At 43.8% G+C, this 69,387-nt stretch overlaps 9 protein-coding genes and 1 non-coding gene across 13 annotated transcripts in view; 6 read left to right on the top strand and 4 right to left on the bottom strand.

Annotated features, from left to right (window-relative positions):
* LOC8081466 overlaps nt 1-4,106 on the top strand; it is a 4,278-nt gene extending 172 nt beyond the window's left edge. The window contains exons 1-10 of the mRNA XM_002468027.2: nt 1-295; nt 418-513; nt 1,949-2,033; nt 2,447-2,568; nt 2,693-2,717; nt 2,792-2,875; nt 2,985-3,014; nt 3,106-3,211; nt 3,331-3,395; nt 3,760-4,106. The exon at nt 1-295 is cut by the window's left edge and continues 172 nt beyond it. Of these exons, the coding sequence (XP_002468072.1) occupies nt 203-295; nt 418-513; nt 1,949-2,033; nt 2,447-2,568; nt 2,693-2,717; nt 2,792-2,875; nt 2,985-3,014; nt 3,106-3,211; nt 3,331-3,394 (705 nt within the window). The 5' untranslated portion in view covers nt 1-202 and the 3' untranslated portion in view covers nt 3,395; nt 3,760-4,106. The remainder of the gene's footprint in view (nt 296-417; nt 514-1,948; nt 2,034-2,446; nt 2,569-2,692; nt 2,718-2,791; nt 2,876-2,984; nt 3,015-3,105; nt 3,212-3,330; nt 3,396-3,759) is intronic.
* Nucleotides 9,764-16,560, top strand: LOC8081465. Its single transcript, XM_021464226.1, has 5 exons — nt 9,764-10,189; nt 12,329-12,384; nt 12,709-14,715; nt 15,144-15,402; nt 15,490-16,560. Exons 1-5 carry the CDS (start codon nt 10,090-10,092, stop codon nt 16,131-16,133), a joined length of 3,066 nt encoding a protein of 1,021 aa, XP_021319901.1. The 5' UTR covers nt 9,764-10,089; the 3' UTR covers nt 16,134-16,560.
* LOC8084904 (dirigent protein 25) lies at nt 16,753-18,342 on the top strand. Its single transcript, XM_002468025.2, has one exon. The coding sequence runs from the start codon at nt 17,133-17,135 to the stop codon at nt 18,075-18,077; it is 945 nt and encodes a 314-aa protein (XP_002468070.1). The 5' UTR covers nt 16,753-17,132; the 3' UTR covers nt 18,078-18,342.
* Nucleotides 19,267-22,449, bottom strand: LOC8081464 (UDP-glucuronic acid decarboxylase 1). Its single transcript, XM_021464234.1, has 7 exons — nt 21,845-22,449; nt 21,378-21,525; nt 21,203-21,282; nt 20,468-20,551; nt 20,310-20,384; nt 20,001-20,093; nt 19,267-19,868 (listed from the first exon to the last, which is right to left on the bottom strand). The coding sequence occupies exons 1-7, from the start codon at nt 22,418-22,420 to the stop codon at nt 19,677-19,679; spliced, it is 1,248 nt and encodes a 415-aa protein (XP_021319909.1). The 5' UTR covers nt 22,421-22,449; the 3' UTR covers nt 19,267-19,676.
* Nucleotides 22,688-22,761, top strand: TRNAR-UCG. Its single transcript has one exon. It is a non-coding gene; the product is annotated as a tRNA-Arg (tRNA).
* On the top strand, nt 43,447-46,560 carry LOC8081463 (ankyrin repeat-containing protein ITN1). The gene is made up of 4 exons (XM_002468024.2): nt 43,447-43,745; nt 43,846-44,646; nt 44,966-45,375; nt 45,484-46,560. The coding sequence occupies exons 1-4, from the start codon at nt 43,724-43,726 to the stop codon at nt 46,315-46,317; spliced, it is 2,067 nt and encodes a 688-aa protein (XP_002468069.1). The 5' UTR covers nt 43,447-43,723; the 3' UTR covers nt 46,318-46,560.
* LOC8084903 (ankyrin repeat-containing protein At5g02620) lies at nt 48,552-52,040 on the top strand. 3 transcript variants are annotated; one of them, XM_021451975.1, is made up of 2 exons: nt 48,552-48,908; nt 49,707-52,040. In XM_021451975.1, the coding sequence occupies exon 2, from the start codon at nt 49,760-49,762 to the stop codon at nt 51,566-51,568; it is 1,809 nt and encodes a 602-aa protein (XP_021307650.1). In that variant the 5' UTR covers nt 48,552-48,908; nt 49,707-49,759; the 3' UTR covers nt 51,569-52,040. The 3 variants fall into 3 exon arrangements, with proteins under 3 accessions (XP_021307650.1, XP_021307655.1, XP_021307659.1); XM_021451980.1 differs by lacking the exon at nt 48,552-48,908 and adding an exon at nt 48,919-49,150; XM_021451984.1 differs by lacking the exon at nt 48,552-48,908 and having other exon boundaries at nt 49,157-50,162; nt 50,268-52,040.
* LOC110431923 lies at nt 53,599-55,108 on the bottom strand. Its single transcript, XM_021451742.1, has one exon. The coding sequence runs from the start codon at nt 54,932-54,934 to the stop codon at nt 54,638-54,640; it is 297 nt and encodes a 98-aa protein (XP_021307417.1). The 5' UTR covers nt 54,935-55,108; the 3' UTR covers nt 53,599-54,637.
* Nucleotides 60,537-62,457, bottom strand: LOC8084902 (translation initiation factor IF-2). The gene has a single exon (XM_002465404.2). It carries the CDS (start codon nt 61,721-61,723, stop codon nt 60,671-60,673), a length of 1,053 nt encoding a protein of 350 aa, XP_002465449.2. The 5' UTR covers nt 61,724-62,457; the 3' UTR covers nt 60,537-60,670.
* On the bottom strand, nt 62,611-68,852 carry LOC8081462. 2 transcript variants are annotated; one of them, XM_021451909.1, is made up of 18 exons: nt 68,448-68,847; nt 68,154-68,345; nt 67,946-68,041; nt 67,784-67,836; nt 67,167-67,263; nt 66,862-66,935; nt 66,666-66,771; nt 65,789-65,899; nt 65,517-65,593; nt 65,224-65,290; nt 64,894-64,959; nt 64,263-64,370; nt 64,047-64,177; nt 63,863-63,929; nt 63,680-63,747; nt 63,505-63,598; nt 63,265-63,338; nt 62,611-63,169 (listed from the first exon to the last, which is right to left on the bottom strand). In XM_021451909.1, exons 1-18 carry the CDS (start codon nt 68,601-68,603, stop codon nt 62,842-62,844), a joined length of 1,965 nt encoding a protein of 654 aa, XP_021307584.1. In that variant the 5' UTR covers nt 68,604-68,847; the 3' UTR covers nt 62,611-62,841. The 2 variants fall into 2 exon arrangements, with proteins under 2 accessions (XP_021307584.1, XP_021307585.1); XM_021451910.1 differs by having other exon boundaries at nt 63,079-63,183; nt 68,448-68,852.

Raw genomic sequence — 69,387 nt, 5'->3', positions numbered from 1 at the left:
TACGCGCCGCGGGCACACCCCACACCCGCCCGCCCATCTCTCTCTCGGTTCCTGCGCTCGCAACCCCGCACGTTTCCACAGAGCCCCGGGCAGTTTCCATTCGCTGCTGCCGTGCTGCGCTCCTCCTCCTGCACGTCCTCCCCTCCCCCCGAATTCGAGCCGGAGGGCCGAAGAGTTAGATCTGCGGCGGCGACCAGAGGATATGGCCGTCAACTGGGAGCTGCAGGGCTGCTGCGACCACGACCAGAGGATCTTCATCGCCGCCGTCGGCGTTTCCACCGTCGTCATCCTCCTCGTGAGTACCACATCCCTGACGCCTTCCCATTTGCTCTCGGTCTCGCTCTGGTTGTATGATTCTCCTCGCCGCTCCGATAGGGGGCTTCCTGACCTGACCGCGATGTGTGGTGCCCTTTGCAGCTCTGGAGGACGTTCCTGCTCACGCCGTTCAAGCTCATCACCGTCTTCCTCCACGAGACCAGCCACGCGCTCGCCTGCAAGCTCACCTGCGGCGATGTAAGCCATAAACCCTTACTCGTTCCAGCACTCGCTTTGGGAAGGGGAAACAAAAATCCGCTGCGCTGCGATGGTGACGCATTGAGAATTTGAGATTTGGGGTACCGGCGAGCGAAGTCTGATTAGGCTCCAAATGGGGGAGGATAGGTTTTCGCCCATCATTTTGTGCTGGTGGTTGGGAAAAGTAGGCGCCGTATGAGCGGGGGGGATCATGGATTCCATATCCCAATAGTGCTTGCGCGCTTTTTATGGACCCTTTGCTTTGCTATTCACGGGAGCAGAATATACCGTGCATCTTTGCATTTCTTCTGCATAAAGGGATTTATTTCATTTCATCGAGGACTGGAGTACTGGATTTGCTGGGCTTGTTTTTTCTCCTGTCCGCAAGTATCTCTTGACTCTTGCTGCAGTTGTACTGTTATTCAGCCTTCAAGTCAGGAATTCTGGTCAATGAATGCGAACTGTCTGCAAAATGTGCACTCCAGCCACCTGATAATGCAAACCAGCAATGGCTCCTTATTAGAGGACCTTAGAACATCGTGCTGTACACTGTGCACAGTGCAGTGTAAAGGGGAAGTAGCACATGCTTTTGGAGTTCGCAATTACGAAGACAGTCACATGATTATTAAGTGCGAAACCATTGGAGGTGAATCACCACTGGTTTATAATAAAGGAGTAGCAAACACTTGCTTGTGGTATGTTTATTGCATAGTGCATCAGTGGCGCGAAATTCTGTCTTTGTTTCTTTCCTTTTCTCCCCCTGTTAATCAGTTGCTCAGATATAGATACTACGGTTAATTATTAGCTAGCATTGATTGCATCTTTAGTTTAAACTCTGGTTTTAAAATAAATTCGATCTGCATTTCGAAAATGTAGTTTTTCGATGTGCCTGGAGTTGGACATTTGTTACTTCTCCCCATGCCACACAAATTGACTGTTGGATAGCCCTGATTCTGAATGTACCTGAGGGCAACCCTGTGTGATGTTTCAGACATTTCAAAACATCTTCTGATATGCTTATCTGCAGTGGTGGATCCAAGCATTAGCTGTGGGGCCAGCTTTTGCCAAAATATATTAAATCTCTATAAATTTTGCAAATATATATGTTGATGATGCTAATTAGCTTAAAATCATCAAGACTTGGTCCCCAGGTTTTTAATCATAGATCCGCCACTGCTTATCTGGGTCTATACTTTTTGTTGTAAAATTTATTGGTCGGTCTTTAAAAAGCACAGTGTTTTGATTTTGACCGGACTTTGCCTTTTGATTCATGTGGAGTTTGGCACGGTGCATTGCTTAGACGTAATATTTTAGCCCAGCTTCTGCTAACTTACCATATCAAGACATATATCTACTCGGTGTTGATGCCAGATAAGATATCTCCTCAAATGTTCATTAGACATGTTATTGATTCCAATTTTATTGGCTTCTTCAGGTAGAAGGCATGCAGGTCCATGCGAATGAGGGTGGCGTTACTCAAACTCGGGGTGGCATATATTGGATAATCTTGCCTGCTGGATGTAAATCACTTGTCCCCTCCCATATCCTTCTTTCTTATATGATTTGTCAGAAGAATGCGAATAAAAAAGACACAGTATCTTATTTTCTATTACTCAGCGAGTCAGCCTCCTATTTTTGCATTCTCTCTGATATTTTCATGCATGGGATCTAAACTGTTGATTCTATAAATATTTTAAACCTAATTGCCAAGAAGTAAATTTATGATGAATTTATTCATGGGACTCATCTGTTTGCGTAACCTGTCCTAGTTCTTTTTAAGTAACCTTACATTCTTTTAACATCTAACAACCATAAAAAACCATCTCTTTGGACTAGATTTGTTGTTCTAATCCCTCTAGATTTTATGTTTCCTTGTTCAAGCAATTTGCCTTTGGTCCTTTTCGTGATGCTAATGTTTTGTTTTGAATTGCAGATCTGGGTTCATCATTTTGGGGAATGGTTTTCATACTTGCATCCACAAATCTCCTCGCAACAAGAATTGCAGCGGGTTGTTTCATACTTGCATTGTTTATTGTTCTTTTTGTTGCAGAAAATGTAAGTTCACTATTTTTTATTTATTTATTTTGCAACTTATGATTTCGTTTGTCTTTTCCACTTGCACATACAGGAATCATGATCATTTAGCTAAGCGTTATTATCTCTTGTTTGAATTGTGCAGTGGTTTCTTCGCTGGCTCTGCCTTGGTATGCGTCAACCTGACTTGGTCTACATTTAAGATCTTACTCTGCAGCATGCCACTTACAATGTTGTTATCCAGGATTCATTGTGTTCATTGCTGTTGTTTGGGTCATACAAGAATTTACATCTTTCCATGTTCTGAAATATGTGATCTTATTCATAGGTGAGACTGAAGACGTCCTACAATCATGTTCTCTTTATTTTAATTTCTGGAATGCAAATTATATGGTTGAAAATGAATGTTTATGTTTATGTTCATTTATGTGCAACAGGTGTGATGAACAGCTTATTTTCAGTTTATGGTAAGAAGCAAAAAGCCTTTTCCTTGTTATTCCATGCTAGAATAATCCATGAGTTACTATCTTCTGAATGAAATGTTCTCAAATTATATAGATATTTATGATGACTTGATATCCCGAAGAGTTAATACAAGTGATGCTGAGAAGTTTGCTGAAATCTGCCCTTGCCCCTGCAATGGTTTTGCATGGGGTGTTATATGGTCTGCTCCCAATTTCAATAGTTATTTTGTTCTCTGTACCTTGATGTTGTATATTAAGATAATCCTGATGGTAAAGACGCAAATGCTAACATTTGCTGTTCTTTCTTTCTTTCTTTCAGGGGATTCATCTCGTTTATCTTTCTCTGCGCTTCAATATACCTTGGACTGGTCATATTGTCTTGAGGTTATTCCTATGTTTTCATAGTACTATGCTTTATTCTCCTTGTGTTGACATGCTCATTCACTGTTGCACTGCAACACAGAAAATAGTCACACTGGTGCTACTATTGTTAGGAAGATTAGGAATGTCTGCCTTGTGCATCATAAATTGTGAAACAGTATTCCCCTCGTTGGTGAAAAAGACAAGTGTCTAGGGAAATGGGGCACAAGAGTATTTCAATCACATAATCCTATGGCCTTCGGTCTAAAAACTGAAATGATCATATACTGCTGCTTTCTAACAACAAATTTGTTGATCAATGCGTTGCAGCCCTACCCTTTTTCCACATATGATTTATATAACCTCATACTCTGATTGGCTTTTTCAGGATTCCAACCTCGCGCATGCCATTTTGATCTGACAACCAACTCTGATTGGCTTTTGCAGAGTTTTCCTTGCTCTAGATTTTGGTTCAAACTTACATTGTTCTGGTAGTTGTACAGTATACATGCAGGGTAAACATGTATATCCGTTGGAGTTAAATTGGTGGAGATTATTCATGTGATTCTTCGATTTTAGTGGTTCTATAGAGATACCGTTTTAGTCACCAGTTGTATTTATGGTCAGTAGCCTCTTCTAGTATTTATGTACCTGTATATCATATTACCTTGCCTTATTGCCCATTTAACCAATTCAAAACATATTCGGAAATGCAACATTGTGCATTTTATCTGGCACCGTTTTGCCATAATGATTGACGGGCTGATTTGCTACCACTAGCAGGAGTTAGTGCCCAGTGCAGTTTAGTTTATCCGGGTACTTTGAGGCCCTCTAATCCACTCTTTTTGACGGATGGAACTGTCTCGTGTTAACTAACTCTGGATCTTGTCGCCATGTCGGTTCGAAGCAAAATATTTTATGGTAGTTGGGCTGCTGTTGCAAATTGCTGGAAGCCCTCGCTGTACAGTAAGGTGAGTGGCTTTATTGCATTCCCTGGCGGGAAGGGCGTCTTGTGCTCCCGGCTGCTAACTTCGCTGCATCACCTAACGTGCTCAGTTGTCGCTGTCCGGGATCCGGACTTTCAGACGGTGAGACGTGAAGTGAGATGGTGCGTAACAGCATATAGTCGCGGGGCACCATTTTGCCGGTAATGTTAATTAATGGTCCTACAGGAGGGTATTAATAAGTCACTAGTTTCTCATATGTTTCAAAAACAAATATAGAAACAAGGATCTGGTGTAATGACACTGTTGTGTGAAGACTGTAGTAGCTGATTACGTGAAGTTCTAGTGTTTAGCCCTGATCAGAGTCCGCTGCTTCTTGGCATGTCCATACTCCCTTGGATCATGTAGTAGCCCTGCTGGAGTGGTGGTGAAACCGCAGCCGTGGGGCAGTCGCAGGCGCACGGGACCGTGGAGAAGACGAACGACCTGACCTGGGCCTTGTTTTTTTTTTCAAAATGGACACTATAGCTTTTTCGTTTGTATTGATAAATATTATTCAATTATGAACTAACTAGGTTCAAAAAATTTATCTAACAAATTATAGATAAACTATATAATTAGTAATTTCTTTTATCTTGTATCTATATTTAATACTCTACATATGTGTCGAAATATTTGATGTGACGTAAAATTTAAAAAAATTTATAAATTTTTTAATAACTAAACAAGGCCCTGCTAAAGCCCAAACAAGAAAAAAGAAAGCATGAGGCACAGGCAGGCTGCGTCTCCCTCGACCCTCGGTCTCGGTCACTCCCCTTGCCCAGTTGCCCCTGATTCCCTTGCTCGCCACAAGTGCCAAGCCCACAACGACACACACAGGTGCCCGCGCCGCGCACATGACCTGATCAGTGATCACCTGAGGATCCGATGAGTGCGCGTGCGCCTCGCCGCCCCATGGCAGCAGAGCAGATCAGATCAGACGGCGCGGGGAGCGAGCGATATCAGACACTTGCACTCGTCACATCATCCAGTGTCACGTACGCTCGCCATTCCAAGGAGCCACGCTCGCGCGGTGCGGGTGCGCCGCTGCTTTCTTCTTCGGGCGAAGCTCAAAGCTGAGCCCTCCCGTGACCGTGACCTCCATACTCTACCTTTATAGTAGAGTACCGTGACCTCCATACTCTACCTTTATAGTAGAGAGTGTTTTTGTGTATGCTTCGTTTAAGGGATTTTCGTCTAGAAATTTTGCAGTGTTATAAAACTCGGCCATATCCAGTACGGCCGCAGTCAGATTAAGGCTGATCTGTCGATGAATGAGGGCCCTGTTTCCACGCGATGACGCGACGCGAGACGTGGGGGATTGATGCCCGGGAATATCGGCCGAGACCCGCAGCTCACGGCACTGTCAACTTGGACTGGACGTGCAATATACTACTATTCCGTGGCGGCCGTGTCGTGTCCCCGCCACGTGCGCACGATGCTGCCAAGCGTAAGATACTCCTACCATAATCCTCTTGGGCCTTGTTTAGTTCCAAAAAATTTTACAAAATTTTTCAGATTCCCCGTCACATCGAATCTTTAGACACATGCATGAAGTATTAAATATAGACAAAAATAAAAACTAATTGCACAGTTTGGTCGAAATTGACGAGACGAATTTTTTGAGCCTAGTTAGTCCATAATTGGATAATATTTGTCAAATACAAACGAAAAAGCTATAGTGTCGATTTTGCAAAATATTTTGGAACTAAACAAGGCCTTGCTTCGCCCTTCATTCTGGGACGGGCGTACAGTGGTGACTCATACTGTCATACAGTCATTCTGCCCAACCTGGAGGCGCAGAGCTGGGATGTAATGTACGTACAGCTACGTGATTCTTTCCTCACTCTTGTTTAGTTCACTCTGAAAATCAAAAAATTTTTTAAGATTCTCCGTCACATCGAATCTTATGGCACATGCATGAAACATTAAATATAGACGAAAACAAAAACTAATTACACAGTTTAGCTGTAAATCACGAGACAAATTTTTTGATCCTAGTTAGTCCATAATTGAATAATATTTGTCACAAACAAACAAAAGTGCTACAGTAGCGAAAACTTTTCACTTTTTCGGAACTAAACACGGCTTTTTTTTCTTTTGGAATTCGCCGTCTCGTGGTGGCCAAGTGTTCAGAAAAACGCACAAGTGACATGACACGCACGAATTCTCATGACGACAAAAATATCAATCTATTTTGTCAAAGTTGCCAAGACAATATATAAAGTCGCCCTTGCAGATTTTGGACTTTGGAAGGATTGGAGGAGTATTTCCTGTTCAGTGTAATAACCTATTTTCATATACTACCCTCATTTTTTTTAAAAAAAACGTGGAACTCCAGTATTTTCTTTATATAGTCAAGCAAACTAATCTTTAATATTTTTTTAAAAGATATCAATAGTGACACCAAAGTTACTGCAAAACACATTCTGTAACGAATCCTATGATATTTATTTGGTATCATAAAAATTTATATTTTAATATAACACTGATCAAAATCGAGATGGTTTGGAGTTTTGAGTATGTACTATGCTAAAATGGTTTTTTATTATAGGATGGAGGGAGTAAACATGTTTGGATGGAACATGCAAGGGTTAATTGTTAGATAGGCAAAAGTTATATCTAACTGGATAGACCAATTACTAACTCAGACCCCCAAAAATTCATATTATAATGTTTGTTGGCCTGTTAATTGGTTAAAGAAACCTCGGCTATCGGTTAGCTATTAGCTACTAGCGTACAATTAACTTCAAACAGCTATTAGCTACAGTCAGTTCTATTTCATGCAAACATGCTCATTATCAGTCCTCCGTAGCAGTAAAAATGCCGATTGGTAGTAGTACTCCGTACTTCGTCACGAGAGTACGAGCGTAATTCATGGGAGGAATGGGCGCTGTCGTGTACGAAAAGCCGTGGCGCCCTGCCTGCCCCTCTCTTCTCTGCCTCTGGTACTGGACTCCTACAGGCCCCAGCAGCAGCTTCAACGCTGCGAGGAGGAATCTCGTTGACTCTAGGCGGCTGTCATGTCATGTCCCTGTCCGTCGGCCATGCGCAATTGCGATTGCCCATGCACACATCCGGGACACTGCTGCGTCTCGGTCTCTCTCTCGGGCCGGCTTGTTTAGGCCTTATTTAGTTTGAGAAAAATTTTGGATTTCGCTACTGTAGCACTTTCGTTTGTTTGTGTCAAATATTATCCAATCATAGACTAACTAGGATCAAAAGATTCGTCTCGCGCTTTACATGTAAACTGCAGAATTAGTTTTTGTTTTCGTTTATATTTAGTGCTTTATGTATGTGCCGCAAAATTCGATGTGACGGGAAATTTTAAAAAATTTTGGGAACTAAACAAGGCCTTAGTTCAACCTGAAAACCAAAAAGTTTTCAAGATTCTCCGTCATATCAAATCTTATGTCATATGCATGAAACATTAAATATAAACGAAAATAAAAACTAATTACACAGTTTAGCTTCACAAGACGAATCTTTTGATTCTAGTTAGTCCATGATTGAATAATATTTATCACAAATAAACGAAAATGCTACAGTTCCGAAAAGTTTTCACTTTTCGGAACTAAACACGGCCTCGGCTCTCGTTTTCTTTGCTCTGCCGTGACCGGTGCCGGTAGATAGCCCGGTACACTTTGTACAGTACCCATGTTGTATGCTGATCCTTCAAGGTCCAGCACAGCAATCCGTAGAGTCGTGGCACCAGCGCATGCATGTGCATTGCTACGTCTCCTGTTGCCATGGATTATATAGCACGCACGGGCAGGGCGCCGGCCGCCGTGGCCGTATCCTTCCGGCGGTGGGTCATTTCCCCCTTTCGCTCACCCCACCGCCGCCATCACGCGAAGCGGTTGCGGGCTTTGCGGGTTCCTCGGCTGATGCAATCATGCAATGCGCCTCTCCCTGCGTGTGGGTCCCCGTCTCCTTCCCCCCCGCAGTTCCCCTCCCTCTTCTCTTCTAGAGCCACGCACCGCTAGAGAACAAGCGCGGGCGCTCGCAAAACGACCCGGGCGCACAGTAGTATAGTCCGTCCCGGTGGGTGCCCACCAACCGAACGCAGCCCCCAACGGACTGTGGGATGAACCCCACATGCGACACGGTGGGGCCCAGCACCGTAGTTTAATCAGTACTCTCCTCTTTCCGACATGTGGGACCGTATGCGACTTCGAGCGGCTTTGGGTGGCACAGGCGCACAGCACGGCGGCGGCATCCCAAGCGGGCGAACCACCACGCCGAATCACACACTTCGGGCTGGGGCGCATGGCCGCCATGGACCGGGTGCACCAGGGGTTTTGCCCGACCCACCACACGCACACGTGTGACTTGTGAGGAATGCAACGGCCCCCCGCCGATGCCGTCGGCGTCGGGTGGTCCTTCCATTCCAGCCGGCGTACTGTAGACGCTCACCACGCAGATGTCCGCGAAGGCAAAACAATTTTTGGGCTCTTCTGGGTTCTGGTCGCCTTTTTGCACATAGGCCCCCCTTTGAATTAAAAATTTCACGTGCCTTGGGGACCGGCGACTTGGAGATTGTGCGCTAGGTTTCTCTTTTGTCCAACTGTTGTTGGAGTGTTGGATCTTGGGAGCTGGGAGTGGTGCTGCGTTGTCTACGGATACGTGTTCTGGTTCTTTGCCGTTTTGGGCTGTGGAGTGCCCGTAAAACAATGGTACACAACTCCATGATCTTAGTTCTTAGAGTTCGGTGCAAGACTAGATTTTGGAAACAAGAGTTGATATTAGGGAATGGGCCTTTTCAATTTGCAAGTGGTACAAATAATGCTTCCAAAACTATAAAATCAGTGGTACAATGTTTAAAGATTTTTTTTGGCACCAGAGAATAAAAAGAATAGTCACGCTGGTAGAACAATTGAGTTAGAGCGGTTTAGTCGGTTAAATCGCTTTAGATTTATATTTCTTATTTTTATCTACCAAAGGTATTTCTTGGACTTGTTGCTCTTGCCGCGAAGGGAGAAGAAGAATTGATAATAGCACGGTGCAATAACTAAATATGGAGGATCTTGCACAATTAAAGTATTATTCATTGTCTTGGTCTTTTGGGCGGTAATCTTCAAAACCACTAGCTACAATAGTAATATACTATATCTGCAATCACTTTGGGGGAATCATTAGCATCAATGGTTTGAAATAAATATTGTGATTTAATTGAATGTATCTAAACAAAATTGTTAGGCGGAAATGATGATTGCAGGCAATCTCAATGATCCACCTTTAAGCTCTTCTTCTAAGAGATGAGGGGACGTGTCATAAAAAGTAAAGAGAATAGGGGAAGTGCAGCATGCTAAATTGCAAATTTGAAACTAGCCAGGTACCTAGATGCAAAACAAAAACTATTAAAAATTAATTAAGTAGAGATAGTACTATAGATGGAGTGACAGATTGGAGATAGTGAGAGAAAGGGAGAAGAAATTGAAAGATTACAAAACCCCACAAAAGAGAGATTTTAGAGAGAGAGAGAGAGCCGCCACCAGAGTGGAGAGAGAGACAAGAAGCAGGCAGACGAAACAAACGGGGGCCTATTTCCCCGTCGTCGTCCTCGGTCCTCCAGTCCTCGTCTCCCTCCCACTCAAAATCGAGTTCCCGTTTAGCTCTCCGAGTCCACCTCCCTCTCTCCCCCTTCCGTCCCAAGTCCTCCCCGCTCGTGCGCCGCGGATGCGAGCGATTTGCTTCGTCGCCGCATCCGGTCGGGCTCAGGGACGGAGGTGAGCATGGCGAGCATTGCGCGCGGCAGATCGCGACGGAGACAGGGCGACGGGTCGTCGGACCGGAATGCGGCGCACTCCACCGTTCCTAACCCCGATCACCAAGGTCTGTGCCTGCCTGCAGATTCCTATGGTGCTCCCTGGATTCTTTTTTGCAATTTCGGGTGAATTTCCGTGCAAGATTTTTTTTGGGGGAAAGTAAGGAGCCCATGTGATGAAGATCTCACCTTTGATCTTGGATGGCGATGGTTGTTGCGATTATTGTCACTCTTTCTTTGCCCTTAGGAGATCAGGACATTTTTCCTTTTCTTTCCCATCGTAGCTCTGGTACTGCTAACGGGAACTTGGGATTGCTTGCACATTCGTCATAGTCCAGTTTTAGGTGTTTGCTTTGCTATTTCGAATTAAAATCCCGTCCTTTTACCTTCAGCTCCACTTCACTTCATAGGGGATGGAGTTTGGTGTTGGGAAGGACGTCTTTTTCGGGTTTGTGCACAGTACTAGCTAATACTATGATTTTTTAGGATAAAGTCTGGCATAAATACGCTTAGTCCTTGACATAGCTAAGTGAAAGGGCATGTTATTAATCTTTTATAACCCCCTGTTTTCGGCTGCGGGGACATAGCTTTCTTGTGGACTTTAGGTCTTAGTCATGCCTTTATTGGAGAGAGAAAGATTCTTGCTTCCAATTTCAAACCATTCTGGCGGACAGTTCTTTTCCTTTTTCTTATAGTTCTTTCATTTGAAGCTGCAGTGGCCTAGATTCTGCACGAGTTCTAGGCCAATTTTAAAACCAAGGATGAAAAGGATGTAATTTCCATCCCATTTTGCCTAATTGGTATACAGTTGTACAGCATGCGATGCTTTGAATTATTGAAGTACTGTAGAGTGTAGGATTCTGGCGGACAGTTCTTTTCCTTTTTCTTATAGTTCTTTCATTTGAAGCTGCAGTGGCCTAGATTCTGCACGAGTTCTAGGCCAATTTTAAAACCAAGGATGAAAAGGATGTAATTTCCATCCTATTTTGCCTAATTGGTATACAGTTGTACAGCATGCGATGCTTTGAATTATTGAAGTACTGTAGAGTGTAGGATTTATAGTCTTATAGTTGTCAACTTGTCAATTCCCACAAGATCACGCAAAGAAACCTCACTTGCCCGTAATTTGCTGGATATGTAAGTAAGTTAATTTAAGTATTAAATTATTGTATTCTGCATCCTCTTGTCTGTTGGATGCCGTGAAGGTTCATTGCCAAGTGGCTTTTATATGCTAGAATCACTAAGCAAATAGGAGTATTTTGTTAAACCTGGATTGGTCATTTAGTTATAGAAGATAAGTACACCTAAGGACTAGGGTCCAGGGGTGAACTTGCTATGAATTCCTTCTGCTTGTTCTGTGAAGGAGGGTACTTGGGATGGTAGAAATTCAGTCTACCACCATGTGGAATTGAAGCAAATACTTGCATTCTTCATGGTTCATATTTGTTGTGTGGTCCTACAAAGCTTGTACCTTGTCCATGTGTTGCTGGTTTGTTGCATCTCCTCGACCTATGCAGTGACGATTAGTTTTGATGTTGCTGGTTTGTTGCATATTCTTTATAGAGGTTCCATGCAATGAAAGGCTATGTAGTGTTAGCAGCAGGTAACCCCCTACACCCACAACCCCGCCCACCACCCACACAGTGTTTCATCAGTGACATCCCTAAACAGTTCAAATGAAATTGTCTTTTGTCGTTACTTGCTTAGTCAAGTCAGCATTAGATAATATATTTCTGAATTGAGTATATCACCTAGTTTTTGCAAAAGTTTCACCAAATATTCTGTGGGTGTTCATGTTCCAGAAAGTTACTGTTTCTGGACAAGCTGGTGATTGCTGAAGTTTTCAATTCTAATTTGCTGAAATGAAATTGTCAAGCTTGTTAATAAATGGCAACATGTGAACTCGCTGAACAGCCACTTTGATGTTTATAGAAGCTTATGCTTCTTTAAGTGCCCTTCTCTCAGGTTTGGCAGGAGTTATATAATTCCTTATGAAGATTTCCTGACCAAACCCAGCAACATATGTCTTCATATCATTTTACTTCTATAGGTGGAGTAGGAACAAATGGATTGCCTCTGAATCCTCCCTTCCTGATCTTACCTTACAATCCAGTTCGGCATGACACTTTATAATGTGCTTATTACTGTTGCCATTGTGGTTTTAGACCTGCGGAGATTAATTACCATTTCTTTTCTCTTGAATTCAGGGGTTGTGTCCTCTACGAAACAAGCAACTTACCCTGGGATGCTCTCTGATTCTGAGGTGAGTAATCTGGATTTAGTTGAAGATTTATACATATGGATATGATTCACATGTTTGGAACTAAAGAGCTTAAGACTTACTAAAACTATGCCATCAAACTGACAGCATAAAGCTGAAATGCATATGCTATTGATCTATACATGTTTTAAATTGTATTCTTTATTGTATCAAACGAACTCTGCTGATGGTTATTTGTGGGAATAACTTTATTTCATTTGCATCTTCATTTATTAAACTTTTATTCATTATTCATTCAACTCACTGTGCCATTGTAAGAGCTAACTAATGAGTTGCTATTGCCTCTCCCTTTTTTTTCCTTCTCAGTTTGCTGACGTAAACAGGCAAAGTAAATCAAGAAAAGCCAGTGCTGTACCAATGAAAGTACTGATAGACGAAGAATTTTCAAATGATGTCAATGCTAGGCACATTTCACCAGGTGCTGTAGGAAGGCTCATGGGTCTTGATTCGTTGCCCTCATCTGGAATCCATAATCAGCATAGGCATACCCAAAGTCATGCACCAAAGACTTCACCTGGTAGTTTTCATGCTCGAAATGGTTTACATGAAGACATTCCACACAGGAGTAGTGCAGATACCATTGATGTTTTTGAAGTTATGGAGGCCGCAAAAACAAAGAAGCACCGGAGTCCAAGATCTAAAATTGGAAATACAACTTCCATATCTGACAAGGTTGATAGTGCTGATATAGATTTCATAAGGCAGAAATTTATGGATGCTAAGCGTCTTTCTACTGATGAATCCCTTCAAATGTCAGAAGAATTTAACGAGACACTTGATGCACTGGTATCTAACAGGGATCTTTTGTTGGAATTTCTTCAAAAATTTGATCCTGCTGTCAGAAGGGACCTGCACAATCATGGTTCTCCATCCTCTGCTGCAAACTGCATCACGATATTGAAGCCATCTCGAAGAAATCATTTTATTGACATGCACAATATTTATCCACAAGAGAAAGGTACCGAGAGCATCTTCAACGAGCAAAAGGAAGTGAAACATTCTTTGAGGAAGCCATGTTCTAATGTGCCCTTGCAATCCCGAGAAGAAGACTCTTGTTCATTAAGGCAGAAACTGTCAAGGTCCAGTCACCAGGAAAATGCTGGAAAACGAGGCTGCCCTACTCGGATTGTTGTCTTGAAGCCAAATTTTGACAAACCTCATGATATCGAAGAAACACTTCCTCTACATCATAAACCCCCCCATTCTGATTATAGAAGCCACAAAGAATGTCCAGAGGTTGGTAGATGGACTCCGTATACTGAAGATTACATGTGTCAGGTGCCCCTTGGAGATTCTGAAACATTAAATCGTATGGGGAAGGGGTCTAGAGAAATTGCTAGGGAGATCACCAAACAAATGAGAGCTGCTAGGGGTGGGAGTAGGAAACATGCTGTCAAACCGGAGATCAGAACTCCTGCTTCAGATGAAAGATCACAGTTCCTGCCATCTGTTACTAAACTCAAGACTCCAGAGGCAATTCATAGATATTCTGAGCCATGTGATGCTTGGGCTTCTTCCAGCCTAAACTCTTCACCAACATATTCGACTGAAACATCAGTAAGCAAGGAAGCAAAGAAACACCTCTCTAACAGATGGAAGAAGACCCATCAGTGTCAGCATCAAGAAACTGATAGTGACAGCTTCAGCACGCTTGGGGATATGCTTTCTCTCTCTGATCAGAATGCATCAAAGGTTGCTACCCATAAAATGACATCCAGGAAATGTCCAAAGGCAGGAGTGCAGAGTGATAGAATGCAAAGCTCATGTGGCATCAGCAGCAATGATGGTTGGAGAGACACAGCTACTAGTAAATTGACAAGGTCCAAGTCTCTTCCATCATCCTTCATCCGCGGAGTTCAAAAGTCAAACAACAGAAAAAGAACTGGTAGTGTTACGTACAATGAGTTCTCGATGCTTAAAGATGTTCTTAAGGTTGGACCCCACTATTCTGAACATGCATGTCGTAGCAGGCAAAGACAATCTCTAAGTAGAGATTCTACAATTCATGGTGATGAATCTGATCTGATGTCCACAGATAATGAGGAAAAAATGGCAGTTGAACGTGAGATACATGTAAATTATGAGGAACCAATTAAAGGTGCTGCTGTGACAGAAACATCTGGGCAGCCACAACATCCAAATCTTGACCATGAACTAGATGCAGTAGGTATACTGGATACCAGTTCTGCACTCCCTGTCAGTAATACAAGACCTCTTTCTCCTGCTGGACAGAACCAGCAAATGCTTAAGATGACCACAACAGCACTAGATAACTGCCTTCTTGTGCCTAGTCTCAATGATCTGATGGCTAAGGTACTAACGTGCTTGTCACATTATTCTTTCCTAATGTTCCCTTTAGCATGTCTTCAATTATATGGGCACTTTTTTTAGCAAACAGTTTGAACCTCTGGTTTGTTTTGTATTAAGGTTCCAAGGTACTTTCATTCTTTTTTATCTACCCTTTTAGTTTGCACTTACTGTGTGTTCTGCTGGAATCATGAAATGTTCACAAAGCCGTTTGTCACAAACACTGATTTCTCAGTTTAAACATGTGCGTACTTACCATCAGTGGCGGATCTACACTGTTTTGCCACAGCATGTTAAACCCCCTACATAACACTTGTCAATTAACTTGCAATTAATCAATCTTGTGTAAATCTTGGCCCCATAGGATTTTGGACCCTGGATCTGCCACTGCTTACCATGTCATGCTTACTAACTGTCAACTATTTTCAATCCAGCATGAGCAAGTTGAGTACCATGAAGCTGATGATTACCCGGCCACTTATGATCCCCAGGTAGGATCAGATTCTCGTGAGGAGATTAATCATCACCTGGGGGATGACAATCGAACCCTCTGTATTCCACCTAATGAATCCGAATCGCCAGCAAACTCCAATAAAGATGACCAGCAAAGTCCAGTGTCTGTTCTTGAATCTTCCATGGACGCAGAAGATGTTTACTCAGGAGATTTTGAGAAAATAAGTGCTGATCTCCAAGGCAAGTGATTGAATTCTTTTTTACAGATTTCTCTTCCACTTTTTCTTATTCTTAGTTCTTAAGTTTGATTTATTGTAAACATTGCAGAGCTCAGATTGCAACTTCGGCTTCTGAAGAGGGAGACTACAGACACTGGAGATGAGAACGAGCTTTTTATATTGAGTGATGATGAGACAGCACGTCAATCACTTCCTGAAATGGAGGAATCCCATTCTTTTAGGAATATGGAAGAAAGGGATTTCTCCTATGTGTTTGATATGCTTGTTGCTTTGGGCATTGATGCGCCCAATGAGGATGAGCTGCTTGACAACTGCTACTTACTGGAGTGTCCTGCAGGCCTTGATTTATTTGATGATCTTGAAAAGAAGTACACCAGCCTCATTTTATGGCCACAACATGAGAGGAAGCTCTTGTTCGATATCACAAATGCTGTTCTTGGGGACATGATTACCTCCTTAATGAACAGTTGCTCAAAGGGATTGAAGGTGAGGTGGTCACCTGGATGGAATCAGGAAGAGTTTGCTGAGCTTGTGTGGCAAAGGGTGGTGCACGTACAGCAGGAAATAGAGTTTAATCAGGAAGCCCTACTCTTGAGTGTAGAGTGGGTTGGTTCTGAAGATGGCACCAATCTGGTTGGGTGTGATATCGGGAGTATGTTGCAAGATGATCTCCTAGAGGAAATTGTAGCTGACTTTCTGGGGGCAACTAAATCCGCCAGGCTCCGTGGCTAGAATTGCCAATGTTTGCATCCGAAGCCATTAGAAGCATATGCATGGATTGGTCGCTGGTGAGCTATAGTGGAAGATTAGCCCTCGATGGGGATGATAATTCCAGGAGTTCACCTCATGGCTACTGAAGGGCATGGCAAAGATGGCGTAGGTGATGGTGGAGCATCAAACAAGTGGGGTGGAAGTTTGACCTGGTTGTGTGCTCATGTACATGTCACCTTTGACTCCGAACTCCTCAATAACGTAGAACTGGAGGTTTTCCCTCTGAACTCCGAAAAGCATTTTAATTTCTTTAGGTTCGCATAATGCCGGAATATAGATGTACAATTTTGGTTTTAAGGAATTGTGTAAAATAATCTGTGGGGGAATTTAGTATGTTTATTATTACATGGAATAATGGTAGTGTTAGTTCAGACATTATTATCTGTCAGTTCTGTTCTTGTGATGGTGTGCTGTGCATACATATCCTATTGCTGGCGATCGTATGCTCTTTGGAAGGAGCAATGCCATAGATGTAGAGCAATGGAACAAAATATGTCCACCTGAAGGAGAGAGAGAGAGTATCCTGATACAAGGCTGCGTTGTGGCTTCGATGAACCTCTGGCAGACTCATGAGCTGCTGAGGATGCTGCTAACCTGCGAAGACGAGCAAACCACTCCTGCAATCAGCAGTTCAGCACCTGCCCGTTCGTCCCTGGTCGTCTGAGCGCAGGATATCTCGGCGCCACGCCTCTGTTGCTGTCCCTCCCAACCGCACCTCTTCTCAGAGGTTTAGGTTCCTGGACGTCCTCGCACACACAACTAACGCACAACACCGCATCAAACTACTCCACTGCACGACCCGCGACTCCTATATAATTCTGGCATCTCGCAGCAACATGCACAGCAACAGCAAGTACTACAAGCGATCGATCTACTGAGCAAGAGCTGGTTGGCTACACGCGCCAGTCCTCCTCGCTCTTGTCCAGTGTACATTCAAGCCTGCGTGCCTGCCTTGCGAAAATGGCCAAGAACGCGGCGCAAGCCGTCAGGGCGGCGCTGTGCCTGGCGCTCGCGCTCGCTGTGGCGAACTGCGCATTCGCTGGTCGCGTCCTCGACGAGCAGGCTGCAGCTCCCCTGCCGGCTGACCCGCTGCCCGCCCCGACGGATCCCCCGGCAGACCCAGTGGTGGCGCCAGCGGCCGCCGGCGCTGCGGGAGCAGCGAGTGCTGGTGCCGCCGCGACGGGCAACGCAGGAGCCGCCGGCGCGGGCGTTGGGGACCACCCGCTGACGTTCTTCATGCACGACATCCTGGGCGGCTCGCAGCCGTCGGGGCGCATCGTGACCGGCGTGGTGGCGAGCGCGGCGGCCAACGGGCAGCTCCCGTTCGCGCGCCCCAACACCAACATCTTCCCGATCCAGGGCGCGATGCCGCTGCCGCAGGGCGCCAGCAACCTCGTCAACAGCAACAACGTGCCCTACGTCGCGGGCCTCGGCGGCACGTCCTCCGCCGTCGTCCAGAACAACGGCAACCCCGTCAACGGCGGCAACAAGAACATCCCCTTCGTCAACGCCGGGGACCTGCCGTCGGGCGCCACGCTCCAGAACCTCCTCTTCGGCACCACCACCGTCATCGACGACGAGCTCACCGAGGGACACGAGCTCGGCGCGGGGGTCATCGGCAGGGCGCAGGGCTTCTACGTTGCCAGCTCGCAGGACGGCACCAGCAAGACCATCGTGCTCACCGCCATGTTCGAGGGCCCCGAGGCACCGCATGGCGGCGACACGCTCAGCTTCTTCGGCGTCCACCGCATGGCCGCGCCGGAGTCCCACATCGCCATCATCGGAGGCACCGGCAAGTACGAGAACGCCAAGGGCTTCGCCGCCATCCAGACGCTGCACCCTGGCGACGAGCACACCACCGACGGCGTCGAGACTCTACTCCAGTTCAACGTTCACCTCATTTAAGCTGCTCCATCACCATTAGATCGACCATTACCCCCTATTTCGTGCAATGTTCGTGATTCCAACTTCCAAGTACTGTGCCCGCTTTCGGCCATGTATGTAATGTACTAATAGGTGCTATGATCGCATCAGCATACTGTGAGATTGTACGAGTAAATCAAGTAGTATGTTTCTGCTATTCTGAGATGGCTACTCCTAAAAGAAATGGCATGAGAATATGACATCATCCTACGTGAAATGGAGCTGGATGGGATTCAAGAAGAGTAAACTCCATCGCCGGTCCATAAACTTGTATTGTCGTGTCATCCTGATCCTTAATCTCACAAATCGACCGTTTAGGTCTTCGAACTTGTTCATCTGTGTCATCTCGGTCCCTAAACTTGTTCAGATGTGTCATCACGGTTCCTAAACTTAGAAATCGCCCGTTTAAGGCCGTGTTTAGTTGGTGAAGTGAAAAATTTTGCGACACTGTAGCACTTTTTGTTTGTGGTAATTATTGTCTAACCATGGATTAACTAGGCTCAAAAGATTCATCTCGTCAATTCCGACCAAACTGTGTAATTAGTTTTTATTTTTGTCTATATTTAATACTTCATGCATGCGTCTAAAGATTCGATGTGATGGGGAATCTTGAAAATTTTGGGTTTTTGGGTAGAAGTAAACAAGCCCTAAGTCCTCAAATTTGTTTTATTGTGTCATCCTAACATGTCATCCTGGTCCCTGAACTTGATTTTGAGTCTCATCTAGGTCAAAACAAAACGATCTAAAAACTCTATATCCAAAAATAATTCATAATAACTTAAATGAAGACAAATTTTATATTAAAGTTGTAGCTCTCAATGTGATCTACAAATTTGTAGTAGAAAAGTTTTTTTATTTAAAGTTGTTTAGTGTCACAAAATTTAGTTCAAAATTTAAATTTCTAAATCTAAAAACTTTCAATAAATATTTTGAGACCCCAAAGATTTTAATTTAATTTTTTTTCAACTATAAAGTTGTAGATCACGTTGCTAACTATAATTTTAATATAAAATTTATCATCATTTAAGTTCATATGAAAAAGTTATGAGTTATTTTTCTATATAGAGTTTTTAGATTCACCCTGTTTTAATCCAGATGAGACTTAAAAACAAGTTTAGAGACCAGGATGACACAATTGAACAAGTTTGAAGATCTATATGGTAGATTTCTATGTTTAGGGACTAGAATGACACAACCAAATAAGTTTAGATACCTAAGTGATCGTTTTGCGAGTTTAGTGACCGGAATGACACATCCGAACAAGTTTAGAGACCGGTGATGGACTTTACAAGTTTAGAGACCGGTGATGAACTTTACTCTTTCAAAAACAACATTAGAAAGAGGGACTAAATTTATGTAGACCTGTCACTGTTCTCTGAAAGGCTACCATGTAATTCTATGGCGAACTTTATGTATCGAAGAAACCGGAACCAAAGAACAGATGGTCCTGTCACAAAAAATAACTCGCCCCGGAGGAATTTGGCAATTAGTCCTTCATCTGAGCTCTGTCAAGGGCTTCAAGGCACCAAAAAGAGCTCTGTCAGTATGATACAGTATTCTGAGACTGGTAGCTTGGGCTCCTCAATTCTCATCCATGATGCGTTTCTGGAAGTCCGAGACCATACGCGGCAGGCCTTGTTTTAGTGAAACTTTGGGCTCCCAATTGAGAAGAGATTTGGCCTTAGAAATGTCAGGTTTTCTCATGTGTGGATCATCTGCAGTGTTGGGTTTGAACTCCACAGACGCACCTGGGTCAATCGTTTCTTTTACCACCTGCCGCAAAAAATAATAAATAAAAATAAATAAAAAAATCAGTATCGTGATTCCTGGTTGGGATATTGGAGACAGGAAGCCGTGGTATTCTGAAAGAAGAATGAATAGCAAATTTCAGTGTCAAGGTCAGACCTGTGCAAGTTCCAGCATTGTAAATTCACCCGGATTCCCCAAGTTGAAAGGTCCAATATGGTCGCTTTCCATTAGAGTTACCAACCCATCAACCTATAAATTTATAGATATGTAAATTCTTCAGATCTGAATGTGGCAAACGTGAACTTTCTGCAGCAAACAAAATTTAAAATAGAAACTGGTTTATGAAGAACAAAGGTCGAGGAAAATAAAGAACACTTGCATGCATTATCTGAATATAATGTTGTATAGAATAAACAATTGAAACTTCTGCATATAGAAAGAGAAACAGAAACCATGCATAAGTACCAGATCTGAAACATATTGAAAACTTCGAGTCTGTTTTCCATCACCATAAACTGTCATTGGTTGTTTCCGCAAAGCCTAGAAATGAAGCAATGCCAACTTTAAGCAGTGCTGAAGTTCAATGATAATCCTCTTCTCCAATGTCACAAATTGAGACAAACCTGTGCAACAAAGTTGCTAACAACTCGGCCATCATCTAAACACATACGAGGGCCATATGTGTTAAATATGCGTGCAATTCTCACCTGAGGGAAGCAGTCTTATGTCAAAGTTTGCTCTTAAAGAAGAGAATCACAGATAAAGCACACATACAACTCATAAGCAGCATTGCAGCATATTAACAAAGGCTGTAGTAAGATCTTGACAAAATGAAAACCAGCAATCAACTATTCAAAGTTCAAATAACCAAGGGATTCGGTTAATTAGCAGTTTAGTGTAATGCAATGTCCCTTTCCGACTTCCCTCCATTTATAAAGATGTCTTGTTCGTTTATCTAGTATACTTTTTTTCTCGAACACGAAAGACATCTTTCTCAAACTTAACAATAGACAATTTTTTGGGGGAACAAACGTTAATACTGCATATCATAATGATATTCATTTTTTCGACAAAGCCGTGTCCTAGTATACTTAATAATAATTACTAGATAAATGAGAATGGATCTCGTGCTCAATATTTGACATTTGGAGCATGATAAGTACTCGAAATAACACATGAATACCATTTGAAAGTCAATTACTACATCCGGTTCAATTGCATAACTTACCAAATACTGACACCTAAACAGTTTTAGAGCTTATTAAATACTGACATGTAATAAGTAGTTTCTAAAGGTCACATTGCTAACAAGATAGCCTTTGTTAGACTTGGATCCATATCAGAAACTGAAGCTTTACCTCGACACCAGCACCACGGTGGTAATCCATGGTAAGAGTTTCAGCTGTTCTCTTCCCCTCATCATAACAGCTCCTAACACCTGTACAATTATAACATAGCGAGGTATATCAGAACGCATTGGATTGGAGAGACTCAAATGTGTCATACTCCTAATCTATGACAAAATTAGCACACCTATGGGATTGACATGGCCCCAGTAGCTCTCCTTCTGTGGATGCTCAAGAGGATCGCCATACACTTCACTGGTACTAGTCAGCAAGAACCGGGCCCCGACCCTCTTTGCCAGTCCAAGCATGTTCAAGGTCCCCATGACATTTGTCTTGTACATAGTTGGTTAAGGAAACAATTGGAGAAAAAGCAGACAAAACAAACAGATCTAAATACAGGCACTTCTTCCCCACGCGGTCACAAAACTACAAATCCACCCCTACCCCTATGCCCACCTTCAACTCATTTGGCACAAAACTACAAATCCACCCCCACGCCCACCTTCAACTCATGTGAAATGTGCATCATAGAATAGAACTGACATTCAAGAAGTCGTATCCGTGTCCATAAATAAATAAAGACAAATATATTGAATCCAATTCCTGTGAGGACGTGGAAAAAATATGCGCGGCACAAGGGAGCGGAAAGGATATGATGGTCTTGATGGGGTTGAATTTGTAGTGCACGGGGGACGCGGGGCAGGCGAGGTGGTAGATCTGGTCGACCTCTAGGAGAATGGGTTCGACGACGTCGTGGCGGATGAGCTCGAATCGCGGGTTGTCGAGGTGGTGCGCGAGGTTGTCCTTGCGGCCCGTGAAGAAGTTGTCGACGACGATGACGCTGTCCCCGCGGGCAAGGAGCTTATCGACGAGGTGGCTGCCAACAAAACCCGCGCCGCCGGTGACGACGACGCGCAGGGAGCGCTTCCGGACGCCGACGGGGAGGCGGCGCGCGGCGGCGGAGGAGACCACGCCGCCGCGGGGGATTTTCCTGGCGACGGCGGCGGCGAAACTGGTGGCGGAGGAGGATCCGGCTCTGGCGGCGGAATGCGGGTTGACGGACGACGGGTAGAGGAAGAAGAAGGAGGAGGCGAGGAGGAAGCCGAGGAGGACGAAGAGGAGGCGCTGCTCGCGGAGGAGGTAGGAAGCGAGGGTGCGGGAGAGGGAGGCGCGGTGGTGGTGCGGGCGGTGCTGCTTGCTCATGCTGGCCTGCCGGTGCAGCTGCTTCATGGCCGGGGTGGGCGGGGCGGGGCGCGCCCTCTCGCCGGAGGCGGAGGGGGAGAAGAGTGGTGGCGAAGCGAGGGGGGTGAGGGAGGGAGGCGCGTGGAGGCGGTTGGGCCCCGCAGCTGCCGAATCGAATGCGATTCTTCCTGCCGCTGTGGCTTGTCGCCCGCAGATTCCGCACGTGCGTGTGGAATCGTTCTCTCTTCTTTGCTTCCGGCAGAATGTTACGCTGTATTCATTTATATAGATCCAGAAGAAAGCAATAGCATCAGCGACCGCATAGCGCAGTGGATTAGCGCGTCTGACTTCGGATCAGAAGGTCGTGGGTTCGACTCCCACTGTGGTCGACCATTATGTTTTTCTTTTTCCTTTTTCTTTTGTGTTATACTCCTAACACTGTACGGTAGAAAGCGAACGTGTCAAGACTTATTTTGTTGGACGATGGATGACAACAGGTGAACTGAAAAGTGAAAGGCAAGTGGTCTTGTTACAACGCCTTATTGCTTATTGTTCATGTATCACCATCAGCGATGTTGTAAGATCAAAGATAAAACTGAAATCCACATATTAGCTGTTGATGATGGCGGTGTACCAGACAGAGCAGGCCCGTTAGCTTGAAATGATGAGAATTGGCCTATTGATGCCTCGTAGTTGTAGAACTAGCTTTTTAACAAACATCTAAAGGAACCTCTCCTCAAGAAAAAAGACAACCAATTCTGTGAAACATTAAATTTTGTCATATATAAGTTAAATATAAAATACCACATCTAATAGATCTATTCGTGCATCAATTACATCTTTAAAAAGATCTTTATATCAAAATCTGTCCTTAAATTAAATATAAAATAAAAAATACCACATCTAATAGATCCATCGTGCATCAATTACATCTTTAAAAGATCTTTTGTGGCAGAACCTCCTGAATTAAGTGGCCCACATGCACACATCATTGTCCCAAAGACTTCTGATCGGCGTGCACGAGTTCCAAATGAATCAAGGAGTCTGTCGGGTGTCCTCGGGAAACCCGAATCATCCACGTAATATTCTTTTCAGGAATTCCCTCATCAAGCATCACAGTATTACAACATTTCATAGATAAGAGAAATCAGAGTAAAAGCGGAAAGGTTACATAACATAGTTTGAAACTGAAGTTCATAGTTTACAAACCATAAGTATTTGATACATAAAGCTTCGGAACTTTATATTACATAAACCATAGATCACACAACCAGTTTTACTTGCCCAAGGTCACACATCAGAATCCTCATCGTCACTCTCCTCCACAAGAGTAAAGTAACCATGACCATCAAAAGGTTTATCAAAAGACTCACCTGCAACATGGGTTAAGAAACCCTGAGTACGAAAGTACTCAACAAGACTTAACCGACTTTAAAAGAGGTGAAAACTCAAGTATGCAGGCTATGGGAATTCAAGGTAAAGCTTTAACAAAATCAAATATTTCTTTTGCATAAAAGCTTACTAAGATTAAAGCCTACTTTCAAGTTTTAACTCAAGATTATCACTTATAACTAGCCAAGACCATTATCCAACTTTCATAAGCAAATCATCTCTTTCTTATACCAAAGATTCACTTATTACTACGATGATGGTACGAGGATTGAGGCTCCATATCCGAGGAAACACGGCGATTCGAATCGATTAAACCCAGCTGGGGATTCAGTACCACACGACATATGTAGAACTTAATCTTGCATATGTCAACCTTTTCTATAGATCCTCCCAAACAAGAACGGGTCCAGCGTCACCCGAGAGTACAGTACACCACCATCCTACAGCCAATCTAGATGTTTCCCGGTCATCTCAGATCCGTAAGGTGGGTACACGCTACTCTCGCCATCTCTCCACTCCCAGTACGCGGTTAGCCGTTCTCAAGTATCGGAATAGCTATAGGTAAGGCTTACCAGCGCATGTGGGCTGTACTCAAAGGTCTCAATCACAACAGGCCAACAACGGTACGGTCCTTAATCGACACAGTTGGAGACACTACTTTAAGACTCCATTCTTAAAGCAAGTCCACCAACCGGTCTCAAGTTAAACATCATTAACCATAAAAGTATTCCACAACAACCCTTCAAACTTTCTCATTTGAAAACTTATCTAATAAGCATGGCTAAGCATACTAAGCATTTTCATAAAGCAGGTATCAAGGTTAATATTGAAATCATCAAGGTAGATAATGCAGCAAATAGGATTCACTCAACTCCTATTCACCTAATGCATCATATTAACTCAAGTGATATAAATAACTTTATGAAAATACAAGGATAGGGTTTAATGTCCGGGGCTTGCCTTGATCGGAAGGGACGTTCGGCAACTCAACTACTCTCGAAGGATCCACAAACTCGGAAGAAACCCACTGGGGATCAGATTCTTCCGGAGCGTACTCTATACGTAAAAGTGCATATGCATGATTATGATATATTCAAGGTATGATAAAGACAAATTACATGGTCTTGGATAAAAACAACAAACTATGATTATCTCGAGTACAATTTACCTTCACGGTATAGAAACAACTAACTTAGCTACCCAAAAACATGGATTATTTCTAAACAAGTTTTATCATCTTTATTAAGCAATAAAGTGAATCTATCATATCATAAAGATTATTTATATGAAAATAAATCATAACCAGGGAGCATATTATGCTAAGTAACCATGGTTGTCAAACAATCCAAAATATCACTCAAACCCTAAAGGGATTAATTATTTCTATTTCTTTTATAAGCATTTTAAATAACTTTATTAATAGACAGAGCATATTTTATCAAACAGAGCTGAAATTAATCATGAAGTTAAATAACATTAACACAAGCTCACATATTAAATTTCATGATTTTTGGATATACCCATAATTTACTAAAAATCATGGAAGGTTTATTCATTAATAAACAAAGGCAATTTAAAGATATATACAAACTATCATAAAACAAAATTTAATATTTTTCCTACACTCTTTACATCATCTGGAACCCACACAAATATTTCCATGATTTTTGAACCAGCACAAAATTTACTACACAATTTCAAATATAACACAAAATCTGCATAAAAGAAAAAAGAAAAACAGCACTGCTTCACTGTCGGCCTGCTTGGACCCGGCCCAAAGCGGCCCGCAGATCGGCCTGCCTGGACACGGCCCAAGTTGGCCCGCGCGCTGCACCTGCCCACTCCCCTCTCTCTGCAAGACACTGACGGGGATACCCCACCCGTCAGTTCCTTCTTCAACGCGCACGGCAACGCTGCCGCCGCTCCAACGGCCGGTAGCGAGGCCTTCGACCCCCGCACGCGCGCGCATCAGCTTCGCCTCGAATTAGCGACCCCGTTGGCACCTTCTAACCGCACTCTACCCTATCTCTACCACCTCGGTCACGAGAAGAGCGGGCGGCCGCCATGGCCGACTGTTGGCCGGCCACTAGGGCCCGGTAGAGAGCAAACGAAATAGACAGGGAGGTTCGGGGTAGATAGAGGAGCACGGTGCTCACATTGCGAGACCCGGGGAGTTAACCGAAGTTTTGGGCGACGGGGGCGGTGCCGTCGGGCGGACGCTCCGAGCTCAAAGGCGTCGTTCCGGTGATCCTGCTCGCGCCCAAAGGAAAAGAGAGAGAGCATGAGTTGAAGGACATTAAGATGAAGCTCCAACGCCCCTCACCTCGACTCAAAGCCTTACGGGATGGCCTGGCCACGATGAAGTGCCCACGGCGGCGCTCTGTCGCCGGCGGAGAGAAAGACGACGAACTCCGGCGCCCTGGTGCGAGAGAGACAGAAAGGATAGGTTCGGAAGGTGCACAAGGAGGTAACCACTTTATGGCTTAGGTGAATTTGGATGAGGATCAACCGCTGCGGTGAATTTGGAGTTGAACGAGTCGCTGCCCGTCGGTGCTCCGGTGGCAAGACAAGGTCGGCAAGCTCAGGATGGAACGCCACGAAGCAAGCAGAGGCGCCAGCAGCTGCTACTCGATGCCACGGAGACGGATGCGTGCTGGGACGAGGTGACACGGCGCTCACGCGCTGGCAAACGTCGATCAACGCCCGGTTGTCCACCGCCATGAACAGGGGCTGGAGCTTATCCCCCTCCTTTCCCAAAAGCCCTTTCTGTCCTTTAGCGAAAAACAACCAAAATTTGAACAGAAGTCAAATTTTCACCAAAAAGAAACTTGTGCAAAATTTTGTGAGCTACAAAACATATTTAGGTGTCCCAAACTGATTCTGAGTGGAAACTAGTGATTTTGCCAAAACAGTTTTGAAATTCAATCTCAATTCCAAATTTTTGAATTGGGACAAAACAGAGTTTCCAAAATTACTTTTGATTTTACATAACAACTTGAAAAACTTCCAACATGAAAGTTGTTCAACTTTTCAAGCTCTACAACTTTCATGTTGACCACTTTTAAAAATTCCAAATAAATTTTGAATTTGTGATTCAATTTAGAAAAGGGGACATTTTCCGGAAATCTGTATTTTCAAAATTACTTTGAATTTTGCTTTGAAACTTCAAAAACTCAAAACACCAAAGTTGTACATCTTGACAAGATCTACAACTTTGCTTTTGGATTCAACTTCAAATTTTGCTTGGTTTTTGAATTACACAAAAGGGGGTAAATCTAGGTTTTTGAAATTAGGGTTTCCCCCCTTAAGTCTTTCGGAAAAACTTTCACCCAGGGTTTTTAAACTCCAAAATAAGCATCCATACACAAAATAAACACACTCAAATTCCTAAACACATTCATCCAAAATAAACTTATTTTAGGTTAATGCATTAGTGTGTGCTTAACATATTTTTGATGCAATGCTCATGATGACATGTCCCATTTTTAGTTCGCTTAACACGAGAGTGTTACAGCTCTTTCCCCCTTAAAGAAATCTCGTCCCGAGATTTACCTTAAAGTCTAACTAATGGAAAAGGAAGTTTGTCAAGCACTTCCAAAACCAACCTTTACAAAAACAGGGATAGATTATTACACTACAGATTACAAGGATAAGACAGAAGAAAGAAACTCAGGAAAACTTCCTAAGAGAAACTCTTCGGATTCCCACGTGGCTTCATCTTCAGTATGTTGATTCCATTGCACCTTGTAATATTTGATAGTTCTTCTGCGAGTGACTCGATCTTTTTGATCCAGAATCTTGATAGGATACTCTGAATATGTCAGATCAGGCTTTAACTCAATTTCTTCAACATGAATGATATGATCAGGCACTCTAAGACATTTCTTTAACTGAGAGACATGGAACACATTGTGAACTGATAACAACTGTGGTGGTAAATCTAGACGATATGCCACCTTCCCACATCTTTCAAGGATTTGATATGGACCTATATATCGAGGTGCCAACTTTCCTTTTACTCCAAAACGAGTGACTCCTTTCATAGGTGACACTTTGAGGTATACATAATCACCAACCTCAAAGCTAAGAGATCGACGTCTCTTATCAGCATAACTCTTTTGCCTGGACTGTGCTACCTTCATGTTCTCTCGAATGAGCCTGACTTTTTCTTCGGTTTCTTTGACTAAGTCAACCCCGAAGAGACTATGTTCTCCAGGTTCTGACCAATTCAAAGGTGTCCTACACCTTCTGCCATACAGAGCTTCGAATGGTGCCATCTTAATGCTCTCTTGATAACTATTATTATAAGAGAATTCTGCTAAAGGCAAACATTCGTGCCACTTCTCTGAATAACTGAGCACACAAGACCTTAACATATCTTCTAAGATCTGATTGACTCTTTCAGTCTGACCTCCAGTCTGTGGATGATAAGCTGTACTATGTAGAAGTTTGGTACCCAAGGACTTATGCAGATGCTTCCAGAAAGCATTCACAAATTGTGTCCCTCTATCAGATACAATAGTCTTTGGAACACCATGTAGACTCACAATTCTGTTAAAGTATATCTTAGCATAGTCAGAAGCTCGATAATCCTTTCTTACTGGAATGAAATGAGCCGATTTGGTCAGACGATCAACAATGACCCATATGGAATCAAACCCTCTCGATGTTCTGGGTAGACCCACTATGAAGTCCATACTAATGTCATCCCATTTCCAAGATGGAATTGGCAACGGTTGCAATTCTCCAGCAGACCTAAGATGAACTGCTTTTACTTTTTGACAAGTATCGCATCTAGCCACATAACTAGCAATTTCAAGCTTCATCTTAGTCCACCAGAATCTTTGTTTCAAATCATGATACATCTTACTACTGCCTGGATGGATTGAAAGTCTTGTTGCATGAGCTTCATCAAGAATTTGTTTTCTAAGTTCAGGGACCTTTGGAACTACTAAACGATCCTTGAACCAAACTACTCCAGCTTCATCTATCCTGAACTTGGAATTTGGTTCAGACTGAACCTTTCTTTTCAAAAAGATTATACCCTTATTTTCTTGCTGGGCTGTAATAATCTGATCTTTGATAGATGACTGAACTGCCATATTTGTCAAACTTCCTTGTGGAATCATTTCAAGACTTAACTTCTCAAATTCATAACACAAGGTAAGGTTTATCGGCTTAACTTCCAGACAATTGCAATGACTCTTTCGACTGAGAGCATCTGCCACTACATTGGCCTTGCCTGGGTGATAGTGTACTTCAATATCATAATCTTTTATTAGTTCTAACCATCTTCTCTGACGCATATTCAACTCTGACTGAGTAAAGATGTATTTCAAACTCTTATGATCAGTATATATGTGACAAGTATTGCCCAATAGATAATGTCGCCAGATCTTCAGAGCATGGACTACAGCTGCCAACTCTAAATCATGGGTTGGATAATGCTCTTCATGACGTTTAAGTTGTCGTGAAGCATATGCAATGACTCTGCCTTCTTGCATTAGTACACACCCAATGCCTTTGCCTGAAGCATCACAATACACATCAAAAGATTTTTCAATATCAGGTTGAGCTAACACTGGTGCAGTGGTCAACAACTTTTTCAAAGTCCGAAAAGCTTCTTCACACTCGGATGACCACACAAACTTGGTATCATTCTTCAGCAGTGTTGTCATTGGTTTAGAGATCTTGGAGAAGTCAGGGATAAACCTGCGATAATACCCCGCTAATCCTAAGAAACTCCGAACTTGATGTACTGAAGTTGGTGACTTCCAGTCAAGAACTTCTTGAACTTTGCTTGGATCTACTGCAACACCTTCAGCTGACAAGACATGGCCCAAAAATTGAACTTCATCTATCCAGAATTCACACTTACTAAACTTAGCATACAACTGATGTTCTCTCAGGCGAGTTAACACTATCCTGAGATGCTCTTCATGCTCTTCTTTAGTTTTGGAATAGATGAGAATGTCATCAATGAATACCACCACGAACTTATCTAACTCTGGCATGAACACTGAATTCATCAAATACATAAAATGTGCTGGGGCATTTGTCAGACCAAAAGACATAACCAGATATTCATACAGACCATATCGGGTAGTGAATGCTGTTTTCGGAACATCTTTTGGCTTGATCTTGATTTGATGATACCCAGATCTCAAGTCTATCTTTGAAAATACCTTAGCACCAGTTAATTGATCAAAGAGAAGATCAATACGGGGCAAAGGATACTTATTCTTGATTGTTACCTCATTCAAAGGACGATAGTCTACACATAGCCTCAAGGTATGGTCCTTTTTCTTCACAAAGATTGCCGGACAACCCCATGGTGATGAACTAGGTCGAATAAAACCTTTATCCATCAATTCTTGCAACTGAGTTTTCAATTCTGCTAACTCTTTTGGTGGCATTCTATAAGCTCTTCTAGATATTGGTGCTGTCCCTGGCTTGAGCTCTATTTCAAACTCCACATCACGATCCGGTGGCAGACCAGGTAAATCTTCTGGAAACACATCAGGAAACTCACAGACCACTGGAATATCCTTGATTTCCTTAACAGAGGTAGCACATACTTGCTCAACTGCTCTCTTAAGGGTAGGAAGATGGATAAGAAGTTGAGATTTGCTATTAGGTAAGTTGACCTTGATAGTTCTATTTAAGGTGTCTATAACTGCACCTCTCTGACTCATCCAGTTCATACCCAAGATCACATCTATACTCGGATCTTTTAACACTATCATGGATGTTGGAAATATATATCCACCCAAGTCTATTGGTACCTGATGTACCATTTCTTTAGTGCATAGTCGACCCCCAGGTGACTGTATAAAGAACTCATCTTTGGTTGCACCAATAGGTATATTATACTTTTCCGCAAATGCTCTATTCATGAAAGTATGTGATGCTCCAGAATCAAAAAGTGTAAGTGCTGGGTGTTGGGCAACAGGGAACATACCAAGCATCACTGGCTCTCCCTCAGGTATAGCTTCAACTTGAGTATGGAAAACCCTTCCTGTTTTCTGAGTACCCTTACCCTTCTGCTGATTCTGGACATTACCTTTGTTGGGATTTGCTTGCTGATTTCCAACTGGTCTTGGTGCATTGGCATTTGGAATATTTTGCCTTGGATATGGACATTCACGAGAAAAATGTCCACTCTTCCCACAATTGTAACAAGGGTTGTTTGCAGCTTGTGGCATTGGCGGACGAATGGCAGGAACATTTGGCTGACGTTGAACATTGAATGGCATTGTCGGCCTTGCAAAATTCCTCTGCATATTCTGCTGCTGAGGTGGCTGATAAGGAGGACGATAAGATGGTCGGAACTGTTGAGCTGGATGATATACAAGCCTCTGACGCTTCTTGTTGCCGCCAGATGATCCAGACCCTGAGACAAACCCCTTCTTCTTCTTAGCCTCCTTATGTTTGCGGTTCTTTTCTTCACTGGAGATAGCAATGTTCACTGCCTCATGATAAGATATATTGCCACACGATGCCATCATCAGCTGAAGCTTTGTATTCAAGCCTCTCATGAAACAATCCTTCTTCTTTTCATCAGTATTGACTTGCTCAATTGCATATTGGGACAGATGATTAAACTTTCCAATATACTGTATAACTGAGTCATCCCCCTGACGGAGAGCTAAGAACTCTTCGAGCTTCATTTTCATAACTCCCTTGGGAATGTAATGAGCCCTGAAGGCTTCCTTGAATTCTCCCCAAGTGATTCGGTGGCGGGCTGGTTGAACAGCCAGTAAGTTTTCCCACCAAACTCCTGCTGCTCCTCTTAACTGCTGAGCGGCAAAAGCTGGCTTCTGAGTTTCAGTACAGTTGATGAGACTGAACTTTTGCTCCATAGTGCGAAGCCAATCCTCAGCTTCAAGAGGTTCATCAGCTTTTGTGAATACTGGGGGACGAGTATCTGTGAAGTCAACATATGTGGTTTCTTCTCTGTTATGGCGACCACGGCCACGCTGACCAGCATTCTGATTTTGTGCTAATAGAGTTGTTGCATTGACCAATGCTGCAATTGCATCAGCCAAAGAGGGTGGAACTGGTGGTGCATTAGGAAAATCATCCCCACCCTGGGAAGAACTAGCTCCATGGTTGTTAGCAGACATCTGTTTAAAAACACATCACACTTTAATTAACATGCATACTTAACCATCATACATCATGGCTTACATAGCACAAACAGTTCATCTTATTTATCATACAAGTCCGCTCCCGGGCAGGACTACTTGAAACCACTATCTTACACACTTCCCATACTAGAGGTTTTCTGACTAACTAAGTTACAAAGTCAGAAGATCACACTCGGTCATACTTCTTGCCTTCTCAACACCTAGTCGTCATCCATCTCCGAGTCACTGGTGGTAACACCCTCATCTGGAGTGGGGGTTCCTGGCTCCTCTGCTTCATCCTCAGAAGTATCACTATCCACTTGGATGACAACTGGTCCTTCCTCTGCTGCTTCAGGAGCCTCGGGTGGATTGAGGGCATCCTGCAGCTGGTGTACTTCCTCATGGAGGGTGTTGGCATAAGCCTCAAGAGTGACCACATACCCTGCCATATGGTACAGCTGAACCTCCATATTGATGTTGTCAGTGAGCATCAGGCGCAGATCATTCTTCATAAGCCTGTAGGTCCTTGGCGAAGGAGGACCTCCGCTGGTGTCACTCCCATTTCCGTCGCTGGAGTTGTCAGTGCTGCTGTCGCTACTATCGGAGGGTGGCGGATCCCTTGGTGCCAGCTGGTGCCTGGGAACACGACCTCCGGTTGACTTGCGAGCGGTTAGGCGGGTACGTGCCATCTGCCAAAATATTTTTATTTTGAATATTAGAACTATATATATGTTCCAAGGTTAAAGGATAGAGTTTTACAATTAGATGGACATATTACCCCTAGTTATTAACAACTTTAAGGAGGAAAGTTAATTACATGTTATCATTAATGATGCATGAAGCGTACTTACGAACAAAGCATACATCAAACAAGTAATTAACTTTAAATTAGTCACTTGATATAAAAGTGCATAAACGTTCTTTTCGTAAATAGGGCAATATTATAATATCATAAGCATCGTTCCTTGTATATAAATATCACCATAATTATACTAAGAACATATCCATTTAGATAGAAGGATAAGTCTAAAGAATGAACTGAGACAAGTTAGAAGCAGAAGACAAGCTTAGAAGCAATTTGGACTCAAACTAATTTGAAATTTAGTTTGACTCAAAAGCTTTTGAAGTTTTTAAAATCGAATACTGCTATACTTTCTAAGGGAAACCTGCTCTGATACCAGCTGTGGCAGAACCTCCTGAATTAAGTGGCCCACATGCACACATCATTGTCCCAAAGACTTCTGATCGGCGTGCACGAGTTCCAAATGAATCAAGGAGTCTGTCGGGTGTCCTCGGGAAACCCGAATCATCCACGTAATATTCTTTTCAGGAATTCCCTCATCAAGCATCACAGTATTACAACATTTCATAGATAAGAGAAATCAGAGTAAAAGCGGAAAGGTTACATAACATAGTTTGAAACTGAAGTTCATAGTTTACAAACCATAAGTATTTGATACATAAAGCTTCGGAACTTTATATTACATAAACCATAGATCACACAACCAGTTTTACTTGCCCAAGGTCACACATCAGAATCCTCATCGTCACTCTCCTCCACAAGAGTAAAGTAACCATGACCATCAAAAGGTTTATCAAAAGACTCACCTGCAACATGGGTTAAGAAACCCTGAGTACGAAAGTACTCAACAAGACTTAACCGACTTTAAAAGAGGTGAAAACTCAAGTATGCAGGCTATGGGAATTCAAGGTAAAGCTTTAACAAAATCAAATATTTCTTTTGCATAAAAGCTTACTAAGATTAAAGCCTACTTTCAAGTTTTAACTCAAGATTATCACTTATAACTAGCCAAGACCATTATCCAACTTTCATAAGCAAATCATCTCTTTCTTATACCAAAGATTCACTTATTACTACGATGATGGTACGAGGATTGAGGCTCCATATCCGAGGAAACACGGCGATTCGAATCGATTAAACCCAGCTGGGGATTCAGTACCACACGACATATGTAGAACTTAATCTTGCATATGTCAACCTTTTCTATAGATCCTCCCATACAAGAACGGGTCCAGCGTCACCCGAGAGTACAGTACACCACCATCCTACAGCCAATCTAGATGTTTCCCGGTCATCTCAGATCCGTAAGGTGGGTACACGCTACTCTCGCCATCTCTCCACTCCCAGTACGCGGTTAGCCGTTCTCAAGTATCGGAATAGCTATAGGTAAGGCTTACCAGCGCATGTGGGCTGTACTCAAAGGTCTCAATCACAACAGGCCAACAACGGTACGGTCCTTAATCGACACAGTTGGAGACACTACTTTAAGACTCCATTCTTAAAGCAAGTCCACCAACCGGTCTCAAGTTAAACATCATTAACCATAAAAGTATTCCACAACAACCCTTCAAACTTTCTCATTTGAAAACTTATCTAATAAGCATGGCTAAGCATACTAAGCATTTTCATAAAGCAGGTATCAAGGTTAATATTGAAATCATCAAGGTAGATAATGCAGCAAATAGGATTCACTCAACTCCTATTCACCTAATGCATCATATTAACTCAAGTGATATAAATAACTTTATGAAAATACAAGGATAGGGTTTAACGTCCGGGGCTTGCCTTGATCGGAAGGGACGTTCGGCAACTCAACTACTCTCGAAGGATCCACAAACTCGGAAGAAACCCACTGGGGATCAGATTCTTCCGGAGCGTACTCTATACGTAAAAGTGCATATGCATGATTATGATATATTCAAGGTATGATAAAGACAAATTACATGGTCTTGGATAAAAACAACAAACTATGATTATCTCGAGTACAATTTACCTTCACGGTATAGAAACAACTAACTTAGCTACCCAAAAACATGGATTATTTCTAAACAAGTTTTATCATCTTTATTAAGCAATAAAGTGAATCTATCATATCATAAAGATTATTTATATGAAAATAAATCATAACCAGGGAGCATATTATGCTAAGTAACCATGGTTGTCAAACAATCCAAAATATCACTCAAACCCTAAAGGGATTAATTATTTCTATTTCTTTTATAAGCATTTTAAATAACTTTATTAATAGACAGAGCATATTTTATCAAACAGAGCTGAAATTAATCATGAAGTTAAATAACATTAACACAAGCTCACATATTAAATTTCATGATTTTTGGATATACCCATAATTTACTAAAAATCATGGAAGGTTTATTCATTAATAAACAAAGGCAATTTAAAGATATATACAAACTATCATAAAACAAAATTTAATATTTTTCCTACACTCTTTACATCATCTGGAACCCACACAAATATTTCCATGATTTTTGAACCAGCACAAAATTTACTACACAATTTCAAATATAACACAAAATCTGCATAAAAGAAAAAAGAAAAACAGCACTGCTTCACTGTCGGCCTGCTTGGACCCGGCCCAAAGCGGCCCGCAGATCGGCCTGCCTGGACACGGCCCAAGTTGGCCCGCGCGCTGCACCTGCCCACTCCCCTCTCTCTGCAAGACACTGACGGGGATACCCCACCCGTCAGTTCCTTCTTCAACGCGCACGGCAACGCTGCCGCCGCTCCAACGGCCGGTAGCGAGGCCTTCGACCCCCGCACGCGCGCGCATCAGCTTCGCCTCGAATTAGCGACCCCGTTGGCACCTTCTAACCGCACTCTACCCTATCTCTACCACCTCGGTCACGAGAAGAGCGGGCGGCCGCCATGGCCGACTGTTGGCCGGCCACTAGGGCCCGGTAGAGAGCAAACGAAATAGACAGGGAGGTTCGGGGTAGATAGAGGAGCACGGTGCTCACATTGCGAGACCCGGGGAGTTAACCGAAGCTTTGGGCGACGGGGGCGGTGCCGTCGGGCGGACGCTCCGAGCTCAAAGGCGTCGTTCCGGTGATCCTGCTCGCGCCCAAAGGAAAAGAGAGAGAGCATGAGTTGAAGGACATTAAGATGAAGCTCCAACGCCCCTCACCTCGACTCAAAGCCTTACGGGATGGCCTGGCCACGATGAAGTGCCCACGGCGGCGCTCTGTCGCCGGCGGTGCGAGAGAGACAGAAAGGATAGGTTCGGAAGGTGCACAAGGAGGTAACCACTTTATGGCTTAGGTGAATTTGGATGAGGATCAACCGCTGCGGTGAATTTGGAGTTGAACGAGTCGCTGCCCGTCGGTGCTCCGGTGGCAAGACAAGGTCGGCAAGCTCAGGATGGAACGCCACGAAGCAAGCAGAGGCGCCAGCAGCTGCTACTCGATGCCACGGAGACGGATGCGTGCTGGGACGAGGTGACACGGCGCTCACGCGCTGGCAAACGTCGATCAACGCCCGGTTGTCCACCGCCATGAACAGGGGCTGGAGCTTATCCCCCTCCTTTCCCAAAAGCCCTTTCTGTCCTTTAGCGAAAAACAACCAAAATTTGAACAGAAGTCAAATTTTCACCAAAAAGAAACTTGTGCAAAATTTTGTGAGCTACAAAACATATTTAGGTGTCCCAAACTGATTCTGAGTGGAAACTAGTGATTTTGCCAAAACAGTTTTGAAATTCAATCTCAATTCCAAATTTTTGAATTGGGACAAAACAGAGTTTCCAAAATTACTTTTGATTTTACATAACAACTTGAAAAACTTCCAACATGAAAGTTGTTCAACTTTTCAAGCTCTACAACTTTCATGTTGACCACTTTTAAAAATTCCAAATAAATTTTGAATTTGTGATTCAATTTAGAAAAGGGGACATTTTCCGGAAATCTGTATTTTCAAAATTACTTTGAATTTTGCTTTGAAACTTCAAAAACTCAAAACACCAAAGTTGTACATCTTGACAAGATCTACAACTTTGCTTTTGGATTCAACTTCAAATTTTGCTTGGTTTTTGAATTACACAAAAGGGGGTAAATCTAGGTTTTTGAAATTAGGGTTTCCCCCCTTAAGTCTTTCGGAAAAACTTTCACCCAGGGTTTTTAAACTCCAAAATAAGCATCCATACACAAAATAAACACACTCAAATTCCTAAACACATTCATCCAAAATAAACTTATTTTAGGTTAATGCATTAGTGTGTGCTTAACATATTTTTGATGCAATGCTCATGATGACATGTCCCATTTTTAGTTCGCTTAACACGAGAGTGTTACATCTTTATATCAAAAACTTTCCTTAGTTATCTTATTTTACAAAATTAAAAATTAAATAAATATATATTCCACCTGTTACCTCTTAAGAAGTAATGGATGATCCTAGCCATTCGATCTACTCTCCTCGTCCCAAAAAGAGTGACGTTTTGACTTTCAAACACCGTATTTGACTGTTTGTCTTATTCAAATTTTTTATGTAAATTATAAAATAAATTAATCATGGGTAAAGTATCTCTAATGATAAAATAAGTCTTAACAAAATATATAATATTTATGTAAAAATTTTGAATAAGACGAATGGTCAAATAAGATGTCTGAAATTCTAAAACGACACTCTTTTTGGTACGGAGGGAATAGCTGATTAAATGAATGGCTTATAACTATTTAGGTGTTTCCTTTGCTAAATTTTAGCTACTAAAATTGTTTTAACTACTTTTGAGTGACTAGTAAATTAAAGTATGCTTCTTTTTAGTCAGTGTGCTCGAAAGTTTAACTATTAAAGTGAATAAAATTTAGTTGACTAAAATTTCATAAGGGAAACCAAACAGGGTACGTGTGTCTATTGCTTTTATCTTTTTGGCTCTTGGGAACGCGTGCATGGGTAGTGTTGGGCGGGCTAGCCTAGTGTTATACCGAGAGGTTGGGAGTTTAACTTCCCGTTCTAGAAAAATAAAGGCCACAAAGTATTTGACAGCTAGGGTTTGCAGTATTTCTTTACTCTATGGATGGAATTTCTTCTTAATAAAAAAAACCTTTTTACCTAATGGTTGAAGTTCTTCTTTATGAAAAAAAATCGACATGCTTTCCTAGGGGTAAGGTTTTTTTTAATCTTTGTTGTTGCCTTTTGCGGAATCTATCCACTGGGTTCAACTTATTAATACATGTGCTTTTTTTGTGAATTATTTAGTCATGACCATTAATAGCGAAAGGCTTAATTTTTTAGAGTTCATAGAGATAGGACGAGCTTGTGTGCATTTAATTACGTGCTGAGTACCATGTTTTATAAAGAAAATGATTTGTCCTTGATCTCTAAAGTACCTTTGACATTTTTCATAGTAGAGAATTGAGACGCCGCCTACCCCTTAAATCTGCATGTATCTTATGAAAGCAAACCTAATTAATATAAATATATTTTTGTGCCACGTAATTACGCCAACGTCCACTAGTAGCATACAATCGTGATGGATATCTCATCATATAAATTGTCTGCAACAAGCCACATTTTTCGTAAACATGTACTCCCTCCATGTCCATAAAGAAAGTATGGAAAAGATTTGGATCAAACATTGAGAATATAAATCATGAATAACTTTTTAAGTTGTTGAATTTGAAAATGTGAAAAATCATATGAATAGATTTATCTTGAAAAATACTTTCATAAAAGTATACATATACTATTTTTTGATAAATATTTTTATAAAAACAAGGAGTTAAAGTTAGACTTTGTAGACCGTGTCGTTGTCTTAAACGATTTTTTTATGGATATGGAGGGAGTATTGAGCAGTTCACGTCAACGGACATATATATTATACGATAATATTCATTTACAATAACCATCCCTTAATTATTTGTTGTTCAATTTTCCATTTCAAAGCATCAGTGAGCTGTGCAGCAAGAGGTGGGCATTGTCCTACGCGGAAGTTATGGTCCAAGGAATACCCCATGAGGAGTAGTATTAGTTTGCTGGATAAGGCCCAAACCCTTTTGCTTTAACAGGGCCTTTGGTTGGACGGCCCAAAACGTTGCATCAACAAGGCACACAAATCCCGGTCTCTTCTTGCTCTGCTGGACTCGTCTCGGGTGGCCGTCTGGGTGTGGCTACTGCCGATGTACAGCAAGCCACAGATGCAAGTGTTTCTGCTTGAAGACTCAAGTCATGTCTGGCGCAGAAAGAGAGTTCTCCCTAATATTCTCCAGTGGCTTCCAGTTTAAGAAGCAGGTGCAACGTCATCCGGATTAGTATTATCCATTCGATCTTCAATCGTTCGGCTGTGGATGCTCGGAGCGGATTTCACAAAAAGCGGCTTCCTATGCTTTTCTTTAACTTATTCAGCTTTTGCACTGCTTCTCTTCGACATCTCTAGCTTCTCGCCTGAATCCAAAGAAACATATATAAACTTGGCTTTAGCTTCTCTTTCTTGATTCTTCTCTCGCCTCCTCAGCTACTCCTCTCTTCCCGTCGCTCTCTCCCTCGTATCTCGGGAAGCGTCCACCTCCGACGTGGCGGCAGCTGCCGCTCCTTCCTCCCTCTCTCTCTCCTTCCATCCCCGTCGTCCGCCCCCACCGCCCTGTTCTCCCTTGACGGCTGTTTTAGTTTCCAAAAATTTTACATTTTTAAGATTCTTCGTCACATCGAATATTACAGCACAATATAGAGCATTAAACATAATTAAAAACTAATTACAAAATTTAACTGTAATTTATGAGACGAAACTTTTGAGCCTAGTTACTCTATGATTAGATAATAATTATTAAATACAAACGAAAGTGCTACCATAGTTGTTTCTTAAATACACAAAAGAATTATGTATCATTGCATTAAGAAAAAGTTTAAGTACAAAAACCGGCTCCACCAGTGCACTATGAGGCTATAGTAACTAACATCAATAAAATTGATGGAGTTATTTTATAAAATTTTCTGTAACTAAACCGGACTTGTACGCGTTGTTCCTCGAAGAAGAGTTTTGGCTTTCAAAACCCTGATAGCATCGACAAAAGAGAACTCTCATACGAGTGCGATGCAAGACATTTATTTCTAACTTGTTCGTTTGAAATTATCTGATGAATATATCATTTATTTAATAATATTTTTCTTTTATAAAAATCAATAAATAGTATTTTCAACCATAGTTTATTAGCCAAGTGAACAAATGGTCCCCTACCTCCTTGTTATAACTCCACTAACAACTTGACGTGTCTGCCCACCGAGGTCCCTTTGCTGGTGTCGGGGGCTGCCGGCCGGGGAGTGGACTCGTTGACTTCACCAACCAGCAAGCAAAGTCAAGATGCAACCCAGATGCGAAACCGGATTAATGCACTGTACTGGGCATCTTAGGCCTTGTTTAGATCCATTTTTTTTGGATTTTGACACTGTAGCACTTTTGTTTTTATTTGACAAACAATATATAATCATGGAGCAACTAGGCTTAAAAGATTCGTCTCATGATTTACAGATAAACTGTGTAATTAGTTATCTTTTTTATCTATATTTAGTGTTCCATGCATGTGCCGCAAGATTCGATGTGACGGGAAATCTTGTAAAGTTTTGGGTTTTTGGGTGTATCTAAACAAGGCCTTAGTGTTAAAATTTAAGGCAACGTATCATATACAATGCAGCTTCGTGTACAACTTATGCAACCACCAATTAAAGCTACAGGATCTAGATTCAACGTCTGAGGTTTTTTTCACTTACACCCCTCTATCTGTGGGTTTAAATCTAACCCATGTGTATCCAGATGGGAGGGTTTAAGTGAGAAAAACCTCAGATGTTAGATTTAGATCCCGTGGACTTAATTGGTGCTTACATAGGTTGCACATGAAGCTAGGTTGCACAGGATACGTTCCCAAAATTTAACGTATATTATAATATTTTTGTTTTATTTAACAATTAATATTTAGTCATAGACTAATTAGATTTAAAGATTTATCTTATAAATTATTTTTAACTGTATTTTAATTTTTTAAATAGTATAATATAATATTATATCTAAATATTTGATAGGATGAAAGTTAAAAACAAATCAGGACCAACCAAACAGAGCACACGGTCTCGGCTGTGACGCTGTGCGTGGGCCCAAGGAGCTGGGATGTTAACCTAGTCCCTCGTGGTTCCTCGCCGCCGATCTGTTTGGATAGAAGGAAATCTCTTTAACCTAGATCGCCTTTTTACCGGCTGCGCTGCGCGTTTGTTTTTGCTTGGAAAGCTGGCATTAAGAAAAAAAAAAGCGAAGGCAGAACGTGTGCTCGGTATGCGCGTTGCCCCATGGCGGATCCTGCTCCGGATGGCGCGTCCGGAGCTGCCGGCACGCGGCGCAGAACTGCACGTGCGTTTCGCAGGAGCGACCGCGGCCGCGGGCAGGGTCGGCAACGATTCGGGATTCTCCCATCCACTTCCACCACCCATGTCCCATGGCCGATTCCTTTGGCCGGATCGTGGCATCGCGCTTTCAAACTTGGAGAATTGAGCTACTAATGGGAGCCACTAGGACGAAGACGAACACGAGGAACATCTATGGACTATGCAGTTTTTGTAGGCTACAGCTATGCCTCTTCTGTTCCATGACTAACAAGTGTATTGATAAGTTTAAACGAATAGGACGAAATCTTTATAGCTAACAGAGGCAAGTGTGGCCGTAAACAGAAAACTAAAATCTTTATGTGAGCTAATACATAAAGTAGTCGTAGCTGTCACAGTCGATTCAAAAAGCTTTTTGATGGCTTTCACGCCTTGTTTAGTTCTTTTTTTTTATAAAATGGTACTGTAGTACTTTCGTTTGTATTTGATAAATATTGTTCAATCATGAATTAACTAGGCTCAAAAAATTCGTCTAACAAATTACAACTAAACTGTACAATCAGTTATTTCTTTTATTAATATTTAATGTTTTATACATGTACTGTAAGATTCGATGTGACAGAAAATATGAAAAATTTTGCGAATTTTTTTGGGAACTAAACAAGCCCTCAGTTCCAACATATGTGCTTTTCAGTTTTACTGTTCCTACGACTTTAACTACTTGATAGGAGTACGTGGACAAGTATTACTACAACTAGAATGCTTTAGCCCTTCCAAATCATTTGATCTACCTGACCCTTAAATAGTTAAATATGCAATGATCATGGCAAGATGAGCAGTTATATGTAAAAACATCATCCAAATCCCATCTAGGGATGCAGAGTCCCATATGTTTTTCTGTCAGTTCGATCCAAAACTTACCTAAAATGAACAAGAAAGCAATACCATACAATTAATTTTGTTATGAACTAAACTAGCTGACCCATATATATATAACATATATGAGTACTGGATACCCACTTGTGTTCTTTATCCAACCTAAGCACCCTGATCTACATGATGACATTGCCCCAACACCACCTTGACATGTTCAAAATCCTTGTTGTTGCCATTACCATCCTAGACACCGGTGCAAGCTGCTACTGATATATCTGTCATGTCACTCCTTAGGCCATGTTGTCCGTTACCATTCTAGACATTTGGGCAAGCTGCTACTGATCTCTACTATGTCACTTCTTAGGTCATTCCTAGCATGCCCTATTGGATTATGGTCTCATCGAACCATGTAGAGTAAGATGTCACTTAGAGGAAAAAAACACGGATACAACAACCTTGTCAGTTGTCAATGTGTTTTGTAAAAGCTACATATGCCTCACCTGACAACATGCTAGAGCAACCGTGAAATGGTGTGTTGTGGCATAAGAATGCTCCCAACACATGCTTTCTAAGGACCGTCACACAATGAGACTGACTAACACAATCAGTGCTATTTACATTGAGAAGAATAATGGTCTCAGTTCGCTGTACCTACATGGAAGCTAAGGCAACTTTTTTCTAGGGCTGTCAACGGTGTATGCCTACATTAGGCCCGCTCTTACTATGTTGTTAGCCTATCATGTGTAGGCCTTTGTTTGCCCTATGATGAGTTCACTATTCTTAGATTGAGTCAGTGATGCCAACATCGTCTGAGCTATACAAACCTCTATGCTAACCATTTGAAGTTTGCAACCACCGCTGAGTCATGGCACCACTGCGTTCCCACCACCATGGCACCATCGTTTGGGTAATTTGACCCTTACAAGAAGTAAGTTCATCAAAGCTAGCCCGACATGAAAAATTGAAAAAAAAAGTATCATTGACTTCAAGCCTCCTCCTATTGTAGTGATAGATGGAGCAAAGGGAGGAGGAGGATGACATGAAGCTAAAAATGTACAAATATAGCATAGAAATAACGTCAGATGAAAGCAGGAGAGAAGCAATATAAAATTATCTTTCTTGGTGGACATGAATCTCGGAGCTAATCTTGTAGTTCACATTACGAAGACATGTGCCCTTAGAGGTAAAATTTACTTTACCATACTATTCTATTCATTACAAGTTGTATGTCATTCTATCTGATCTAGGTACTAGCTTTTGCTACACATCTAATTTTAGATGGTAGAGGTATACATTAAACTACGCATGAATTTATGCATGTTTTAGTTTGTGAAAAACAGTGAATTACCGCATACTTAATGTTACGCTTACACGGATGTAATTCATCTAGTAGTATTAACAAACGCATGTGAGCCTGACAGGCACTTGCACGAAAACAGGAGAGATAATTATTCGTGGGGAAAGCGACAAATGGCCATATGCAACGCATACCGGCAGGTGGCCTGGCGCACTAGGCCCAGCCACATAAACAACAGCGGAAGCCGGGAAACCCAACCCAACCAAACCAAAAGTACCAAACGCCGTTGCGCTCCCATTCCCTCATCACGCCTCACACACACACATACACATACACTGCAGAGAAGACCGCGACGCGAGCCCACCCCACACCGAGCGCCGAGCGCGATCCCTCCCGTCCGTGTCGCCCCCTCTGCGCTCCGCCTTCCTCTTCCACCCCGTCGCTTCCGTGCCATCCGCGGCTCGCCTCCCCACCTCCTATTCCCGCCGCCCCATGCCTCCGGCCCGCCCGTAGGCCGCCCGACGACGACCGCCATGGCCGCCGATTCCGGCAAAGGTGCCCGCCGCTTCCTCGTAACCCTTGATTGGTCCGGCCCGATTCGAGTCTTCTTGTCGATCGTTCGCTGAGGGATCGCTCACCTTGGGGTTGCGCGCAGGGATGGCCGACCTGGAGATCGGGCCGGCGTCGCCGGTCTCGGAGGGGGCGCCGTCGCCGGCGTCGAGCGCGGGCGCCTCCGGGGAGCGGCCCGACCAGTCGCCGTCGCTGCTGGCCAAGCGCCCAGGCCTCGTCATGTCCTTCTCCGGGAAGCGGCTGGACCAGTCGCCGGGCGGGTCGCCGTCGCAGTCGCGCCCGGTGCTCGTCATGTCCCACTCCAGCAACCGCCTCGACCAGTCGCCCGCGCGCCCGGTGCTCGTCATGTCCCGCTCCAGCAATAGGCTGGACCAGTCCTCCCCGGCGTCATCGCCGGCACGCGTGAGGGGGCCCGTGCTCGTCATGTCCGGCTCCAGCAATCGTCTGGAGAGCTCGTCGCCGTCGCCGTCGCCGACGGCCGCGGCCGCCGCCGCGCCGGTGCTGGTGCTCTCCAACTCCGGCAAGCGGATGGACCAGGCGGGCCGGAAGAAGTACGTCAAGCAGGTGACGGGCCGCCACAACGACACGGAGCTCCACCTCGCCGCGCAGCGCGGGGACCTCGAGGCCGTGCGCCAGATCATCGCCGAGATCGACGCGCAGATGACCGGCACCGGCGAGGAGTTCGACAGCGAGGTCGCCGAGATCCGCGCCGCGATAGTAAACGAGTCCAACGAGATGGAGGCGACCGCGCTGCTCATCGCCGCCGAGAAGGGGTTTCTTGACATCGTCGTCGAGCTGCTCAAACACTCCGACAAGGACAGCCTCACCAGGAAGAACAAGTCCGGATTCGATCCTCTGCACGTCGCTGCAAGAGAGGGCCACAGAGGTGAGCATCATACATAAAAGTCCATTGCGTCATACATTACTTCTTATTCCAAGTCCAACTAAAGATCAATCTCTTGTTTCTGTAAGTTGACCAATCTTTAGGAACATGCACACTTGTAACTATTTAATCAACCCTCATGGCTCATTGTTCTCTTACTTGTGAGTTTTCCAGTGTCTGGTGCTGAAATTAATCTATACTGATAATGTATACTGACTGTAGTGTATTATCACTAGCTAGTATCAAGCTTGCTTCCATTTTCAGTTTTTCTCTGTACTTCTTTTATATAGACAAAAAGCCGACTACTGACATCTGTTCACAGATATTGTCAAGGTACTTCTGGATCATGATCCATCCCTTGGGAAAACGTTTGGCCAATCCAAAGTGACTCCTCTCATAACTGCGGCGATTAGAGGCCACACTGCGGTGGTGAACCTGCTGCTGGAGCGAGTTTGTGGTTTGGTTGAGTTATCGAAAGCAAATGGAAAGAATGCCTTGCACTTTGCTGCTCGGCAGGGGCATGTGGAAGTCGTGAAGGCTTTGCTAGATGCTGATACCCAGCTTGCTCGGAGGACTGATAAGAAAGGCCAGACTGCTCTACACATGGCAGTAAAAGGAACTAACCCTTTAGTTGTTCAAGCACTTGTGAATGCCGATCCGGCAATTGTGATGCTACCTGACAGAAATGGCAACTTAGCTTTGCATGTTGCAACCAGAAAGAAAAGATCAGAGGTATTCTTCTGCCCTGTTTATCTGCTGTAGACATTTCAGCATCATTATTTAGTTTCTTGCTTGCAAAATGCAATATTGTTCTGCTCACAGGCTTCTCTCCTTTTGCAGATTGTAAATGTGCTTCTGCTTCTTCCAGATATGAACGTGAATGCATTGACTAGGGATCGGAAGACTGCATTTGACATAGCCGAGGGCCTTCCACTGTCAGAGGAGTCTCAAGAAATAAAGGAGTGTTTAGCCCGTGCTGGTGCAGTCAGAGCAAATGATCTGAATCAGCCTCGGGATGAACTCAGAAAAACAGTGACAGAGATAAAAAAGGATGTACATACTCAGCTTGAGCAGGCCAGAAAAACCAACAAAAATGTCTATGGTATCGCAAAGGAGTTAAGGAAACTCCACAGGGAAGGCATCAACAATGCAACAAATTCAGTCACTGTTGTGGCGGTGCTCTTTGCCACAGTGGCATTTGCTGCAATCTTTACAGTGCCTGGCGGTAACACCAACGATGGTGTAGCAGTAGCTGTGCACGCAACAGCCTTCAAGGTCTTCTTCATCTTCAACGCCATTGCCCTTTTCACATCGTTAGCAGTAGTGGTGGTCCAGATAACACTGGTTAGGGGTGAGACCAAAGCAGAGAGGCGGGTGATCGAGATCATCAACAAGCTGATGTGGCTGGCTTCAGTATGCACGACAGTTGCGTTCATATCATCCTCTTACATTGTAGTGGGGCGGCGCTTGAAGTGGGCGGCTCTTCTAGTAACCCTGATAGGTGGGGTGATCATGGCTGGTGTGCTTGGTACAATGACATACTACGTGGTGAAGTCTAAGCGCACACGTAAAATCAGGAGGAAGGTGAAGTCAACAAGGAGGAGCGGCTCAAACTCATGGCAGCACAATTCGGAGTTCTCGGATTCAGAGATCGACCGTATTTATGCCATTTGAAGCCGGTACAGCTGGTTCCTTCAAACCTTTTGGCAGTGATACAACACGAATGTATATTATAAGCATCAATCACAACCCTTGAGATGCTAGGGGGTTAACTTTGTACATTCAAATAAGCTGGTGTAAACTGCCATTCCCCTTGTTCATGAATCAGCGGGAGGCGACGGTCTTGGTTGTATACTACTTACAGATAGATTTGTCATCAGATTATATAGTATATTATATATTCAGCATATTGTGTCCTCCTTGTGCATGGCTTTGATCAGAATCATGTCAGCCGCTACTCAGTTCAAATGACAGTTGCATGATATATTTGGATACCCTTGTTTTGATATTCTGATCTCGTTGACGCGTCCATGGAGAAGAGACAGCAGCGAGGGGATACCCTTTTCCAGTCGTTTTCCACAGCACGTGAGAGCGAGAGGTGAGAAATTTGCCGTTCTGATATTCGGTTGCTAGGTGTTCTTTCTCTCTGTATATAGGACAGGACACCCTGGGGCTGGAGTGCACTTGGAATTTGGAAGCCATGTGGTGATGGAGACGGGCAATCAGGAGGCGGCATCGTCTAGCCATGTAGGGTAGGGGAGAGGAGAGCTTGGCGGCATCTTGATCGCCGTTCGTCTCGCTCCAGCAACGTCTGGATTCTGGAAACCTCATGCGTGGAGCAACTCCAACCTCCAAATCCCTAAATTAAGCCTTTAAATTTTTATTTACATGCTATGATAAAAAAAGTAGGAGTTCAAATTAAGACCCAACTCCAAATCTCCAATCCACTTCCTAAACAAGTAGGATAGGGGGTTTTAGATGTGAGGGGTTGAAACTGAGGGCATGGAAAATGGGAGCCTAAATAGAAGGTGGGTTGGAGTTGATTTTTTTAATAAGTCCCTAGATTTAGAATAGGGATTTGTTTAGGAGGTGAGTTACGGTCTAGAAAGAAACCGACACCAGAGAGGTGGTTGTTACGCTTACGCATGTCCCAAAGCGTGAAAGCCGTGTGAATTGAAGGCACTGACGATAGGCTCATCAGCTGACTTGTCTACTCGCAGTCAATGCTTATTGTAAAAAGAACGATTAGCTTGATTAGCAGGTGAAAACCACACTGTGCGCCTGAATCAGATGATGGCTGCAAGTTTGTTACTGGTATTGATAATGTGTAGCATTAATTAGCAAGATTATCTTTGAACTTTTACAATTCAGAAAGGATCGGGGTGAAAGAAACCCTAGCGATCAAAAGAATGGCCACTTTACATACAATTGTTACTGTCATTTTCGTTCCTTCGTGACGAAGTTCGCAGAGGTTGGATAGATGATGGATGGAAGCTGGAGCTCGACCGTCAGTGCGCCACCACCAGCACGAGATTTCGCTTTGGAGCTTTACGCATATGCGAATCCTGTAAATTAAAGCTCCTACACCTAAAGCCCACGCCTTTGTGGTATGTTATGCATGTAGAGTGCAGGCTTTCTACCAGTTTGTAGTGGTAGTATAGAAGAACGTTCTTATCCCAGCCGTATTTGCCATGAACTTTGCTTTTTAAAAAAATACGTACATAATAAATACATGTCGATCATGAACTCATTCATGCATGGTCGATAATATATAATAATAACCAGTACGAATGTATGATAATTCCCATTCCTCTGTCAGTTGTCCATCTCGTTTGCTTGCTATCATTACCTAGTGCAGTGTTCCTGAGCTGAACTGACCGCCGACAGCGAAATCTCGGCATGATCTGTACAAGTCGCCTCGCCGGTTTTGAACTGGTCGGCGAGCAAAGGGTACGTATCCGTCCGATCGCTCGGTAACCTGCGTCCCGGCCGTCGATGCGTCGGGCGCATCTATCTCGTTGCCAGCGTCAATGGATGAGGCGGCACTGCACTCGTGCCGCGTCAACGGTCGACGCCCACCTTTTGTTTCCGGCGCTGAGCTCTCGTCCAAAACAATCGCTCCGCCATCATCCAATCAAGAGGTCGTAGAAAAATGTGTGGACCCTCGCGGCATGAACACGAAAATGACATTCACAGAAATTTAAAAGATAATGCATACACCACGAGGAAAATAACAGAAGAAGAAACAAATTAGCATGAGCAACCCCAAGAAATCGAAGTAAATATAAAACAAAACAAAACAAAACAGACATCGGTCGTCACCTAACATTTGCAGCGACCACCAACTGCAACTCAACGATGGCTCTAAATCAGCGTTAGTTATGCATCCACGTCACTGCTCACAATTAGTCATGCTCGTTTTCTTAATTTAGGCACAAGAAAACGAGCACACAGAGAAAACTCTTTCTTTTTTTTTTCAATAACAAGTATAAACAAAACAAAAGCCGGGAAAAAAAAACAAAACAATCCAGGAATTCGATTCCGTTTCCCCCATTCCTGCTGCTCATGCGTTGATTCAACTTGGGATTTATTTATCGATCGACGACGATCGGCCAGCTCGTCGTCCCTTGTCTTCTTCCTCGCATCATCATCATCATCCACTGATCCGCCCTGTGTGTGCCCTGTGGATTAGGGGCCGGGCCCCATGGCTCACATGCACGCCGGGGACGAGAGCTGGAGGATGCGCCGCAGAGCTCGTCACGCCGGTATGTTTTTTTGGGGGTTCCGGCAGCCACCCATGTGTGCGTGTCTGCCCCTGCCTGCCGCCGCCCAATTCCGCCTGTTCGCGGAGAGAAATTGGGGGGGCACGCATGGCGTCCCGGCCGGATTCTATATTTCCAACGACGCGGATTCCGGATTCCCATCATGCGTTCCATTGCTCGTGCGATCGATTCGCTACTGCCGGCCGGTTGATCTGCTTCCTGGCTGCCTTTTCGTTCGTGGCGAGGTCTGTCTGAGGTGGAAGTGTGGCCGGTGGCGGCTTTCTTTCCGCAGTGATTGCATTGCATTGCATCGCGTCGTCACACGGGACATGCATGATTGGGAGAATGAGAGGTCGACGGGCGTTGCTTAGCCGCGTTGCGATCGTTTTCATGATTGGGAGTACTATGCTATTGCTAGACCAATTTATGTGTGTTTTTCTGACGCAAATTGGGGGGGGTGCTTTTGTGTGGGTGTGTAGATGGAGTGGGGAGGGCACTTGCATCTGCATGCCCTCCTTTTACAATTGCTTCATTCATTCACACACTCTTTTTTTCTTCTTCTTCTTTTTTTGCTGGGTCGACCTTTTCGTCTCTTCTTTTTCGTCACTCCTTGTTCCGGTCATGGATTTTATTTCCACGTTGAGCTGGGATTGGGTATTGTTTTTGAGACATGGATAGGCTAGAATTGGGAGAAACAAAAAAGACCTGTATGTAGTAGGTAAATTGGGCAAGTGGGGGGAAAAGGAGGGACGAAATGCTGCCAGGCGCCGCCTAATGGAGTAACGTGGGTTGTCATTTCAGCCATTAATTGTTGCTGCATCTTGACGACGAGCCCGCGAGGAGTTTGATTTGATATGGAAGCGAAGAACCAAACCGGTGGCGACGAGGAGTGCAGCAGGCCGCAGCAGCAGCCGGTGGTGATGGACTCGCCGAGGGCGGCTCAGGCGGCGACGCGGCGCAAGAAGATGACGAAGCAGCTGACGGGGAAGCGGGACGACACGGCGATGCACGCGGCGGCGCGCGCCGGGCAGCTCGCGTCCATGCGGGAGATGATGTCCGGCAAGGACGCCGAGGAGCTCGGGGCGCTGCTATCGCGGCAGAACCAGGCCGGGGAGACGCCGCTGTTCGTGGCCGCCGAGTACGGGTACGTGGCCCTGGTGGGGGAGATGATCAGGTGCCACGACGTCGCCACCGCCAGCATCAAGGCCCGCAGCGGCTACGACGCGCTCCACATCGCCGCCAAGCAAGGGGATGTAGGTATTGATTGGTTGGTTTTTCATCAGTTTCTTTCTCATTCTCATGCATATGCATGCATGCATGATCGCCATCCATGTCCCACCATCATTGCACTCAACTGTACAGACGTCGTGAGGGAGCTGCTGCAGGCGCTGCCTCAGCTGTCGCTGACGGTGGACTCGTCGAACACGACGGCGCTGAACTCGGCGGCGACGCAGGGACACTTGGACGTGGTGAGGCTCCTGCTGCAGGTGGACAGGAGCCTGGCGCTGATCGCGCGCAGCAACGGCAAGACGGCGCTGCACTCGGCGGCGCGGAACGGGCACGTGGAGGTGGTGCGCGCGCTGCTGGAGGCGGAGCCCAGCATCGCGCTGCGCACGGACAAGAAGGGCCAGACCGCGCTGCACATGGCCTCCAAGGCCACCCGGCTGGACCTCGTCGACGCGCTCCTCGCCGCCGAGCCGGCGCTGCTGAACCAGAAGGACAACAAGGGCAACACCGCGCTGCACATCGCGGCGCGCAAGGCGCGGCACGAGATCATCAGGCGGCTGGTCACGATGCCCGACACGGACCTCAAGGCGATCAACCGGTCCGGCGAGACCCCGCTGGACACGGCGGAGAAGATGGGCAACGGCGACGCGGCTGAGCTGCTGGCGGAGCACGGCGTGCAGTCGGCGCGCGCCATCAGCCCGGGCGCCGGCGGCGGGAACAACAAGCAGCAGCGCGAGCTGAAGCAGCAGGTGAGCGACATCAAGCACGAGGTGCACTCGCAGCTGGAGCAGACGCGGCAGACCCGGGTGCGGATGCAGGGCATCGCGAAGCGCATCAACAAGCTGCACGAGGAAGGGCTGAACAACGCCATCAACTCGACGACGGTGGTGGCCGTGCTGATCGCGACGGTGGCGTTCGCGGGCATCTTCACGGTGCCCGGGGAGTACGTTGAGGACCCCCGCAGCAGCCTGACGCCCGGGAAGGACGTCGGGGAGGCCAACATCTCCCACCAGACGGCGTTCATCATCTTCTTCGTCTTCGACTCGGTGTCGCTCTTCATCTCGCTGGCCGTGGTGGTGGTGCAGACGTCGGTGGTGGTGATCGAGCGCAAGGCCAAGAAGCAGATGATGGCGGTGATCAACAAGCTCATGTGGGTGGCCTGCGTGCTCATCAGCGTCTCCTTCCTGGCGCTGTCGTTCGTGGTGGTGGGCCGCGCCGAGCGGTGGCTGGCCGTGTCCGTCACCATCATGGGCACCACCATCCTGGCCACCACCATCGGCACCATGCTCTACTGGGTGATCGCGCACCGCATGGAGGCCAAGCGGATTCGCACCAACAAGCGCAACAGGCTCAGCCGCTCCCGCTCCTTGTCCATCTCCGGCATGTCGGAGGGCGAGTGGGTCGAGGAGGAGTACAAGAGGATGTACGCCATCTGACATTCTGACTCTGACCATCCCACCCACGCTAGCTACCTGCATGCTTAATTTCATCTCGTGCATTTCAATTGCATGAGCATCGATCGCATTGCCACAAGTACGTTGCCGTGCTTCGGCCCGGGCTAACATTTTTCTTCAGTAACTCTTGCTGATGGTTCTTTTTTGCTGAGGACGGAAGTAGCAACTAGCGAATAAACCTACCATTTAGATTGTTAGAACCCTGTGCGTGCGCCTCCTGCGAGATTAGTAAAATCTGTCTACGTCAAGAGGAAAAGCTGATTGCTGAAGCCATGATAGAAGATAGCGCAGTGTTGCCACGCCAGTGGACTTGTTATTGACTTCACCAGACCATGTATGTATGTAGTATATTAGTGGAAGATTTTATTAGAAGCTCTAGACGACCATGCACTTTACATTATCTGACTCTGACTCAAGTATAAGTATGGTAGTCAAAAGAAACTGATTAGAATCATGGCACGGTGACAAAGATGACCATGCTCCATGCACTTTTTCATCGTAACTTATGCACTGCATGCATTTAAGTGGATCACCATGGTTGTACACTTTGGGGATACATGAGGCAAAAGGTGAAGGTGTTCAATTTTATGTGTTACATATAAAGAAATAAATTTGAAAGTTAATTGCTCTAGTAAATTAACATGCTAAGTTGTTAACTATGTTAATTAGGTACCTACTATTCGTCATCTGAAAAAAAAAACTACCTTCTATTTGTGATCATCGTTTTTATCTTAAATGTGAAAACGTTGAATTGGATTATAAGATATATAATTAACAAGGGGTGATGAACTTATGATGTAACGACTATGACCATAGCAAATACAAATATACGTCGTCGAAGAAGGAAACTAGAGTTTGTTATGCTTTTAAAGAACAATTGTGCTAATTACTGTGATTTTAAAATGCACGAGGTTGTACAACATGTCTTGATCACACACCCATTTATGTGATCGCTAATAACATGCATAGCCAATGACCCAATATATCAAGGGCTCTGTTTGCTTTAGCTATTGCGGGATTAAGCTGTGTTTATATAGTCGTGGCTCTATGGCCGCATTTCCTGATTCTGCACCGGCAATGTTATTATCATTTTTTTTGCTTGAATGGTGAAAACAATCTAAACAATGTAGGGTGTTTTTTGATTTTTTTTTGTTATTCTCATCAGAGTTAAGTTGGACCAAACAAGTCCATGGGTCATATATGAAAATATAGTGTACAATATTTTAAATTCATTCAAAATATTAAAAACCAACTTTCTCTTAGAAATATGACAATGATAAATTTTTAGGATTTTTTAAAGTGGCATAAAAGAAGTGCTCTCAAAACACCATGGGGTTTTTTTTGCGATAGAAATTTCTTTTGAGAGAAACTACTGTGAGGAATGGGTGTATCCAAACTAGAAGTCCACTTTAGGGCCCTCAATTTTCGCAAAACTCTGTTTTTCATCTTTGAACATCAAAACCGGATAAAATACATCCCTCAACTTTTGAAACCATGCATATTACGTCCTTGACATGGTTATGAGCGGTTTTGAATGTAGTTTTGTCTTTTTCATTTTTATTTATTTCGACTGAATATTATAAAATTATAGTAAAACACATAAAATTTATAAAATAGTAAATCTGATTTTGTTGGACTCCAGATAAGTAGATCTATACAATGAACATATAATATAGAATGCTTTAGTATAAAAATTTTGTTGTAGCTTTAAATCTATGTTTTCCTATAATTAGTTAGAATAATTCATAGCTATAGTTTGTATGGTCCAATTGTGATGAATTTTTTATATTGGGCTAATTATTATATGTTTAAACCATGGTAAAAATTTCATACTCATTAGATCATGTATAACTTAGTTATAGATTTATTAAGGTTTAACAAGCATAAACCTAACTAAGTAATACATGATCCAATGAGTATGAATCTTTTACTACAACTCAAGCATAGAATAATTAGCCCACTATATAAATTTCATCACAATTGGACCATAGAAACTGTAGCTATAATTAGTCTAATTAAATACAGAAAAGCATAAATCTAAAGCTGCATCAAAAATTTTGTACTAAAACATACTATATTATATATTAAATATGTATATCTACTCATTTGAAGTACAACAAAATTGAGTTTTCTATTTTATGTTTTTTATGTGATTTACTGTGATTTTTTTTAAATTCAGCCGAAATAAATAAAAAAATTAAAACCGCTTTCAAAACCAGGTCAGAGATGTAATGTGTATAATTTTAAAAGTTGAGGGATATATTTTATCTGATTTTAGAGTTCAGAAATAAAAATCAGACTTTCGTAAAAGTTGAGGGACATAACCTGGACTTTTTCCTCCAAACTACTCGTAGCACGCGTGTAGGCCTTTTCTTTGCTCTTCTTAACTGGGCCAGATGGGCCGAGGTACCTGCATACGAGCTAGCACGTGGCCCACAGCCTTGACAATAAACTGGTTCAGTAAAACACACAGTTCGAACATGACATATCAGAGTGAGAAAGTAATTTAGAAATGGGGATCCATTTCAAAAAGGAAAAAAGGAAGGGGGAGTTGGTTGGATTGTAGTTACAAAGTATGTTACTAAGGAAATTATTGTTATGCATGTTTAATAAACAATCCAACCAAAATCTAGTCTTTATTAAACATGCATAACACATATCTCAATGCAGATTCGCATTGAGAAGTGTTTTCTAAAAACGAATTTAAGGAAAGAGAGAGTGAGAGCACATTTAACTTTACCCAAGGCTGGATTCTAGTTTCTAAACAGTACAGTGACTCCACAGACAACTTCATTGTAATGACAAATCAAACTCATTATATTTACGTAGAATCAACATGCCATCCAGTGGCATGAGCTATGTATATACCTAGCTACTAGGTCAGATGAAAATTAAGTGAACTTCATAACGAACATATAACTGAAAGTTAATACTCCGTACAAAACTAACTACACATCATTTTGATGATCTCGGAGGTACAGTAAAGACACACGGTGCAGTGCAGAGATACAATTCCCATGTATCTATCCGTCAATACCTGCTTGCGTGCGATCAGATGCAGTCGTCGGTGCAGCGTCTGTAGCAGGCTCCGAAGCAGGAGCCGATGGCCAAGGCCCTGCAATTGTGACATGTTTCAGGATAGTCCTTGCAGATGATGTTGCCTGTGGTGCAAGCCGAGCCACTGTCCTCGCAGCCCAAGGAGCACTTGGCGCGACAGTAGTCGCTGCATTTTGTCACCCCCGCCGCCGCCGGCATTATCTCCTTGCTGAGGATCAGCAGCAGGAAGAAGACGACGACGACGGCAGCAACGCTGGCCACCTTTGGAATGGGGGCACCAGCTGAAGCCATGGCTGACGGAGCAAAGCTCTGGAGGATGATCTGTAGGGAGCAATAGCACAACACTTGCTAGCTAGGAGAAATTAAGAGCTGTGGTGGTGATCTGATTGGAACAAGTGCGTGAATAGAGCTACCATATGTAGGCAGGAAGCAATGCGAGCTGGGGAAATGTGAAATTTTAGGGTTGTTCACTATTGTCACCCTGGCAAGATTATTGTTTTTGTTATATAATATTATGTTGTATATGCTTGTGTATGTCGTAGTTGCCAGCACGATTTCGGCCGGAAGCCCAGAAGCTGACATGGTGGAGTACAAAAGTATTCCGTGCTTGATTAACTGTGAGCTGTACCTCATGTTGTTTTTTTAATAAAGACAATTAAAAGAGTGTCTCATCATAGCCGATATATCTATAAAAAAATAATAGCTAGTATAAAAGATAGATAATTTGATACGAAACGATCTCTTAAAAATAAGACTGGATCAAAAACTAATCTGATTGTCTTCTTTGTTTGCTGCCGTCCCTCGAAGCTTGAAAATTGCTCGTGAAACATAAGCATTGCATTTTGACATCTTTTCAAGTTATTAAGCAAATCCGATCCCGTCTTATGCACACATGGATGCAGTAAAATTAAGGGGGCTTCAAAACGTGAAATACTTAAACGAAAATTATCCTTAGGCAGAAAGCGTGTGAAAAATTGAAATATAAATACATGTGTTTGGACGACCGTACCCTCGTTGTAATTTTATGTTATTAATTAATGCTTTTGGTATTTTTATTTTACTATACAGAAATGACTTTTATGCTTACCATCTGTGCCGTGGGTAAACAGTTCATTTGTCGAGCCCTTATTCCCGTGATCTCGCTGATATATGTAACATATATATAGTTCTAAGAGCAACTTCAAGAGCTTAGTTATTTTTATTGTGGAGGCTATTTTACAATTTGTATAATAAAAGTTATGCTACAACAGATGTGTTATCTGATTTGTAAAATATAAAATTAGTTGATTTTTGGTGACTATAATAGGCAACCACTGACACTGTCTAACTAGTTTTGTAAAATAATAAGACTGTTGTGGACTTTTTTTTAAAAAAAACTATTTTACAAAGTGTCTAAATAATGAAATTTGACTACTAATTTTAACCAAGCTTTTGAAGTTACTCGTATCATCGCATTGTACAATGGAGTAAAAAATGAATTAATTAAATCCAAGATTACTCGAACGCCTGCTATATATATATTATTCGTTGAAACTTGAAACCCTGCCAAAAAAGACAACGATACAACAACTGGATTGATTCTACACGTACTTCCTTCCTACCGTTAAAGAAAGTCATTTTAGATAAGGTTCGAGTTAAACATTAAGAATATAAATCATAAATAACTTTTAAGTTGTTAAATTTAGAAATATAAAAATCATATAAATAGATTTATCTTAAAAAATATTTTCATAAAAATATATATATACCATTTTTTGATAAATAGTTTTATAAAAACAAAGAGTCAAAGTTAGACTTTAAAGAGAGTGTTGTTGTCCTAAACGAATTTCTTTATGGGTATGAGGAAGCACGTGCCAAGCAGTTGTAATATGTATGAGAGCGGGCTGGTGAATGGTGATCGACTGCGGGAGCTGTGAGAACAATGGCAAGTCACGCCTTGTTTACTTCCCAAAAAATTTTACAAAATTTTTCACATTCTCCGTCACATCGAATCTTTAGACGTATGCATGGAATATTAAATATAGACAAAAATAAAAACTAATTACACAGTTTGTTCGAAATTGACGAGACGAATCTTTTGAGCCTAGTTAGTGCATGATTGGATAATATTTGTCAAATACAAACGAAAGTGCTACAGTATCCGTTTTGCAAAATTTTTTGGAACTAAACAAGGCCTCAATTGGCGGATATGATGTCTCTGTATATCGTACCCACTGGCTGGAAAAAGGTGGCGGCGACGGTTGGGAGTTGGCGGTGGCGACAGAGAGGTCATCGCATGAGATAAAGGGTTCGTCGCAACCTGTCAAGTCCTAGAAAAAAACGCCAAAAAATAATTTGGACTCAAATTTGATTGTTTTTGGAAGCCAGAAATAGGATACTCTTGAAGATGGCCTTCTTTTCTCCTCTCCATACACTTTTGGGAGTTGTAAAGTTACTTGTTTTGGAAAAAAAAAACTACGAGATGCTATACATTCGTGTGGTGTGGAGTCCTAAAACAAAAAAGGAGGACGGACTGTAGTGCGCTTGCTCTTCTTAACAAGCCCCGATGCCCGATGGGTTGATTTGCCTGGACTAATCCGCGGCCCACGGCTGTGCACGATAAAGGGGCGTGTTTAGTTGCACACGCGGGTTTAATTAGTTGCTCACTGTAACTCGCCATCACGCCAATAGCTCCAGCAACTTTGGCCACTGCTTGGTTGCCGTGTAAACATTGGCCGTCATAGTGTTTTTTCATATCTTTTGCTTCTACTGCTTGTAGTTTTGCTGTGTGGCGAAGCATGGCGTCTGGTGTCGATTTTTTACGTCACAGCTGTGGCACTGCCAAACATACGGCGTGGCGAGCTGACATAAAAAATGAAAAGCATATTCACTCCGTTCGAAAAAAATATCGTTTTAGGTTTTCATGTCATAAATTTAACTTAATTTATAAAAAATATATATAATATTTATATCTTTAAATAAATTTGTTAAAAAACTAAACTTAAAGATATCTTCAATAATATTAATTATGTAATATAAATATTAATATTTTTTATTATATATTTAGTTAAAATTATTTTTCGAGAATCAAAATCGACACTTATTTTAAAAAGGATGGAGTATATCAAAGCTTCAGCCAAACCCTGACGGGCTGACATGTTGTAGTAATGCAAGTTTGAATTAAAACACTCTATCTTTACAAAGTTGGGGAGTTGAATATATATATATATATATATATATATATATATATATATAATATAAGGTACAGTAAGACATGCCTTAACTTGTGACGGAGGCGGCTAATAATTCTTGTAGTACTGTTACTGTACTAACTTGTGAAGGAGAGAATTTACCACCATTCGGACGGAAGCATTGACGCTGAACAGGGTAAGGACACCGCAGGACAAAACTTTTGTCTGTCTTGAGCGACCGGGGGGAGTAGTTGACCATGTACTACCGCAGTACAGAGCTACGGTCTCTTGCTCCCCCGTGGCTGCAGAGCGAGTCCAAAACTTTACAAGATTTTCCAACACATCGAATCTTGCGTTACATGTATGAAATATGAAATATTAAATATAGATAAAAAAGATAACTAATTGCACAGTTTACCTGTAAATCATGAGACGAATGTTTTAAGCCTAGTTCCTCTGTAATTAAATAATATTTGTTAAATAAAAACAAAAATGCTATAGTGTCAAAATCAAAAAGTTTTTTAAATCTAAACAAGGCCGGAAGCCTCCGCGACCGTAAAGCCCATCGTGATCGTGACCCGTGCTGTCGTCTCAGCGAGCGAGAGAACGACCGTGCACGCCAGTGTGTCGTGCGGGCACGGCGGCATCGGTATCCTCGCGCAAAGGCCAAAGAGCGGCGAGGGGGTCCGCGGGAGGGCCGGGAGGCTCGAAAAGCCCCTCGCGCCGCCCGGTCCGGTTGCCATCGCCTTTGTTGCTCCAGTCCAGCACAGGCTGTGTGTGCTACTGCTGGATGGACAACAACAGCGAAAGGTGCATGCGTTCCGGCTCGTACACATGCGCGCCCCGCACGCACTGGGCCAGCCGCGTCGCGTACGCAGCCAAGGCAAGGCAAGGCAAGGGCCAGCTGCGATCCCTATCGCCATTGAAAGTTGAAACTAACCAACAGATCCAAAAGGCCTCATGATACTCCCACTACTATAGCACTGCTACTGCTAGTCTACTGCTCTTTTCTACAGGGCCGGCGCAGCGTAGCTGTAGCTGTACGTGGCATGGCACCCAACCCGACGCATCTCATCTCATCTCGTTCCCGTCACATGGCGAGGATGGGAGAGAGGCTCAGCAAAGGCAAACAAAGCAAAGCAAAGGTCTTTTTACGTTTGGTGCTGCTGCGGTCTCGAGCCTTTTACCGCTAATCGAGTAGAGGGCGCCTTTGGCATTGCCTGGAGAAAACTAGCTAGCGCAAAGCAGAAGCAGGGCCAGGGAGTGAGAGCCCGCCAAGTTGCCCGTGCAAAGGGGCTTTTATCATCTCCAAGCTCCGGCTCCAAAGCGTGAAATTTCTGCCCTGCTTGCTTTGCCCCTCATCCCTCGGAAATTTCTGGCATGCAGCAACGGAAGTTGATGTGGATGTCGAGTTAGGATTTGATTGGGCGCAGCCGCGCGGGCAGCGGAAACTCATCTTCACTTTATTTGGCAATCCGCTGCATCTTCAGTACAATCATGCCATGCGATTTGAACCTTTTGATCCCCATCCATAATACTCTACTGCAAACGAGCAATGTGCCAAGCTGGCCGGCAGAGTGTTTTGGAGTAGCCAAGTATCCCATTTCTTTAAAACATCCTTGGCACGATCTCCATCTGCAATCTCGGTTGGACCATAAAGGTTCAGCAATCAGCAACAGGGGGGGGGGGGGGGGGTCTTATCTACTTGTTTCCACGACGAACAAGGAACGTGACATTCTTGTCACGGCCCGCGTCACGCCATTGAATGCGGTCAAAGAATTAAGACCTCCCAGTACCACCAGCACAGTAGCAGTACCACCACATTGCCGGCCGGAGCGACCATGACAAAGAAGCAAAGGCCCGGTCATGTGCGGCCGCGCCACGGCGCCTTGGCAAATTGGCATGGACAGGGCCAGCCGCGGCCGCCGAGCGAGCGGGACTGCGGTCTGTGGGTGCGGGTTGTTGCGCGCACCTTCATTCATCGCCTCGCACCTTTCCGGCCTTGAATGATGCCGACGCTTTCGACGGCCTATCGCGTTGCGCGCTTTTCCTCCGCGATCCGCCCGCCCATCATGCCGCCGATGCCGATGCCGATCCACTCCACTCCATTCCATTCCACCACCCCATCGCCAATTCCCCAGCGGCATCGCCGCGAGAATCCGTCCACACCCCGGCCCGCCCGGCCCCTGCGTGCCGCGTGCGCTTCCCTCCTTTTTTTCCTCTCTCTTTCAATACCCCTTGCTGGCTTGCTGTTTTGAGACTTGAGAGCATGCAGCTGCCGGCAGCGCTCGTGGATGGCAGATGGCACTGCCGCGGCTGCTGCTGGTACTAGTAGTACAGTAGTTGCTCGCCGCGCTGACGTTGCCGTTCAGACTACCCTATTCTGGCCATCTTTAACACGCACTGAATGAGCGAGAGGCCCGGCCCGGCCGAGCGGCAGCTGGTCAGGCAATCCTCAGCCAGCAACGGCCGGCACCCCGGCAGACCAGGAGTAACGCCGACGACGACAACGTGGTCCTGTTTTTTTTTTTGTTAACAACGATGGCGTCATCTACAGCACTCTGAAACCTGAATGCTGCACAGGATGTTCGGTCCGGTCGCCTACAGCGTGTCCATACCCCAATTCGCGCGCGCCAGGGTCTCTATCTGGAAATACGAACCTCAAATTCCTTTTTTCCGCCAAAAAAAAAAATCCGGGCTTTGTAGTATACTACTCCATCTGATGACTGAAGAAGGAATTGTAGTATTACTTATATGTATATGCAAGAAAAGACAGGATAAATAAACTTGACATTATTGATGTGGTCACTTTTGAAATCCCATCCATTTTTTGCACACGTCACAGGCTCACTCACGGCTAGTGGCAGTAAGCTACTACAGCTGATCGAGCCGGATTGCTAGGCCAGGAGGAAGGCGCGGAGGCGGAGCAGAGGGCGGCGGCGTCGCTGACGCTCTTCCTGGCGAGCCCGAGCTGCTGCTGCGACCGCTTGCAGTAGGCGATGGCGCCCTGGATCAGCCCCTCCGACTCCGACCGGGCGCTGCTGCTCCGCTTCAGCGCCGGCCCGCCGCCAACGCAGGAGCTTCTCCTCGCCGAGGACGACGACAGCGGCTTCGCCTGCGCCGCGGCGGGAGCAGGCGCCGCCGCCGTCACCGCGTGCCGCCACTTGATCACGCCGGAGAAGGACTTGCGCTGGCGGGCGGCGGCGGCCGAGGCCGCGGCGAGCTCCTCCTCGTCCATCAGCTTCTCCTGCTCGATGCTGCTCCGCAGGGTGGTCGGCGCCGCCCTGCCGCTGCCGCTGTGGTAGCCGTAGCCGTAGCCGTAGCCGTAGCCGTTCTTGATCTGGCCAAACGCCGCCTTGCTGGCAGTGCTCTTCGTCTCGCCGGGTGGTGCCGTAGCCGCTCTGGTGCTGGCCCGGACGTCGGCGCCGCGGCATTGCTCGTCGGAGCACGAGGTCCTGGCGAACAAGGACCGGAAGAAGGCCCGGGACGCCAGCAGCTTCGCGTGCACCGTCCGCGCCGCCTTCCTGCGGCGGGAGCACTCGGTGCGTAGCCTCGCCACCGGCTGCGTGTCGTCGTCGCGGCACCCAGCGGAGTGCGAGTGCTGCAGCGGCGCCACCGTCGCGGCGCTCCTCCTGCCGGCGCTACCACAGCCGCCGCCGCCGGCGTCAACCTCCTGCGCCTTACCGCCAGGCCTCGGTGGCGCAGCTTTGTGCGGGCCAGCAGCCGCCGGCGGCGGCGGCGGCTGCAGCCTGCCCCGGCAGAGAAGCTCGTCCGCCGCGCCGCTCCGGCGCACCCGGAACTCGAACTCCCCGCACGAGCTGAGATCCAGGTCGATGTACTCCTCCTCCACGAACGAACACACGCTAGCCATTGCGTCGCCGCAGTGCTGAGCCGTGGCTCTGGGGCACATTGCTTGCTCCGACGACGGGCCGGGAGAATTGGGGGAGAAGATGGGTGTCCTTAATATTGGGGAGGCAGCGTCAGGGGTTTGAAAAATTTTATGGGCAAGCAATGGCAGTGGCCAGCGGCAGCGGCAGTGTGGCAGGGAGGGATCCAAGAAAACAGAATGGGGGTGGGGGTGTGGTAGGCAGGGGCCCCCCTTGTCTTGGCTCCGGCTGGCTCTGGCGATGAATGATTCCAGGGTTTGTCTTGTGCTCACCTCACTCCACAGTCCACTGTACAGCTCCAGCTGCTCACCTTTCTTGGTGGAGACTTGGGGTATTTGTACTGTGTGATGCACCGAAGTATTGTACACTGTACAGTATGGTGTACTCCTCCCATATATTGTACCACAATTACCAAAGCAGAGTATGACCAGAATTATGTACTTGTGAGATTGTATTAATCACACAAACAGTACCGTGTCCTGCATGGCTCAAAATTTGGTTGAAGAATGAAGAGGGTCAGTGGTGAACTGGTGGTGGATGATGAGTTCTTGGCTGTTAGCCTGTTACTTGGCACTGCTGCACATTTTCTTTCACAGGTGGTGTCGGAATCAAAGTCAGCAGAAACTACTGGGAACACAAGATTGTTACCTTTTTTACTGTTTGTAAGATGAGAGCACGAATGAGTTTGTTAAAAAAAACAAAAGTATAGGTTGACAAAGGTAGGATAAACACCTTTGCGCAGAGAAAGGGCTGAGAGCTTCTTTTGTTCCTTTGCGTTCTTTTAGCGTCTGTGATCTTTCTGCTGTCAACTAAAGCTGAGGAAAAGAACAAAGGGAAACAAAATAAAAAGGATAACAATGCAGACGGTTAAAAGAGGAGGTTGACTTTCCCGTGCAACGTCACGATGGCATTGTACCCAAGAAAAATGTTTGCATATATACGTACGCCGTTCGCTTGCACTTGTCATATTTGCAGGTCAATCCCAGCAAAAATCTAGAGCGACCGGGACGTGACAGAAAAAGAAACACGGACCTGCACTCTGCTATACTACATTTCCCAATGATTTTGTCCTAATGACTCTACTGCTTTACATTGAAGACTACTGGATGTCCGGATAAATCTCATTCACATCTTACCCAGATCATAGGAAGCCACCAGGTGTTGGCTCGTCTTCGAGGTCATCGAACTCCCACCCGCCGATCTCGTCGGCCTTGTATTCCAGCTCGAACTTGGCCAGCTCCGATTCGGACTCTGACGGCAGCCGTGTCCTGAGCTGAGCCGCGATCGGGGAGTCGCTCCTCGGATGGGGTGACGCGGACACTATCAAGGAACGGGATCGTTTCTTTTTCTCTGCCTGTTCTTTGATCTCAATTTGAAGCACTGGACGTGGCACGGATTCGAACTCGATGCGCAGCTTGTCAACGGTGGCAAACAGATTTTTTACCTCAGGATCTTCCCTTCTGCACAAACTATAGGCACAGATCTGGCAGTGTAAAGGACGGCATGCAAATTATGTAGCCTGGACTCGAAAGATAGCACAAGAGGGATCCTGAAAAGCAACTACCTTGTTTTATAGTAATCCTGGTTAGAAGAATATACTGCTCTGAGACTATCAACCAAACTGAATGCAGCTACGACCTGAAATAGACGCACACATATTGAATATTATAAGTGGCACAAAAATATACTTTCTGAGTCAGGCTTCATGATGCCAGCTATAACTAAAAATTTTCGTGTTCTCTTCCATCAGTAATGTATATTTTTATCATCAGTTAGCAGGGTAAATAATCATCAGCAAAATCACCTTTTTCTCAGTTTGGAGATATTCTTCCTCAAGGTATTTGCGAGGGTTTGATTGCTTAGACGGACCATTAGCTCCATCCTCTGCTGACACGGATCTAGTGATGCAACTAAAAATGTTCAGCCACAGGGAAGATGCTTTGAACAAATTAAGACTGAAAAAAAAATGAAAATCATACCTGTCACCAAATATTTTCAAGTTATCAACAAAGGTTTTAATACAGTCAACAGAAGTGCTTAGCTCTTCCTAGAATTCCAAAAGAAAATTTCAGTACAACAACTATATTGCTGTGCAAAAGCTCGTAAACAGAAGACCTCAATAGCGTATCACTTCTTCGGAAAGTAAAAGTCAAATTAAGTACCACGCATGCAGAAACATGATACTTCATCAATTTTGCAAAGCAGAGTCCACATCTATCCAATTCTTCACTGCAGTCAACATAAAAGGAATGTATGTCAGCAAATATTTTGAGCCCGTAACTTCTGAGAATAATTATTAGTTATCACAATGTATTGTTGAGGGGTTCAGGGAGAGAGCCTACTTACTTGGCCTGCTTTTCCCTTAGCTCTTCAAACAAGGACTGCAATTTCCATGTATCTTTCAAAAAGCTGATCCATGCACTGACAGTGCTTGCTTCTACTTTGCATGAAGCTATGGATCTTGAAAGTTCATCTTCCTGGTGAAATGTCAGAAAATAAACAAGTGAACTGTGCTAGCATAATTCATTTCTTAAACTAGAAACTAACAAACAGAAAGTTAACCTTTGTTTTTAGGTGCAACACAATCTGATTGCTGGCTTCATCAAATTGGTCGCGTTCCTCTCTAGTTTTTTTAAGCTTCACTGTAGCTACTTTCAATTTAGTATTAACCTGTAATATGAATTTCAGAATCACTCTTAAAAACAAACCTCTCATGTAAACATTAGCCTCTATGAATAAGTAAACCTAAACAATAAAGATTAAGAACTGTATGCCAGATTTTAATAGACTGCTTCACCAAAAAGCAGGTCACACTAACTTAAATATATTTGAGATGCAGGGAATAATAACATTTCTTTTCTCAAATGGTAATAATAACGTTTCAGAGAAACTGATATCACATTCACAGGTCATAGTAATAATAGCATTCATATTACCACATAACTAGTGTCTCTATACGTCCTAAGAGGAAGAACTTATGATGGCTTATCAAAGAACAATTACATTTATCTACTATATAGGTAACATGCATGTCAATGCCAAAATTTGTAGGTTGTCTCCACCCTGAACTGTTTAGCAAAAAAAACCCAGCAATTTGGCCACTATGTAAGTTGGTGAAATATATTGGAATATTGGAAGAAATATATTGAACGATAGATCTTCATGAAGGTGGAAAAAGAAAGAAGAATATTGCCTTCTTCAGTTCTGCTTCAAGTTGATTCCTTTGCTCCTCAAGTCCAGAGATCTCAGCAACTAATTCCTTTTATAAAACTTAATTGATTAAGCATCAATCAGACAGATCGCAGAAGCATAAAACCAATTGCATGGACTAAGGATTGAAAAAATTATTGGAACAGCTTGGATATCCTGCTATACTTTTTCTTTTGCAACTGCTTTGATGGATATGGTATTTGAAGTTAATGTCTTCCTTTTGTTTCATTGGGAAATTATGGTTGTGGCTTTTTCTGTCAATATGGTGGTTTGCAAATGACTCAGTCACAAGCTAGTAGCACAAAAAAAATACCTTTTCTATACCACTAACTTCATTTGTTTTGGTGACCCGGAAGATAAGAGATTCTTCCTTTTGTAGCCTGCATTGTAAAGCATAGACAATCAATTCACTTTAAGCAGAGAGTGTCTTTTCAAATGTTTTTGAACCAAATAAATCAGTGGCTCAAAAATATGCATTAGAGGAATTAACAACATAACATATGTGTTCAATTGATATATATATAAGTATGCAAGCATGCTTATGATTGATACATGCTAAATTGCTGAGACTAAATATACAACACAAAGAATGATCAAGATATAAACCTATTTTCCATAATACGCTTTTCTGCTTTTGCAGATGAATTTGCAAGGGATTCAGACAAAACCTTCAGTTTATCAACCTGCAAAGTTTTATAAATGCACATTAACATAACACCCATGTATCACTTCACTTGACAAGGGAGGACAATTAGATAAGTTTTAGCAAACAAAAACGCTTTAGATTCTTCGGCTCTATTAAATTGAAGTGCTAAGTGAAGAAGCATGCAGCAAAAAATAGAAGTGAAATTAATTTTGAAATAATAGGAACATCATGCCTTCTCAAAATGAGTCTCCAATGAATCACCAGGATGTATTGATTTCTTCTTCAATAGAAGCTCTTCCATTCTAGAGCAAAGTCGAACCTCAGAAACTGCCTTTTTGAAACCCTGCAAACAGTATCATAAATACATCGAATCTACTTACACTAACTATATTAACAATGATGAATACTAAGTTGAACTATACCGGAATATGATGGGGAAAGAAAACCTCAGTCCACTACTGATACCTAAAGACAGCATGCAAGGAATATACAAGAAAAAAAGGTTTCTGAATGCACATTTTTAAAAAGGAAAACATGACATATTTCAAAAAAAAGAACTAAACAATGGTTAAAATCCTATCTAACAGTTGAAATTATTTTTTCCTAACATAACATGTCTGTATTTGGAATAGAAAAGAAACGATCTAATGTACACTTCATAAATGTTCCGTGCAATTGCACAAAGATTAGTTTACAAATATGCATTTTAAACAAATCAGAGGCACAGTATTCATTACCATACCATTTACTCCCTCCATCCCAAATTGTAAGTCGTTTGACTTTTTTTATCCCAAGTTTGACCACTCGTCTTATTCAAAAAATTTGTGTAAATATAGTCAAATTTAAGTCATTCTTGAAGAACTTTTATTAATAAACCAATACACAACAAAAAAAATGATATTTTGTATAAAACTTTGAATAAGACGAGTGGTCAAACTTGATATTAAAAAAGTCAAACGACTTACAATTTGGGATGGATTGAGTAGTTCGCATCTAGATGAAATAAATCAATCTTACAAATACATTGCATGACAGTGCTCCCTTTTATCAATTGAAAGAAAGGATAACCCACAGTTGTACAATCTTAATAACTTTAAACTTAGGCCTACCTCAGTGGTTGTTTGAGATTTTTTATCCTGATTGCCGGTTGATGTAGCACGAAGAGCATCCATTAAATTTATCTGCTGTTGCAACTGAGTAATTTCATTATCTAATCTGGAATTGAGAAAATAGAGGTTTAAAATTTTAAAGCATGTAAACATGGACAAGCAAAAATGGACCCCTGCCCAAGTGAAAAGAGAGAACCTTGCAATGTCAGCATTTATCTTTAGCCCTGAGACCGCACCCTGAGCAAACTCAAGCAGCTCATCACGTTTTGCCTGGAAAGGGAGAACATATAAGCCAACATCACAGTTGATGCATTTTATGCTTTTGCTGGCATCTAATAAGACCAGGTAGAAAGTACATTTTACATGATTTATGCAAGATAGCTCAATGATCAAATAACTCATATGTTGAGGTAGATCTAAGAGGTTCTACGATTAAAAGTAGTTATACATGAGTACATGGTTTAATGCTGGGAACATGTAAAACAGGAAGGAAATTCATACCAACACTTCATCACTATAACTCGAGAATAATCTTGCCAGGTCCTTTAAACTACTCAAGAGTGCATTGTGCACATCCTTCCCTCCCGAAAGGCACATTCTGTAATGAAGAATCATAGCGTTATATGTTGCTTGAATAGAGGTAAGATGGAAAAATTGAAAGGAGTATATAACTCATATTAACGTGCTAAATGTAGTGCAGGGGCAGACATTTGTAAAGTGAATCCGTAACAGTGAACCTTGAGATCATGTATACATAGCCCTTTTTTTTACACTGGGCATGAGACTTGTTATGTAAGGCCTTGTTTACTTCCAAAAAAATTTGCAAAATAGGAATAGTAGCAATTTCGTTTGTATTTGACAAATATTGTTCAATTATGGACTAACAAGGCTTAAAAGATTCGTCTCCTCAATTCCGACCAAACTGGGTAATTAGTTTTTATTTTCATCTATATTTAATACTTCATGCATACGTCTAAAGATTCGATGTGACGGGGAATCTGAAAAATTTTGCAAAATTTTTGAGGAACTAAACAAGGCCAAGAATAAAAAACAATCATACATGAATAGAAAATTTTCAAGAACCAAGTAACAAGACATCAAATGGTTGAATAACTTGCCCAAAAACTTCTGAGATCAGTGAAACTTCTTCCTCAGTTGGGGCTTCCGTAATCTGATCATAGAAGACGAGTCAAAATATTGAAATTACCAGACAAAGGTGCCTACATGGCTACAACGAGACCATTGCAACACCAAATTGCACAGCCACAAACCCAACTCACCAAGGAGAGAACAACACACTCGATGGCCTGGCTGTAGAGGAAGACATGGAAAAAGTTCATCGGCTCCGCGCTGCTCTCGTAATCGATGTACAGATCCTGCAACGCCCGCAAGCACTGGTGGTTAGGCGCCTAGTGAGTCGGGATCACGCAATTCCATCCAAAAAATTCTGGAAACCAAGCCAACAGCCAGCCAGGAAGGGATGCTGACCAGCAGGGGCACGGTCTGGTCCGGATTGTCCCCAAGTTGCGGCTCCCGCACCGCCGTGGTCGCGCGCTGGGTCTCCTTGAGCGCGACGAGCCACCGGCGCAGCAGCTGCACCCTCTCGTCCCCTTTGTATGAGAGCGCCGCATCTTCCAACCTCTTCGCCGCCACCTTCACGCTCTTGTAGTTCCGGTTCCCCTGCGAGAGCACAAGCGCAAACCCTAGCCATCAACGATCGCCGGGAACGTACGGACAATGCGGCGACCGTTGATGAGAGCGGAGCTAGGGGGTGGTCGGTACGGTGATGAGCCTGGCGCCGCCCGCGACAGCCTGGCCGGCGTGGTGGACGCCACTGACGACGGTGTCAAGGGAGGTGCGGACGGTGCGGGTGAGGAGGGAGCTGCGACCGCCGCTCGCCTCCACGGCGCGGTGCACCGCGCTGCGGAGCCACGACATCGCCTTGCGCCGCGGTCGTCGTCGCCCGTCGGCTTCCCCGCCTCTTCCCCCTCGAACTCGTCGACACAAAAAAAGCGGAGAGCGTGTCGTGCGCGGGAGGCGGGGACGCGAGCGGAGCAAATGCGCCAATGCAGAGGGGTGCTCTTCCCGTCCCGGTGGCGCGGTGCGGCCTACGAATGCGTGCGCCCGCGAGAAATTTGGACAGTATTGCCATTGAGCTCTCGATCAGCCGCCGCAGCGGTCGATCCATTCATAGCTGCAGCATTGCCTACATAAATCTTTCAGCTGCGGCTAAGCCACATAGAAGTGAACACCATTTAGCCACGTTGTTATTATCAAACATATTATTTCTTCTGAATTTGATTCGTTTGTTATTTATCGGTTAAATTAGCTAAGGCAAGATTTGATCCATTTAGATTAGCTAATATAGTTAACATGGATCTTGATTTATCGGTTTAATTACATGTCACATTATGGTGCAGACAGATTTGAACCTAGAATAAGTATTTAAATGATATACTTTCTCCATCCCAAATTATAAGTTATTCTAAAAATCTTGCCGAGTCAAAATATCACAAGTTTGACCAAATTTATATAATAAAATAATAAATATATATTATGATACCAACTATGTATCATTAGATTCTTTCTTAATTATATTTTTATAGTACACTCACTTTATGTTACAAATCTTAGTATTTCTCTCAATAATCTTGGTCAAACTTGAAAATGTTTTGACTCTACAAAATTTTTAGAATGACTTATAATTTGGAAGAAAGGGAGT

The sequence above is a fragment of the Sorghum bicolor genome, chromosome 1 (genome assembly GCF_000003195.3).
Source record: "Sorghum bicolor cultivar BTx623 chromosome 1, Sorghum_bicolor_NCBIv3, whole genome shotgun sequence".
NCBI lineage: Eukaryota > Viridiplantae > Streptophyta > Magnoliopsida > Poales > Poaceae > Sorghum > Sorghum bicolor.
The sequence above is the reverse complement of the archived record's forward strand: the minus strand, read 5'-3'. Positions and strand labels throughout refer to the sequence as shown.

Bases quoted from the DNA above. Each gene is read 5' to 3' on its own strand.
- LOC8081465 (XM_021464226.1), top strand. From the start codon at position 10,090: ATGGCGAGCATTGCGCGCGGCAGATCGCGACGGAGACAGGGCGACGGG. The intron at 10,190-12,328 runs GTCTGTGCCTGC...TCTTGAATTCAG, and splicing joins TCCTAACCCCGATCACCAAG to GGGTTGTGTCCTCTACGAAA. The intron at 15,403-15,489 runs GCAAGTGATTGA...TAAACATTGCAG, and splicing joins AATAAGTGCTGATCTCCAAG to AGCTCAGATTGCAACTTCGG.
- LOC8084904 (XM_002468025.2), top strand. From the start codon at position 17,133: ATGGCCAAGAACGCGGCGCAAGCCGTCAGGGCGGCGCTGTGCCTGGCG.
- LOC8081464 (XM_021464234.1), bottom strand. From the start codon at position 22,420: ATGAAGCAGCTGCACCGGCAGGCCAGCATGAGCAAGCAGCACCGCCCG. The intron at 20,552-21,202 runs GTAAAGCTTCAG...TGCTTCCCTCAG, and splicing joins ACCGTGGTGCTGGTGTCGAG to GTGAGAATTGCACGCATATT. The intron at 20,385-20,467 runs GTTTGTCTCAAT...CTTCATTTCTAG, and splicing joins TTAGCAACTTTGTTGCACAG to GCTTTGCGGAAACAACCAAT.
- LOC8081463 (XM_002468024.2), top strand. From the start codon at position 43,724: ATGGCCGCCGATTCCGGCAAAG. The intron at 43,746-43,845 runs GTGCCCGCCGCT...GGTTGCGCGCAG, and splicing joins GGCCGCCGATTCCGGCAAAG to GGATGGCCGACCTGGAGATC. The intron at 44,647-44,965 runs GTGAGCATCATA...ATCTGTTCACAG, and splicing joins TGCAAGAGAGGGCCACAGAG to ATATTGTCAAGGTACTTCTG.
- LOC8084903 (XM_021451975.1), top strand. From the start codon at position 49,760: ATGGAAGCGAAGAACCAAACCGGTGGCGACGAGGAGTGCAGCAGGCCG.
- LOC110431923 (XM_021451742.1), bottom strand. From the start codon at position 54,934: ATGGCTTCAGCTGGTGCCCCCATTCCAAAGGTGGCCAGCGTTGCTGCC.
- LOC8084902 (XM_002465404.2), bottom strand. From the start codon at position 61,723: ATGTGCCCCAGAGCCACGGCTCAGCACTGCGGCGACGCAATGGCTAGC.
- LOC8081462 (XM_021451909.1), bottom strand. From the start codon at position 68,603: ATGTCGTGGCTCCGCAGCGCGGTGCACCGCGCCGTGGAGGCGAGCGGC. The intron at 63,599-63,679 runs GTATGATTTTCA...TTGCATCACTAG, and splicing joins TTGAAAATATTTGGTGACAG to ATCCGTGTCAGCAGAGGATG. The intron at 63,170-63,264 runs GTAGTTGCTTTT...CTGTGCCTATAG, and splicing joins CAGGATTACTATAAAACAAG to TTTGTGCAGAAGGGAAGATC.